This window comes from Pristiophorus japonicus, chromosome 20, assembly GCF_044704955.1.
Source record: "Pristiophorus japonicus isolate sPriJap1 chromosome 20, sPriJap1.hap1, whole genome shotgun sequence".
In the NCBI taxonomy this organism is placed as follows: domain Eukaryota; kingdom Metazoa; phylum Chordata; class Chondrichthyes; family Pristiophoridae; genus Pristiophorus; species Pristiophorus japonicus.
In genome coordinates, this window is record NC_091996.1 from 25441710 (window position 1) to 25513798 (window position 72089).

The following is a 72089-nucleotide window of genomic DNA, read 5'->3' on the forward strand; positions in this document are numbered from 1 at the left end:
TGAGCTGGAGAACAGAGGCGGGGCACTGGAGGAGGGTGGTGTGATCGACCCAGTTAAAGAGAGCAGAGAGGACAAGGAGGGACAATGCATCCACCAAAATGAGGCCTGTAGTCATCTATATGCATGGCTTTCAGAGATTGTGCAAATTAAGCCAAGTGAATTATTGCGCTCAAATCTTCTTCTCCAAATGTAAAACAACTTCAAGGGTACGCCCTTCATTTTTACTCACTGCCCCCAAGTTTGAAGTCTGAGCGGCTAAATTGCTCTGCAGGTCTGTCAATGCTACTCTGTGTTCAACCACTAGGAGGTGCACAAGGGCAACTTAAAATGTTTTGCCACCCTTCCTCATGGGGAAGCACCGATTCATTGTTTGCCGTTTCACTCCGAATGTCTCAGCCATTACACATTCTCCTTGTGGGAATAAGAACAGAAGAACAGAAGAATTAGGAACAGGAGTAGGCCATCTAGCCCCTCGAGCCTGCTCCGCCATTCAACAAGAGCATGGCTGATCTGGCCGTGGACTCAGCTCCACTTACCCGCCCGTTCCCCATAACCCTTAATTCCCTTATTGGTTAAAAATCTATCCATCTGTGATTTGAATACATTCAATGAGCTAGCCTCAACTGCTTCCTTGGGCAGAGAATTCCACAGATTCACAACCCTCTGGGAGAAGAAATTCCTTCTCAACTCGGTTTTAAATTGGCTCCCCTGTATTTTGAGGCTGTGCCCCCTAGTTCTAGTCTCCCCGACCAGTGGAAACAACCTCTCTGCCTCTATCCTGTCTATCCCTTTCATTATTTTAAATGTTTCTATAAGATCACCCCTCATCCTTCTGAACTCCAATGAGTAAAGACCCAGTCTACTCAATCTATCATCATAAGGTAACCCCCTCATCTCCGGAATCAGCCTAGTGAATCGTCTCTGTACCCCCTCCAAAGCTAATATATCCTTCCATAAGTAAGGTGACCAAAACTGTACGCAGTACTCCGGGTGCGGCCTCACCAATACCCTGTACAGTTGCAGCAGGACCTCCTTGCTTTTGTACTCCGTCCCTCTAGCAATGAAGGCCAGCATTCCATTCACCTTCCTGATTACCTGCTGCACCTGCAGACTAACTTTTTGGGGTTCATGCACAAGGACCCCCAGGTCCCTCTGCACCGCAGCATGTTGTAATTTCTCCCCATTCAAATAATATTCCTTTTTGCTGTTTTTCTTTCCAAGGTGGATGATCTTACATTTTCCGACATTGTATTCCATCTGCCAAACCTTAGCCCATTCGCTTAACCTATCTAAATCTCTCTGCAGCCTCTCTGTGTCCTCTACACAACCCGCTTTCCCACTAATCTTTGTGTCATCTGCAAATTTTGTTACACTACACTCTGTCCCCTCTTCCAGGTCATCTATGTATATTGTAAACAGTTGTGGTCCCAGCACTGATCCCTGCGGCACACCACTAACCATCGATTTCCAACCCGAAAAGGACCCATTTATCCCGACTCTCTGCTTTCTGCCAGCCAGCCAATTCTGTATCCATGCTAATACATTTCCTCTGACTCCATGTACCTTTTTCTTCTGCAGTAACCTTGTGTGTGGCACCTTATCGAATGCCTTTTGGAAATCTAAATACACCACATCCATCGGTACAATCTATCCACCATGCTCGTTATATCCACAAAGAATTCCAGTAAAATAGTTACACATGATATCCCCTTCATGAATCCATGCTGCGTCTGCTTGATTGCACTATTCCTATCTAGATTTCCAGCTATTTCTTCCTTAATGATAGCTTCAAGCATTTTCCCCACTACAGATGTTAAACTAACCGGCCTATAGTTACCTGCCTTTTGTCTGCCCCCTTTTTTAAACAGAGGCGTTACATTAGCTGCTTTCCAATCCGCTGGTACCTCCCCAGAGTCCAGAGAATTTTGGTAGATTATAACGAATGCATCTGCTATAACTTCCACCATCTCTTTTAATACCCTGGGATGCATTTCATCAGGACCAGGGGACTTGTCTACCTTGAGTCCCATTAGCCTGTCCAGCACTACCTCCCGAGTGATAGTGATTGTCTCAAGGTCCTCCCTTCCCACATTCCCGTGACCAGCAATTTTTGGCATGGCTTTTGTATCTTCCACTGTGAAGATCGAAGCAAAATAATTGTTTAAGGTCTCAGCCATTTCCACATTTCCCATTATTAAATCCCCTTTCTCATCTTCGAAGGGACCAACATTTACTTTAGTCACTCTTTTCTGTTTTATATATTGGTAAAAGCTTTTACTATCTGTTTTTATGTTTTGCGCAAGTTTACTTTCGTAATCTATCTTTCCTTTCTTTATTGCTTTCTTAGTCATTCTTTGCTGTCGTTTAAAATTTTCCCAATCTTCTAGTTTCCCACTAACCTTGCCACCTTATACGCATTGGTTTTTAATTTGATACTCTCCTTTATTTCCTTGGTTATCCACGGCTGGTTATTATCCCTTCTCTTACCGCCCTTCTTTTTCACTGGAATATATTTTTGTTGAGCACTATGAAAGAGCTCCTTAAAAGTCCTCCACTGTTCCTCAATTGTGCCACCATTTAATCTGTGTTCCCAGTCTACTTTAGCCAATTCTATCTCATCCCACTGTAGTCCCCTTTGTTTAAGCATAGTACGCTCGTTTGAGACACTACTTCCTCACCCTCAATCTGTATTACAAATTCAATCATACTGTGATCACTCATTCCGAGAGGATCTTTTACGAGGAGATCGTTTATTATTCCTGTCTCATTACACAGGACCAGATCTAAGATAGTTTGCTCCCTTGTAGGTTCTGTAACATACTGTTCTAAGAAACAATCTCATATGCATTCTATGAATTCCTCCTCAAGGCTACCCCATGCGATTTGATTTAACCAATCGATAGGTAGGTTAAAATCCCCCATGCTTACTGCCGGTCCTTTTTCACATGCCTCCATTATTCCCCTGATTATTGTCCGCCCCACCATGAAGTTATTATTTGGGGGCCTATAAACGACGCCCACCAGTGACTTTTTCCCCTTACTATCTCTAATCTCCACCCACAATGATTCAACATTTTGTTCATTAGAACCAATATCGTCTCTCACAACTGCCCTGATATCATCCTTTATTAACAGAGCTACTCCACCTCCTTTCCCTTCTTGTCTATCTTTCTGAATTGTCAGATACCCCTGTATGTTTAATTCCCAGTCTTGGCCACCCTGCATCCACGTTTCAGTTACGGCCACCAAATCATACCCATTTGTAATGATTTGCGCCGTCAACTCATTTACTTTGTTTCGAATGCTGCGTGCGTTTAGGTAAAGTGTTTTAATACTAGTTTTTAAACGATGATTTTTAGTTTTGAACCCTCCTGCAGCCCCTTTATATTCATACATATTGTCCCTTCCTATCACCTTGTGGTTTACACTTACCCCAGTGCTACTCTGCTCTGTTGCCTCCTGCCTTTTACATTCTTTCTTGGGGTTCTGTTCATCTGAGCTCTTACCCACCCTAACTAGCTTAGAGCCCTCTCCTGGTTTCCCACCCTCCTGCCAAGCTAGTTTAAAGCCCTCCCAACCGTACTATCAAAACCACTCGCGAGAACATTGGTCCCGTCTCTGTTGAGGTTTAACCTGTCCGATTTGTACAGGTCCCACCTACCCTAGAAGCAGTCCCAATTGTTCAGGAAACTAAAGCCCTCCCTCCTACACCAACGGGAGAGTGGAGAGCACCAGTTCCAACTGTCGCAGGAGAGAGAGTGGAGAGCACCAGTTCCAACGGTCACAGGACGGGAGAGTGAAGAGCAACAGTTCCAACTGTCGCAGGAGAGAGAGTGGAGAGCACCAGTTCCAACTGTCACAGGACGGGAGAGTGGAGAGCACCAGTTCCAACTGTCGCAGGACGGGAGAGTGGAGAGCACCAGTTCCAACTGTCACAGGACGGGAGAGTGGAGAGCACCAGTTCCCTCTGTCACAGGATGGGAGAGTGGAGAGCACCAGTTCCCTCTGTCACAGGACAGAGAGTGGAGAGCACCAGTTCCAACTGTCACAGGACGGGAGAGTGGAGAGCACCAGTTCCCTCTGTCACAGGACAGAGAGTGGAGAGCACCAGTTCCAACTGTCACAGGACGAGAGAATGGAGAGCACCAGATCCAACTGTCGCAGGACGGGAGAGTGGAGAGCACCAATTCAAACTGTCACAGGACGAGAGAGTGGAGAGCACCAATTCAAACTGTCACAGGACGGGAGAGTGGAGAGCACCAGTTCCAACTGTCACAGGACGAGCGAGTGGAGAGCACCAGTTCCCTCTGTCACAGGACAGAGAGTGGAGAGCACCAGTTCAAACTGTCACAGGACGGGAGAGTGGAGAGCACCAGTTCCAACTGTCGCAGGATGGGAGAGTGGAGAGCACCAGTTTCAACTGTCATAGAACAGGAGAGTGGAGAGCACCAGTTCCCACTGTCACAGGACAGAGAGTGGAAAGCACCAGTTCCAACTGTCACAGGACGGGAGAGTGGAGAGCACCAATTCCAACTGTCACAGGACAGAGAGTGGAGAGCACCAGTTCCAACTGTCACAGGACGGGAGAGTGGAGAGCACCAGTTCCCTCTGTCACAGGACAGAGTGGAGAGCACCAGTTTCCTCTGTCACAGGACAGAGAGTGGAGAGCACCAGTTCCAACTGTCACAGGACGGGAGAGTGGAGAGCACCAGTTCCCTCTGTCACAGGACAGAGAGTGGAGAGCACCAGTTCCAACTGTCACAGGACAGAGAGTGGAGAGCACCAGTTCCAACTGTCGCAGGACGGGAGAGTGGAGAGCACCAGTTCCAACTGTCACAGGACGGGAGAGCGGAGAGCACCAGTTCCAACTGTCACAGGACGGGAGAGTGGAGAGCACCAGTTCCAACTGTCACAGGATGGGAGAGTGGAGAGCGCCAGTTCCCTCTGTCACAGGACAGAGAGTGGAGAGCACCAGTTCCAACTGTCACAGGACGGGAGAGTGGAGAGCACCAGTTCCCTCTGTCACAGGACAGAGAGTGGAGAGCACCAGTTCCCTCTGTCACAGGACAGAGAGTGGAGAGCACCAGTTCCAACTGTCACAGGACGGGAGAGTGGAGAGCATCAGTTCCCTCTGTCACAGGATAGAGAGTGGAGAGCACCAGATCCAACTGTCGCAGGACGGGAGAGTGGAGAGCACCAATTCAAACTGTCACAGGACGGGAGAGTGAAGAGCACCAGTTCCAACTGTCACAGGACGAGCGAGTGGAGAGCACCAGTTCCCTCTGTCACAGGACAGAGAGTGGAGAGCACCAGTTCAAACTGTCACAGGACGGGAGAGTGGAGAGCACCAGTTCCAGCTGTCACAGGATGGGAGAGTGGAGAGCACCAGTTTCAACTGTCATAGAACAGGAGAGTGGAGAGCACCAGTTCCCACTGTCACAGGACAGAGAGTGGAAAGCACCAGTTCCAACTGTCACAGGACGGGAGAGTGGAGAGCACCAATTCATACTGTCACAGGACGGGAGAGTGAAGAGCACCAGTTCCAACTGTCACAGGACGGGAGAGTGGAGAGCACCAGTTCCCTCTGTCACAGGACAGAGAGTGGAGAGCACCAGTTCAAACTGTCACAGGACGGGAGAGTGGAGAGCACCAGTTCCAGCTGTCACAGGATGGGAGAGTGGAGAGCACCAGTTTCAACTGTCATAGAACAGGAGAGTGGAGAGCACCAGTTCCCACTGTCACAGGACAGAGAGTGGAAAGCACCAGTTCCAACTGTCACAGGACGGGAGAGTGGAGAGCACCAATTCATACTGTCACAGGACGGGAGAGTGAAGAGCACCAGTTCCAACTGTCACAGGACGGGAGAGTGGAGAGCACCAGTTCCCTCTGTCACAGGACAGAGAGTGGAGAGCACCAGTTCAAACTGTCACAGGACGGGAGAGTGGAGAGCACCAGTTCCAACTGTCACAGGATGGGAGAGTGGAGAGCACCAGTTTCAACTGTCATAGAACAGGAGAGTGGAGAGCACCAGTTCCCACTGTCACAGGACAGAGAGTGGAAAGCACCAGTTCCAACTGTCACAGGACGGGAGAGTGGAGAGCACCAATTCCAACTATCACAGGACAGAGAGTGGAGAGCACCAGTTCCAACTGTCACAGGACGGGAGAGTGGAGAGCACCAGTTCCCTCTGTCACAGGACAGAGTGGAGAGCACCAGTTCCCTCTGTCACAGGACAGAGAGTGGAGAGCACCAGTTCCAACTGTCACAGGACGGGAGAGTGGAGAGCACCAGTTCCCTCTGTCACAGGACAGAGAGTGGAGAGCACCAGTTCCAACTGTCACAGGACAGAGAGTGGAGAGCAGCAGTTCAAACTGTCACAGGAGAGAGAGTGGAGAGCACCAGTTCCAACTGTCGCAGGATGGGAGAGTGGAGAGCACCAGTTTCAACTGTCATAGGACAGGAGAGTGGATAGCATCACTTCCAACTGTCGCAGGACGGGAGAGTGGAGAGCACCAGTTCCCTCTGTCACAGGACAGAGAGTGGAGAGCACCAGTTCCAACTGTCACAGGACGGGAGAGTGGAGAGCACCAGATCCAACTGTCGCAGGACGGGAGAGTGGAGAGCACCAGTTCCAACTGTCGCAGGACGGGAGAGTGGAGAGCACCAGATCCAACTGTCACAGGACAGAGAGTGGAGAGCACCAGTTCCAACTGTCACAGGACGGGAGAGTGGAGAGCACCAGTTCCCTCTGTCACAGGACAGAGAGTGGAGAGCACCAGTTCCCTCTGTCACAGGACAGAGAGTGGAGAGCACCAGTTCCAACTGTCACAGGACAGAGAGTGGAGAGCACCAGTTCCAACTGTCACAGGACGAGAGAGTGGAGAGCACCAGCTCCAACTGTCACAGGACAGAGAGTGGAGAGCACCAGTTCCCTCTGTCACAGGACAGAGAGTGGAGAGCACCAGTTCCAACTGTCACAGGACAGAGAGTGGAGAGTACCAGATCCAACTGTCACAGGACAGAGAGTGGAGAGCACCAGTTCCAACTGTCGCAGGACGGGAGAGTGGAGAGCACCAGTTCCCTCTGTCACAGGACAGAGAGTGGAGAGCACCAGTTCCAACTGTCACAGGACGGGAGAGTGGAGAGCACCAGTTCCCTCTGTCACAGGACAGAGAGTGGAGAGCACCAGTTCCAACTGTCACAGGACGAGAGAATGGAGAGCACCAGATCCAACTGTCGCAGGACGGGAGAGTGGAGAGCACCAATTCAAACTGTCACAGGACGGGAGAGTGGAGAGCACCAATTCAAACTGTCACAGGACGGGAGAGTGGAGAGCACCAGTTCCAACTGTCACAGGACGAGAGAGTGGAGAGCACCAATTCAAACTGTCACAGGACGGGAGAGTGGAGAGCACCAGTTCCAACTGTCACAGGACGAGCGAGTGGAGAGCACCAGTTCCCTCTGTCACAGGACAGAGAGTGGAGAGCACCAGTTCAAACTGTCACAGACGGGAGAGTGGAGAGCACAAGTTCCAACTGTCGCAGGATGGGAGAGTGGAGAGCACCAGTTTCAACTGTCATAGAACAGGAGAGTGGAGAGCACCAGTTCCCACTGTCACAGGACAGAGAGTGGAAAGCACCAGTTCCAACTGTCACAGGACGGGAGAGTGGAGAGCACCAATTCCAACTGTCACAGGACAGAGAGTGGAGAGCACCAGTTCCAACTGTCACAGGACGGGAGAGTGGAGAGCACCAGTTCCCTCTGTCACAGGACAGAGTGGAGAGCACCAGTTTCCTCTGTCACAGGACAGAGAGTGGAGAGCACCAGTTCCAACTGTCACAGGACGGGAGAGTGGAGAGCACCAGTTCCCTCTGTCACAGGACAGAGAGTGGAGAGCACCAGTTCCAACTGTCACAGGACAGAGAGCGGAGAGCACCAGTTCCAACTGTCACAGGACGGGAGAGTGGAGAGCACCAGTTCCAACTGTCGCAGGACGGGAGAGTGGAGAGCACCAGTTCCAACTGTCACAGGACGGGAGAGCGGAGAGCACCAGTTCCAACTGTCACAGGACGGGAGAGTGGAGAGCACCAGTTCCAACTGTCACAGGACGGGAGAGTGGAGAGCGCCAGTTCCCTCTGTCACAGGACAGAGAGTGGAGAGCACCAGTTCCAACTGTCACAGGACGGGAGAGTGGAGAGCACCAGTTCCCTCTGTCACAGGACAGAGAGTGGAGAGCACCAGTTCCCTCTGTCACAGGACAGAGAGTGGAGAGCACCAGTTCCAACTGTCACAGGACGGGAGAGTGGAGAGCACCAGTTCCCTCTGTCACAGGATAGAGAGTGGAGAGCACCAGTTCCAACTGTCACAGGACGAGAGAATGGAGAGCACCAGATCCAACTGTCGCAGGACGGGAGAGTGGAGAGCACCAATTCAAACTGTCACAGGACGGGAGAGTGGAGAGCACCAATTCATACTGTCACAGGACGGGAGAGTGAAGAGCACCAGTTCCAACTGTCACAGGACGAGCGAGTGGAGAGCACCAGTTCCCTCTGTCACAGGACAGAGAGTGGAGAGCACCAGTACAAACTGTCACAGGACGGGAGAGTGGAGAGCACCAGTTCCAACTGTCACAGGATGGGAGAGTGGAGAGCACCAGTTTCAACTGCCATAGAACAGGAGAGTGGAGAGCACCAGTTCCCACTGTCACAGGACAGAGAGTGGAAAGCACCAGTTCCAACTGTCACAGGACGGGAGAGTGGAGAGCACCAATTCATACTGTCACAGGACGGGAGAGTGAAGAGCACCAGTTCCAACTGTCACAGGACGAGCGAGTGGAGAGCACCAGTTCCCTCTGTCACAGGACAGAGAGTGGAGAGCACCAGTTCAAACTGTCACAGGACGGGAGAGTGGAGAGCACCAGTTCCAACTGTCACAGGATGGGAGAGTGGAGAGCACCAGTTTCAACTGTCATAGAACAGGAGAGTGGAGAGCACCAGTTCCCACTGTCACAGGACAGAGAGTGGAAAGCACCAGTTCCAACTGTCACAGGACGGGAGAGTGGAGAGCACCAATTCCAACTGTCACAGGACAGAGAGTGGAGAGCACCAGTTCCAACTGTCACAGGACGGGAGAGTGGAGAGCACCAGTTCCCTCTGTCACAGGACAGAGTGGAGAGCACCAGTTCCCTCTGTCACAGGACAGAGAGTGGAGAGCACCAGTTCCAACTGTCACAGGACGGGAGAGTGGAGAGCACCAGTTCCCTCTGTCACAGGACAGAGAGTGGAGAGCAGCAGTTCAAACTGTCACAGGAGAGAGAGTGGAGAGCACCAGTTCCAACTGTCGCAGGAAGGGAGAGTGGAGAGCACCAGTTCCAACTGTCGCAGGAAGGGAGAGTGGAGAGCACCAGTTTCAACTGTCATAGGACAGGAGAGTGGATAGCATCACTTCCAACTGTCGCAGGACGGGAGAGTGGAGAGCACCAGTTCCCTCTGTCACAGGACAGAGAGTGGAGAGCACCAGTTCCAACTGTCATAGGACAGGAGAGTGGATAGCATCACTTCCAACTGTCGCAGGACGGGAGAGTGGAGAGCACCAGTTCCCTCTGTCACAGGACAGAGAGTGGAGAGCACCAGTTCCAACTGTCACAGGACGGGAGAGTGGAGAGCACCAGATCCAACTGTCGCAGGACGGGAGAGTGGAGAGCACCAGTTCCCTCTGTCACAGGACAGAGAGTGGAGAGCACCAGATCCAACTGTCGCAGGACGGGAGAGTGGAGAGCACCAGTTCCAACTGTCGCAGGACAGAGAGTGGAGAGCACCAGTTCCAACTGTCGCAGGACGGGAGAGTGGAGAGCACCAGTTCCAACTGTCACAGGACAGAGAGTGGAGAGCACCAGTTCCAACTGTCACAGGACGGGAGAGTGGAGAGCACCAGTTCCCTCTGTCAAAGGACAGAGAGTGGAGAGCACCAGTTCCCTCTGTCACAGGACAGAGAGTGGAGAGCACCAGTTCCAACTGTCACAGGACAGAGAGTGGAGAGCACCAGTTCCAACTGTCACAGGACGAGAGAGTGGAGAGCACCAGCTCCAACTGTCACAGGACAGAGAGTGGAGAGCACCAGTTCCCTCTGTCACAGGACAGAGAGTGGAGAGCACCAGTTCCAACTGTCACAGGACAGAGAGTGAAGAGCACCAGATCCAACTGTCACAGGACAGAGAGTGGAGAGCACCAGTTCCAACTGTCGCAGGACGGGAGAGTGGAGAGCACCAGTTCCAACTGTCACAGGACGAGAGAGTGGAGAGCACCAGCTCCAACTGTCACAGGACAGAGAGTGGAGAGCACCAGATCAAACTGTCACAGGACGGGAGAGTGGAGAACACCAGATCCAACTGTCTCAGGATGGGAGAGTGGAGAGCACCAGTTCCAACTGTCGCAGGACGGGAGAGTGGAGAGCACCAGTTCCAACTGTCACAGGACGGGAGAGTGGAGAGCACCAGTTCCAACTGTCACAGGACGGGAGAGTGGAGAGCACCAGTTCCAACTGTCGCAGGATGGGAGAGTGGAGAGCACCAGTTCCAACTGTCGCAGGACGGGAGAGTGGAGAGCACCAGTTCTCTCTGTCACAGGACAGAGAGTGGAGAGCACCAGATCCAACTGTCGCAGGACGGGAGAGTGGAGAGCACCAGTTCCAACTGTCACAGGACGGGAGAGTGGAGAGCACCAGTTCCAACTGTCACAGGACGGGAGAGTGGAGAGCACCAGTTCCAACTGTCACAGGATGGGAGAGTGGAGAGCACCACTTCCCTCTGTCACAGGACGGGAGAGTGGAGAGCACCAGTTCCAACTGTCACAGGACGGGAGAGTGGAGAGCACCAGTTCCCTCTGTCACAGGACAGAGAGTGGAGAGCACCAGTTCCCTCTGTCACAGGACAGGAGAGTGGAGAGCACCAGTTCCAACTGTCACAGGACGGGAGAGTGGAGAGCACCAGTTCCAACTGTCACAGGACGGGAGAGTGGAGAGCACCAGTTCCCTCTGTCACAGGACGGGAGAGTGGAGAGCACCAGTTCCAACTGTCACAGGATGGGAGAGTGGAGAGCACCAGTTCCCTCTGTCACAGGACAGGAGAGTGGAGAGCACCAGTTCCAACTGTCACAGGACAGAGAGAGTGAATATCTGGGTGTGAGTCCTGTGCCCTGCAGCATTGCGGTACAGAGCCACCACACCAAGGTACTAATACGGCAAGTCTTAGCTAATTAGAACTCTTAAAAACTGGTCAGCACAGGTGCAAGAGGGATTTGTCACAGCCAGTTTACTGCAGTCTGGCTGATTAATACTCTGAAGAACGCCTCACTTACACTCAGGCTAATAGCACATCTGACGAGAGCTCCACTCCAAACAGGAAGGGACGAATAACATCTGAATCAGCAGATTAAACAGGTGATGCAATGCGACTATTTCAAAATTCTTTGTTTCAAAACAAAATCTTTCCAAGCCACAGAGTAAAACCATGCTGCTCAGTCACTGTATATGCCCCAGCAGCTGAATATACTCTGCACAAAAAAAAATGGCTCCCGCCACAGGATTCATTATTTATTCAGTATGCAAGAGTCATTTATGGCCTCGTAAACTCAGCAACTCCAGTATATTTCTATGAACTCCCAGCCTGTAGTGCGGTCTGCAGCTGGCTGGTTCAACTTCACTATTATGAAAATATTTTGATTTCTTTTTTATTACTTATTTAAAAAAAGCAGTCAGTCTCCTTCCTCTCGTCAGTGGGAAAGGTGAAACCGAGGAGGCTGTGGCCATCTTCAGGGGTGGTATCAGAGCTGTCAATATTGACCCACCAGGAGATGGATTTGAGCGCAGAGAGAGTCGACCCACCACTCAGTTTTATTTGCTTCCCCCAAACAGCCGGACGGAAAATGAAAAGAAAGTCACGCCCGAGCAAATAAGAGTGAAAACCGAGGTTTGAATTCGTGCCTCTTGGAAGAAAAAAAATAGTCCACCACACTGATGCTCCCAGTGAACAGATCTTGCTTAAAATAACAGGACGCTGTTTCTATGTTGGCAGCTGTTCTTGGGCAGTTCTGCTGAAAATCTGCCGTTTTGCCCCCAAAGCAAGATCAAAACGTCCGAGATTAAAAAGAAGAAAAGTCTTGTATTTATATAGTGCCCATCATGACCACAGGATGTCCCAAATTGCTTTACAGCCAATGAAGTATTTTTGGAGTGAAGTCACCGTTGTAATATAGGAAACGCAGCAGCCAATGTGTGTACAGTAGCTCCCACAAACAGCAATGTAATAATAACAACAGATCTATCTTATTCTGTTGCTGAAGGATAAATATTGGCCAATGGACCGGCGATAACTCCCCTGCTTGTCTTCAAAATAGTGCCATGGGATCTTTTACATCCACCTAAGAGAGCAGACGGTGCCTCGGTTTAATGTCTCATCCAAAAGACGGCACCTCTGACAGTGCAGCACTCCCTCAGTACTTGCACTGGAGTGTCAGCCTAGATTTGTGTGCTCAAGTTCCTGGAGTGGGACTTGAACCCATAACCTTTTGACTTCGGGACATGCGTGCTACCCACTGAGCTACAAGAAATTAAGCCCATTTGTTGTTAAAAGAAAATGAGTTTGGGACGTGGTTGACAAAATGCAATCGTCGCCACAATGCCAATATTCAACTGACATGATCCTCGATCCCACTTTCACGCTGAAATCTCTTTGAATATTTTGCTAATCACTGTACTCTAGTAAACTGCCCCTTTAAGGTTTTATTGGGATTCTGGAGACTGACGTTTAAAAATTGTACCAATAAATGAAAGGAAGTTCTAAAAACAAAATTTGTTTGTAAGATAATTTTTTCCATTTCAGATTTGGTAAAATTCAGCTGTAAGTTGGCCTGAAATATACAGGAATATGAAATTGAGACATTGGGCTAGATTTTCCACTTTTTTTGCATGCATAGCGCCCACTTAACACCCATTTTAACGCTGAAATGACGTATAACGCCCAGATATTGCCCATTTAGCCACAAAATGAAACTGACGCCCATTTTTTTGGACACATATTGCCGAGCGTTACTTTCACCATGTGTGTAACACCAAGAAAAAATAATACCGCCTGCCCACTTTTTTGGGGCGGAATCATCAGAATGCGCGATCCCAACGCCCATAATATCGCCCAGCATTACTTTCCGCACGTAATTAACGCCGAGATTCAATAATACCGACCACCCACTTTATTTTGTTGTGAAGATCACATTTGCTGAAACTAACGCCCAGGAGATCGCCCAGCATCACTTTCACCACCTCGCACACATCTCGCCCACAATATCGCTCGCCCAAAAAACCGCCGGGAAAAAGTGGAACTAACCGGAACTACCCACAGCGTTATGGACGCCATGTTCTAAATCACATGTCACATCATTTCACCTCGGGGGAGTTCGGATGTACTCTGGAGGTCTTTGGAGGGGATGTGAACATCTGAACAAACATCTTTATCGTACTGTGAATGATTGGAATTTAATAGGTGTCTTCGTCGGAACATTCATTCTTTGTGAACAATCGATGGAAAACAGAGAGCTACTGCAATGGGGCCTGTCCTTTCTCACCCCCTCTTGATGACCAATTACATACTGCAGACTCGAGATGGCAGAAGGTATGCTCCACAGCATTAAGTGCCCAAAGTAAAGACGTGCCAGACTGATGAGGAGGACCAGACGTTACACCCCCTGCAAGTACAGGGAGAAGCGGTCTTACCTCAACTTGTCCGATAACACCTGCCTTCGGAGACTGCACTTCCACAAAGAGGTTATCACTGAGGTATGCCAGCTCACAAGGGGAGATCTGCAGCCTGCCAGCACCATCAGTACTGCACTCTGTCGAGGTCAAAGTCACCGCAATACTGTCGTTCTACACGTTGGGTTCTTTTCAGGCGACATTTGCGGTCTGTCTCAGCATGCCACACATTGCTGCATTCGACAGGTCACTGAGGCCCTGTACGCACACAGGATGGACTTTATCAGCTTCCCTATGACCAGGGAGGCTCAGACTGAGAGGGCTTTAGGATTCTACCGAATTGCTAACTTCCCCAAGGTGCAGGGAGCAATAGACTGTACGCACATCGCGATGCGGGCACCTTTTCAGGACGCAGAGGTTTTCAGAAACCACAAGGGATTCCACTCCCTAAATGTGCAACTCGTTGTCGACCACCAGCAAATTATTATGGCAGTGAATGCTAAATTTCCGGGCAGCAGCCACGATGCTCACATTCTGCGTGAGAGCACTGTATCTGACTTGTTTAACAATCAGCCACAAGGTCAATGCTGGATGCTTAGTGGGCAAATGCGTGGCAGATGAAGTATAATGTGGATAAATGTGAGGTTATCCACTTTGGTGGTAAAAACAGAGAGACAGACTATTATCTGAATGGTGACAGATTAGGAAAAGGGAAGGTGCAACGAGACCTGGGTGTCATGGTACATCAGTCATTGAAGGTCGGCATGCAGGTACAGCAAGTGGTTAAGAAAGCAAATGGCATGTTGGCCTTCATAGCGAGGGGATTTGAGTACAGGGGCAGGGAGGTGTTGCTACAGTTGTACAGGGCCTTGGTGAGGCCACACCTGGAGTATTGTGTACAGTTTTGGTCTCCTAACTTGAGGAAGGACATTCTTGCTATTGAGGGAGTGCAGCGAAGGTTCACCAGACTGATTCCCGGGATGGTGGGACTGACCTATCAAGAAAGACTGGATCAACTGGGCTTGTATTCACTGGAGTTCAGAAGAGTGAGAGGGGACCTCATGGAAACGTTTAAAATTCTGGCGGGTTTGGACAGGTTGGATGCAGGAAGAATGTTCCCAATGTTGGGGAAGTCCAGAACCAGGGGTCACAGTCTAAGGATAAGGGGTAAGCCATTTAGGACCGAGATAAGGAGAAACTTCTTCACCCAGAGAGTGGTGAACCTGTGGAATTCTCTACCATAGAAAGTAGTTGAGGCCAATTCACTAAATATATTCAAAAGGGAGTTAGATGAAGTCCTTACTACTCGGGGGATCAAGGGGTATGGCGTGAAAGCAGGAAGGGGGTACTGAAGTTTCATGTTCAGCCATGAACTCATTGAATGGCGGTGCAGGCTAGAAGGGCTGAATGGCCTACTCCTGCACCTATTTTTTATGTTTCTATGTTTCTAAAGGATATGGCCTCGCCACCTGGCTGATGACTCCACTGCGTGACACCCACACCGAAGCCAAGAGGCGATATAACAAGAGTCACAGAGCCACTCGCAATATTGTGGAGAAAACCATTGGAGTGCTTAAGCAACGCTTTAGATGCCTGGACTACTCAGGAGGCGAGCTCCAATACCACCCTGAGCAGGTAGCTCAATTCGTAGTGGTGTTCTCCATGCTGCACAAATTGGCTATCAGGAGGGGACAAGAATTGCCAGAAGAGTCTGACAGTCCACCTCAGCAGAGAGAAGAAGAGGATGAGGAGGTGGACGCTGACATCGGGCCAGACAATCAGGCTGACGCTGAAGCCATGCCCCCGCCCCCCTATAGACCGCATGAAAGGCCCGTGTTGGCATGATAGCTGCAAGAGCCTTACGTCAGGAGCTCATAAATGAGCGCTTTGCCTGAAAGAACGTTGGTGTATTTACAAGGCTGACACACTGCTGGGTGTGCAGGTCATACATCAATGGTGTGCATCACCTTGGTGACAATTAAAGTTTAAGTTGATTGAAGTTAAGTGTAATTATACCCTTTGATGTTAAGGAATCCCCAGCGTGTAACAGTGCAGCTATCTGAGCCAATGCGCAACAAGGTTTTGTTAAATAAAAAGTATTTAAACGGAACATTTGTCTGAAATCATAAATATTTCTGTAAAAACCAACCCTCCCCCCCCCCACCCTTACCCCCTTCTGCTCCCCACCTCTACCCCTTCCCCTTCCCCTCCTGACTCCAAGCCGCCTGGCCGAGGAGCTCCTCAGGCGCTGCTTCATTGGGGTGGGGGGGGGGGAGGGGATGACGGCCGAACCGCTGCTTGGACGGATATGGGAGAGGATGGTCCCAAGGTGGGAACGTGCTCCAAGCCAGAAGCAAGATGTTTCTGCTGGCTCTCATGTGTCATTGGCAATCGGGGTGCGCAACTTGGGGTGCAGTGCCGTGCTCCGGGACCACTGGGAGCCCTCTGCCACCAGTGTTCCTGGCTACCAGCTCCAAGGCCTCCTCCATCCCTTCCATGTTATATATTATTTGTTGGACAAAAACTCGGTGCCAACTATGTTCTTGGTGCTTCGCAGGCTTTTTGCTGCTGGTGAATCTCCCTCGTGCCTCCCACAACAGCCAAACAAGCACAGAGCACACCCACACACGCTTTCAGTCCCTCTCTGCTCCCTCTCTCTGTCTCCTTTTCTGTGCATGTAATGATGACCCGTGACCTGCTGAATCGTGGGAAACGAGCGTTGACAAGCTGTTGCTAAGGACGGCGACACTTTACGGCAGAAGGTCAGAGAGATTTAACGCCAATGCCCATTTCATATTGCTCGTGGTAACGGCCAATTTCAAAAATTGAGACTAGGGGCTTTGAGAATGGGCGACAAGCCAGCGATCTGAAAACCCATTTTTACGCCCACGCCAGAAATAACGTCCATTTTTGGGCGATCTGCACAACAGTGTAAAATCTAGCCCATGGTGTCTTTTCCACAAAGCTGTTCAAAATCCTTCAAATTGTCCACATTAAGCTACCTTATCTACAACAGTATTCCACCAGCTTTCCTGTGTACGAACTATAGTTCCCCTTTCACAATCAAAACATCTAAAATATAAACTGTTATTCTTCAGTCAAGCCAAGTCCACTTCATCCAAAGTATGGCTAGTTGTATATAATTTCAGTCAGCTTACTCCACTCTGTAATCACACACATGCTGTGATTATTTTCTAGTTGTTTGTGGCTTCTAAGTTCTAACTGTGAGCCAAAAGCAGGAATTAGAGTTTTCGAATTGCGAGAGGTTCTGTTGAAGTTAGCGTTCCTTCCTTGGAAGCGAGCTTAAAGAATTTCCCAGTTCAGGTAAGTCAGTAGTCCAGGTGCAAACGGATTGTTTCATTTGGTAAATCGGGTAGGGGGGAAGAGAATGGTTTAGACCCTCAGCTCAAATCTGTCAAGCGTTTTTTCTCATGGGATAAGAACGAACAAGCAATGCATAAGCAATTCCAGATCCACAAATGGTTTGGCATTCGAAACAGATAATTACAGCAGAGCTTGCTTAGTGTGAGCATTCCAGGGAGCTTTCCATTTGATTCCAGCAATCAAAATGGCTACTATGAACCCAGAAATAATGTGTGCATTGAAGTTGTTGCACTGTAGTCTTGTGCAGTTAACGTAAACCTACATTTAACATTCTGAAAACTCGGTACAAAAAGCCTGGTTTTAAAAGTATTTAAAAAGCCATGCTCTGATGGAGGCACAAAGCCAAGATTTAACTTTTCAATTACACAGTAAGGTGTGGGAAAGTGGAAGTTATCTAACAGCTGAGCAGAGCAACTTAACTCCGCTGCAGCAGTGAGTACACTAAATCCAAATCTGGGTGCCAGGAAGTTCCTCGGGGGTACTCCCGATCAACCGGCTGAACTTTGGCGGGATCAGTGTAACTTCGGCGGAAGAGCAGCGAAAGCCCCGGTTATACTGACAATCATCTGAGGTTACGGTGGCTGAGAATGGATCAGCTTTGCGTCAGAGGTTGCAGAGATGCTCAGGAGTCCTGGAACTCAAATGATATGGCAACACGTCCGAAAGGAAGGTTGTTTGTGCATCATCAGACCTCCGGCCAGGCTACTGTCCGAGGATGTGCATTAACTGACGGGAGCATCACAGACGTGTGCACCTCCCATTTGCGGCACCATGATCCTCGTCCTTGCAGGCAACAATGCAGCACGTGGCAGCACCGTTACAACTTGTGACTTTTTCCCACCACACAAGTCGCCCAGGACCAGTAGGTGTCTCCTCTATCACAGTAGCACCGACTGCTGCCCTGGAGGCAGAATGTGACAGGATAGACCGTATCCAGCTTACTGGCATTCAGACACTTTGCTTTTATTTGTTCATGGGGTGTGGGCGTCGCTGGCAAGGCCAGCATTTATTGCCCATCCCTAGTTGCCCTTGAGAAGGTGGTGGTGAGCCGCCTTCTTGAACCGCTGCAGTCCGTGTGGTGAAGGTACTCCCACAGTGCTGTTAGGAAGAGAGTTCCAGGATTTTGACCCAGCGACAATGAAGGAACGGCAACATTTCCAAGTCAGGATGGTGTGTGGCTTGGAGGAGCTATTCAGGTTGTTATGTTCAGAATAACTCCACAAGACTGTATGTGCTGCAAGCTGAAACTGATGTGACCTTAGTCTCTTTAATCAAACTCCAGAGTGAAGAATCAGCATGGCAGACGACCTTTTATATTTGCTTGCACGAAGTGTGCAGGTGACCCTTGGGTCTCCAACAGGTGCTCCCCCTGGTGGCAAATCTGACACTATTATAAAGTTTACATACATAACACAGGTGGTGATCTTCCCACGTGCCTGCTGCCCTTGTCCTTCTAGGTGGTAGAGGTCGCGGGTTTGGGAGGTGCTGTCAAAGAAGCCTTGGTGAGTTGCTGTAGTGCATTGTGTAGATGGTACACACTGCAGCCACGGTGCACCGGTGGTGGAAGGAGTGAATGTTTAAGGTGGTGGTTGGCGTGTCAATCAAGTGGGCTGTTTGTTTTAGATGGTGTCGAGCTTCTTAAGTGTTGTTGGAGCTGCACTCATCTAGGCAAGTGAAGAGTATTCCATCACACTCCTGACTTGTGCTTTGTAGATGGTGGAAAGGCTTTGGGGAGTCAGGAGGTGAGACACTCACCACAGAATACCCAGCCTCTGACCTGCTCTTGTGGCACAGTATTTATGTGGCTGGTCCAGTTAAGTTTCTGGTCAATGGTTACCACCAGGATGTTGATGGTGCGGGGTTCGGCGATGGTAATGCCATTGAATGTCAAGGGGTGGTGGTTAGATTCTCACTTGTTGGATATAGTCATTGCCTGGCACTTGTGTGGCATGAATGTTATTTGCCACTTATCAGCCTAAATGTCATCCAGGTCATGCGGGAATGGACTGCTTCATTATCTGAGGAGTTGTGAATAGAACTGAACATTTTGCAGTCATCAGCGAACATCCCCACTTCTGACCTTATGGTGGAGGGAAGATCATTGATGAAGCAACTGAAGATGGTTGGGCCTTGGACACTGCCCTGAGGAACTCCTGTAGCGATGTCCTGGGGCTGAGATGATTGATCTCCAACCACCACAACCATCTTTCTTTGTGTTGGATATGACTCCAGCCAGTGGAGAGTTTCCCCCTGATTCCCATTGACTTCAGTTTTACTAGGGCTCCTTGATAACACACTCGGTCAAAGGCTGCCTTGATGGGGTAATATATTAGTATGGATAGAGGATTGACTAACAAACAGAAAACAGAGAGTCGGGATAAATCGTTCATTCTCTGGTTGGCAACCAGTAACTAGTGGGGTGCCGCAGGGATCAGTGCTGAGACCTTAACTATTTACAATCTATATTAATGACTTGGAAAAAGGGACTGAGTGTAACATAGGCAAGTTTGCTGACGATACAAAGATGGGAGGAAAAGCAATGTGTGAGGAGGACACAAAAAATCTGCAAAAGGGCATAGACAGGCTAAGTGAGTGGGCAAAAATTTGGCAGATGGAGTATAATGTTGGAAAGTGTGAGGTCATGCACCTTGGCAGAAAAATATCAAAGAGCAAGTTATTATTTAAATGGAGAAAGATTGCAAAGTGCCGCAGTACAGCGGGACCTGGGGGTACTTGTGCATGAAACACAAAAGGATAGTATGCAGGTACAGCAAGTGATCAGGAAGGCCAATGGTATATTGGCCATTATTGCAAAGGGGATGGAGTATAAAAGCAGGGAAGTCTTGCTACAGCTATACAAGGTATTAGTGAGGCCACACCTGGAATACTGAGTGCAGTTTTGGTTTCCATATTTAGGAAAGGATATACTTGCTTTGGGGGCAGTTCAGAGAAGATTCACTAGGTTGATTCCGGGGATGAGGGGTTTGACTTATGAGGAAAGGTTGAGTAGGTTGGGCCTCTACTCATTGGAGTTCAGAAGAATGAGAGGTGATCTTATCGAAACATATAAGATTATGAGGGCGCTTGACAAGGTGGATGCAGAGAGGATGTTTCCACTGACGGAGAAGACTAGAACTAGAGGGCATGATCTTAGAATAAGGGGCCGCCCATTTAAAACAGAGATGAGGAGGAATTTCTTCTCTCAGAGGGTTGTAAATCTGTGGAATTTGCTGCCTCAGAGAGCTGTGGAAGCTGGGACATTGAATAAATTTACGACAGAAATAGACAGTTTCTTGAACAATAAGGGGATAAGGGGATAAGGGGATAAGGGGTTATGGGGAGCGGGTGGAGAAGTGGAGCTGAGTCCATGATCAGATCAGCCATGATCCTATTGAATGGCGGAGCAGGTTCGAGGGGCCGTATGGCCTACTCCTGTTCCTATTTCTTATGTTCTTATGTCAAGGGCAGTCATTTTTACTTCACTTCTGCAGTGCAGCTTTTTTGTCCATTTTTGAACTAAGGCTGTAATGACGTCTGGAGCTGAGTGGTCCTGGTGGAATTTAGGACCTGGGATACAGGCAGCTGTGTTTCAGGGCTTTCAAGATATGATAGCAGCCATTAAACCAGCCATTCCACTGATCAGTAAACAAACAGATCCAGGGCCAAGTACAATGGCGTCAGCTAGGGTATATCTGCATGAGGTTTGCATTTCTCAAGACAGCAGCACATGCTTGGCATCTGGCCTATCTTCTACGAGCTGTGTCAGCTGTGGCTCAGTAAGTGGCACACTCGCCACTGAGTCAGAAGGTTGTGGGTTCGAGTCCCACTCCCGGGACTTGAGCACATAAATCTAGGCTGACACACCAATGCAGTGCTGAGGGAGTGCCGCATTGTCGGAGGTGCCGTCTTTTGGATGAGACAAACTGAGGCCCTGTCTGCTCTCTCAGGTGGATGTAAAAGATCCCAGGGCACTATTTTTGAAGAAGAGCAGGGGAGTTATCCCCAGTGTCCTGGCCAATATTTATCCCTCAATCAACATAACAAAAAAACAGATTATTTGGTCATTAGCATATTGCTGTGTGTGGGAGCTTGCTGTGCGCAAATTGCCTGCCGATTTTCCTACATTACAACAGTGACTACACTTCAAACGTACTTCATTGGCTGTAAAGCACTTTGCGACGTCTGGTGGTCATGAAATGTGCTATATAAATGCAAGTCTTTCTTTCTAAGTAATGATGAGAAAGCAGGTTGTTGAAGCAGAAGCTCTAGAGATGTAGTCGGCAACAGGTCTTCCTCAGGTCCATGGTGTCATAAGAGAGCTACTTCAGCCCATGAACCTATTGTACAGGAGCAGCCCCACCACCTCACCTTGGATTGCACTTCGGAAAAGCATAACATGCAATTTACAGATAGAAACATGAGGTGTCTGAAGCGCGATGGATGGAATGAGTGCTGGGAACTTTTTTTTTTATACTTAAGTGAGTGAGTGAGTGAAACATTCAAGTAATATGACAGCCAATTTGCACACAGTAAGGTCCTACAAAGAAAAATGCAATAAATAACCTGTAATTAGGGTTGGTTAGTAGAGCAAGAAAAATGGTACCTTTTACGTCCAACTGAATAGGCAAATGGAGCCAAAGTTCACCATCTCTATCATCCTTTCAGGCAGTGAGTTCCAGACCTCGACACCACCCTCTGGGTAAATAGATTTCCCCTCATATCTCTCTGTGCCTCCCCCAGTTATTTAAATCTATGCCCCCTGGTTGTTAACCCCTCTGCCAAGGGAAACAGGTCCTTCCTATGCACTCTATCCACCTCAATCTGGTCTTCCCTCAGCCTCCTCTGTTCCAAAGAAATTAGACCCTGCGTCTCCAATCTTTCCTCACAGCCAAAATTCTCCAGTCCAGGCAACATTCTTATAAATCTCCTCTGCACCCTTTTGAGGAACCAAGTAGAGGGCTGGCCATCCTATACTGGGTGATGTGTAATGAGAAGGGACTAATTAGCAATCTTGTTGTACGAGGCCCCTTGGGGAAGAGTGACCATAATATGGTAGAATTCTTTATTAATATTGAGAGTGACACAGTTAATTCAGAGACTTGGTTCCTGAACTTAAGGAAAGGTAACTTCGATGGTATGAGACGTGAATTGGCTTTATTAGACTGGCGAGTGATACTTAAAGGGTTGATGGTGGATAGGCAATGGCAAACATTTAAAGATCACATGGCTGAACTTCAACAATTGTACATCCCTATCTGGAGTAAAAATAAAATGGAAGGTGGCTCAACTGTGGCTAACAAGAGAAGTTAAGGATCGTGTCAAATCCAAGGAAGAAGTATATAAATTGGCCAGAAAAAGCAGCAAACCTGAAGACTGGGAGAATTTTATAATACAACAGAGGAGGACAAAGGGTTTAAGTAGGAGGGGGAAAATAGAGTATGCGAGGAAGCTTGTTGGGAACATAAAAACTGACTGCAAAAGCTTCTATAGCTATGTGAAGAGAAAAAGATTAGTGAAGACAAACGTAGGTCCCTTGCAGTCAGATTCAGGTGAATTTATAATGGGGAACAAAGAAATGGCGGACCAGTTAAACAAATACTTTGGTTCTGTCTTCACGAGGGAAGAAACAAATAACCTTCTGGAAATACTAGGGGACCGAGGATCTAGTGAAAAGGAGGAACTGAAGGATATCCTTATTAGGCGGGAAATTGTGTTAGGGAAATTGATGGGATTGAAGGCTGATAAATCCCCGGGGCCTGATAGTCTGCATCCCAGAGTACTTGAGGAAGTAGCCCTAGAAGTAGTGGATGCATTGGTGATCATTTTCCAACATTCTATAGACTCTGGATCAGTTCCTATGGATTGGAGGGTAGCTAATGTAACCCCACTTTTTAAAAAAGGAGGGAGAGAGAAAACAGGGAATTATAGGCCAGTTAGCCTGACATCGGTAGTGGGGAAAATGTTGGTATCAATTATTAAAGACGTAATAGCAGCATGGATTTATGAAAGGGAAATCATGCTTGACAAATCTTCTGGAATTTTTTGAGGATGTAACTGGTAGAGTGGACAAGGGAGAACCAGTGGATGTGTATTTGGACTTTCAAAAGGCTTTTGACAAGGTCCCACACAAGAGATTGGTGTGCAAAATTAAAGCACATGGTATTGGGGGTAATGTACTGATGTGGATAGAGAACTGGTTGGCAGACAGGAAGCAGAGAGTTAGGATAAACGGGTCCTTTTCAGAATGGCAGGCAGTGACTAGTGGGGTGCCGCAGGGCTCAGTGCTGGGACCCCAGTTATTTACAATATACATTAATGATTTACATGAAGGAATTGAGTGTAATATCTCCAAGTTTGCAGATGACACTAAGCTGGGTGGCGTTGTGAGCTGTGAGGGGGACGCTAAGAGGCTGCAGGGTGACTTGGATAGGTTAGGTGAGTGGACAAATGCATGGCAGATGCAGTATAATGTGGATAAATGTGAGGTTATCTACTTTGGGGGCAAAAAACACGAAGGCAGAATATTATCTGAATGGCGGCAGAACAGGAAAAGGGGAGGTGCAACGAGACCTGGGTGTCATGGTACATCAGTCATTGAAAGTTGGCATGCAGGTACAGCAGGCGGTGAAGATGGCAAATGGCATGTTGGCCTTTATAGCGAGAGGATTTGAGTATAGGAGCAAGGAGGTCTTATTGCAGCTTGGTGAGGCCACACCTTGAATATTGTGTACAGTTTTGGTCTCCTAATCTGAGGAAGGACATTCTTGCTACTGAGGGATTGCAGTGAAGGTTCACCAGACTGATTCCCGGGATCAGACAGTGAAGAAGGCAAATGGTATGTTGGTCTTCATAGTTAGATGATTTGAGTATAGGAGCAGGGAGGTCTTTTTTTAAATTTTTTTTTAAATTCGTAGCCAATCGTTCCAATTCTTTGTCAAATCACAAACGCCAGAGGTCACCTTGCACACGCCAAGGATCACTCTGCGCCAATGCTCTTAGCCAAAAGGCCTAGAGCCACTGCACCGTTCCTGGAAGTACTGCAATACCAGGTTCGTGCCATGGAGGTGGATGGGTCAGGTCCCCCACACACCTCCGTGGAGGTGGATGGGTCAAGCCACCCCACCCACCTCCTGTTTCCAAAAAAGCAAGCATATACCTTCCTGACCAGGGAGAAACCACCCGGAGGTCATGGTGGCTGGTCAGGTCAGTTACGCATGATCTTAGCCAAAAGGCGAAGCGCGAGCAGGGAGGTCTTACTGCAGTTGTACAGGGCCTTAGTGAGGCCTCACCTGGAATATTGTGTTAAGTTTTGGTCTCCTAATCTGAGGAAGGACATTCTTGCTAGTGAGGGAGTGCAACGAAGGTTCACCAGACTGATTCCCGGGATGGCAAGAGGAGAGACTGGATCGACTGGGCCTGTATTCACTGGAGTTTAGAAGGATGAGAGAGGATCTCATAGGAACATATAAAATTCTGATGGGACTGGACAGGTTAGATGCAGGAAGAATGCTCCCGATGTTGGGGAAGTCCAGAACCAGGGGACATAGTCTAAGGATAAGGTGTAAGCCATTTAGGACTGAGATAAGGAGAAACTTCTTCACTCAGAGAGTTGTTAACCTGTGGAATTCCCTACAGCAGAGTGTTGTTGATGCCAGTTCATTGGATATATTCAAGAGGGAGTTAGATATGGCCCTTATGGCTAAAGGGATCAAGGGGTATGGAGAGAAAGCAGGAAAGGGGTACTGAGGTGAATGATCAGCCATGATCTTATTGAATGGTGGTGCAGGCTCGAAGGGCCTAATGGTCTACTCCTGCACCTATTTTCTATGTTTCTATGTTTCTATCTGCACCAAAGACGATGTCATATCTTCAGAGAACACACAACACACAACCTGTAAGATGGCTGCAGGTTCCAGAAACTTCTGACCTGCTGGTCAGGTGACCTGCTCTTTATTAAACAGCACTCGTGTGGAGCTACAGATATTACACCTCCCTCCTTAATGAAGAGTTATTATAACGAACAATCATATATAACTTGCATGGTTATACATAACAAAGAATATGGACTTATTTTCCTCATAATTACAAATCAAGCTTAACCACTTGTTTTCTGTTTCGAAGAGGATACCCTTGCTCTCGACCAGAACCTTCTAAAGTGTCGAAGTTAAACTCATTCGAGGCTGATCCCAAGGGAAGCTTTCCTCCAAGGGATGCCCTTGATTTCCATTTGAACTCTCTCTAACTTCAGACTGTTTGTTTTCCTGACTCCGACTCAGACTTAAATTCTGATTTTCTCTTGGATTTGGTTCCAGTACATTGGATGTAGAATATGCTACTTGTGTATCAAAACTATCTGATGAGTCAGAAATAATTGAATCACTCCCACTCTCAACTACTTCCATGTCTGTGGGTAAAATATGATCAATGTGAACAAACCTAACCTGTCCATTATCAAACATCTTGACCAAATATGTGCGAGGACCACATATTTTCACCATTCTTCCTGGTAACCACTTTACCCATTTATGGTGATGGTTCTTCACTCTCACCTTCTGATTTAATTTCACACCTCTCTTTTACTCTATCTCTATCATGACTCGCTTTCTGTCTTAATTGTGTCTCTTCTACGGACTGTGCCAAGTTTGGTTTTTAACAATGAGAATCTGGTTCGTGGCTGTCGTTTGAGAAACAACTCTTCTGGTGTTCTACCAGTAGTTGTGTGAGGAGTATTACGATACGTTATTAGAAAATTAGCCAATTTATGGTCCACTGACAACAGTTGTTTCTTTGGATTTGGATCCATAATTTGTTTGATGAGGGCACGTTTCACAATTTGTACAGTGCGCTCTGCTGCACCATTCGAAACAGGGTGGTACGATGAAACCTTGGTATATTTCACACCAGTTTTGCTCGTGAACTTCTTCTGAACGAAATTGTGGTCCATTATCTGAAACAATTTCTTCTAGGAGGCCAAATGAAGAAAATAATCTTCGTAAAATGTCGAATGTTTTACTTGTTGTTACTTTCCACATTGGAAACACCTCGACCCACTTCAAATGGCTATCAATCACAATGAACAATTGTTGTCCTTCTAGCTCAGCAAAATCAATATGTAGCCTTTGCCACACCTTCGGAGGCCATTTCCATGGCTGTAATGGTACTGATGGTGGTTGCTTGCTTATCGATTGACATGTTGTACACTGACTTACGATGTACTCTATATCTTTATCAAGACCTGGCCACCATAAGTAACTGCATGCAAAACTCTTGGTCAAGCATATTCCCAGGTGCTGGTCATGGAGGTCTTCTAATAATTTGGACCTGAATTTATTTGGTATAACCACTCTTGCACCCCACATGATACAATCTTTATCGACTGATAATTCATTCCTACGAATGAAGAATGGATGAATATCTTTGTCTGTTACCTGATTTGGCCATCCGTTTGCAATATAATCATACACCTTTGACATAACTGGGTCACGTTTGGTTGCTCTACCAATCTCTTCAGCTGTGGAACGTGACTTGCAGTAAATCAATCTAGTGTCCTTCTGTACCCTGACACTCGCCTTGAAGCCTTGGATCGGACTGCCTGTTTCGCAGAACACCTTCAGATAATTCTTGATGACATCATCCTTTGACGCAAATCTCGTTTCAGCATGAAAAATCTCACTCCAATCCAGCTTCAGTGATCCCAACCACTTTCTTCCTAGTAAGGCATGCTTGTCTCCTGCCACTACTATTAGAGGCAAACTCTGAACTTGATCCTTGTATTTCACCGGTAAGGTGATACGACCTACCACCGGAATGTTCTCTCCCGAGTAGCCTCGCAGCTCTATCTTGGCTTTCTCCAATGGGAAATCCTGCAATTTGTCAAGGTATAGCAACTCCGGTACTACACTTATGGTTGCACCAGTGTCGATTTCCATGGGTATCTTGAATCTTGCAACATCTATGTGGATTATGATACTTTTCGAATCGCCGTCCGATAACCTTGTGCTCCTGATGATGTTTAACTCTAACAGCTCCTGTTGCTGTTCTTCCACACTATGTAGTTTCTGGGAATTTCTAATCATAACTTTGAAAGCTGGTTTACCCTTCAGTCGGCATGCCTTTACAAGATACCCAGTTTTCCTGCAGACGAAACACTCTGCCTTCACATATGGACAACTTTGAGCAATGTGTTGTCCCAGGCACCGATAGCAGGACGTCAATGCTCTGTTACCATTTCCAGTTTCTGAGACTTTGGGGCCCCACCGCCTTTTACTTTGAACCTGCAGGTGATTCACCTCGGTTGTCTGATGACTGAAATTAGTATGAAATTCATGCTCATCGACCTAGCTGTCTGACAAGCTAAATCAAAAGTCAAGTTAGGCGTCATCAATAACTTTCTTCTGATCGCATAATTTTTCATCCCACAAACAAAGCCATCTCGCAATGCTCAGTTCTGAAAGTCTCTGAAATTACAATGCATAGATAGCTTTTTTAATGCTACAATGTACTCACTGATATTTTCTTCGGCCTTCTGATTTCAAAACAATAACTTTCAGCAATTTCTAACGGAACGGGGCTGTAATATTGTTATAACTTAGTTAGAATCTGTTTCAGCGTTGTATCCTTTGGCTTGTCAGGCACAAGCAAATTTATCAGCGTTTCATACAACTCGGGCTCGGCCTCAGTTAAGTTTTCGTTCCAACACCGCCCGGTCACAGTCATATTGAAATGCCCCCAAATGCCCTATAACTCCCATAGCCGCAGCCATTTTGACTCTGGCAGTTTAACCAAGTGTGCTCGTAATTTACCTCAGAATTTTAGCTGTTTCCAAAAACAGAGAAGCTCTCAAAGTCTCTCTGTCGGTTGGCTGAATCCTTCACCATCAAAAGTTTCAGCTTTGTATTATCCGATTACATCCCATCCTCGTCGCCAAATGTCATATCTACAGATAGCACACATCACACAACTTGTAAGATGGCTGCAGGTTCTGAAAACTTCTGACCTGCTGGTCAGGTGACCTGCTCTTTATTAAACAGCACTAGCTGCAGTAACACAGGCATCCACAGTGTGGAGCTACAGACATTACAGATGACACATCCAGCAACTCAGCACTCCCTCAGTACTCATCATCATAGGCAGTCCCTCGGAATCGAGGAAGACTTGCTTCCACTCTTAAACTGAGTCCTTAGGTGGCTGAACAGTCCAACGTGAGAGCCACAGTCTCTGTCACAGGTGGGACAGATAGTCATTGAGGGAAAGGGTGGGTGGGACAGGTTTGCCACACCACCTTTCTGCTGCCTGCGCTTGATTTCTGCATGCTCTCCTCGATGAGACTCGAGGTGCTCAGCGCCCTCGCGGATGCACTTCCTCCACTTAGGGCAGTCTTTGGCCAGGGGCTCCCAGGTGTCAATGGGGGTGTTACACTTTTTCAGGGAGGCTTTGAGGGTGTCCCTATAACGTTTCCCCTGCCCACCTTTGACTCGTTTGCCATGAAGAAATTCCGAGTAGAGCGCTTGCTTTGGGAGTCTTGTGTCTGTCATGAAGTACTATGCTCCAAGTGTCAGCTTCGATTATGTGCTCAAGTCCTGGAGTGGTGCTATAGCCCACAAACTTCTGTCTCCGGCAACAATGGTACCACAAGCCAAGCTGACAAATTGAGTGAGATATTTTTTCGAAGTATATGACAATTATATATGCAATGCACGATTATTATTCTGCTGCTGTGGTGAACTTGTGAAGCCACAACGTCAATTAAACAAAGCTTTAGGTCAATCAGAATTTAATTATTTAAGGGAACTGTGCAGGGCGTGTTTTATAAAAGATTTAGTTTCTCTTCAAACTGCAAGTCAGAACTTGGGTCTGCATTGCTCTGCAGAAGTTACACTTGTGAATATCATCTTAACATTTAACCTTACGACTAAATTTTAAAATGCTGAATACCAAGTGCCATTTGATTGATGGTCCAATTCTCATTTGTAACCTCCAAACTCTTATTTAATACAGTATATTATCTTTCTACTGCTGGATCAGGAGAGATTAAAGTTTAAATTTATTTTGAATAGATACATTGCAAAGTTTCAATATTATTAATTTACAACAACCTTTGCTTTCTTCCTCCATATAGTCAGGGGTTATGTACATTCTGGCTCCTCATCAGTTGGACTATTTTCAAAGAATGACAGACTTGCATTCATATAGCGCATTTCACGACCAGGTGTCTCAAAGCGCTTTACAGCCAATGAAGTACATCTTTAGTGTAGTCACTGTTGTAATGTAGGAAATGCGGCAGCAAATTTGCATGCAAGCATGTTCCCACAAACAGCGATGTGATAATGACGAGGTAATTTGTTTTTGTTGTGTTGATTGAGGGATAAATATTGGCCAGGACACTAAGGATAACTCCCCTTCTCTTAGAAACATAGAAACATAGAAAATAGGTGCAGGAGTAGGCCATTCGGCCCTTCGAGCCTGCACCACCATTCAATAAGATCATGGCTGATCATTCACCTCAGTACCCCGTTCCTGCTTTCTCTCCATACCCCTTGATCCCTTTAGCTATAAGGGCCACATCGAACTCCCTCTTGAATATATCCAATTAACTGGCATCAACAACTCTCTGCGGCAGGGAATTCCACAGGTTAACAACTCTCTGAGTGAAGAAGTTTCTCCTCATCTCAGTCCTTCTTTGAAGTAGTGCCGTGGGATCTTTTACGCCCACTTGAAAGCGTGGACGGGGCCTTGGTTTAATGTCTCATTTGACGGCACCTAGATTTTTTTGTGCTCAAGTCCCTGTGACGCAGAGGTGAGAGTGTTGCCCTCAGAGCCACAGCTGGCACTGCTGGGTGACATTGTATGTTCTGACTGACCTCAACATCTTAATATTGTTGAATACAGTTATTTTGATATTTAATCGAAAGTATCAACTTGGCTAATTTGGTAGCACTCTTACATGAGTCCTAAAGTTATGGGTTCAAACCCCATTCCAGGACTTGAACACTTATCCAAGCTTACATCCCTGTACAGTAGTGAGGGAGTGCTGTATTGTTGGGTGAGATGTTAAATAGAGACCCTAATCTGATGGTTCAAGCGGACATTGAAAGATCCCATGGCACAATTGGATGAAAATCGGAGAATTCTCCCGAAGATTTGACCAACATTCCACCTTCAATCAACGCAATCAAAAACCGAGCTATTTTTCACCCTTTGCCCATGTACCAGGTACTGTGAGTCATTGATTCAATGTAAAGTACTTTAGATATTTTAGAGAGACATTTGTATAAATGCAAATCTCCCTTACAATTTATCTGCTGTGATTTTTATATAAAATGACTTTTTTTTTTACAGCTCTACATAATGTTTAATTATTTAAATAGAATCCAGACCTCCTCTTGTCTCCAAAATCTGATTTATGCAGTAATACTTCAAATAACAGATTCCCTGTGTAATATTAGCGTTACGCAGACAGAGTGGAAAAGATGCTGGTAGATGAAGAATATCCATCTTCATGTGGTTTGTGTAACCTACAATTTACATTTTACATTTTTTCCCCCTCTTGTGGTTCAACACCACAAGACTTTGCAGAAGTCTACCACAACACACAGTTTTAGCAGCTTCCTAGAATGCAGTATGGTGACTCCCTGCTGGTTTCACTAGACAAAGACCAAGCCAGCACAAGATCAATACCCGATGTATCCAGCTCCATGGAATTACATCACTATGATCCACTCATCATTCGCAGAGCTCATTTCAAACCTTCTTTTCATTAGATGTGTGTGTGTTAATTGCTTGAGCAAGCTGCTACCCAATAAATTGGATGCATTCTGAAAGTGAGAGAGCAGAATTTCATTGAAGCATAATTGGCCATAAAATGTTGTACCCAAATGTTGGTATTATAGGAACCCGAGAAGAACCAGCTGAGTTTAGACAGTCGAGAGTGTTCCCATGTATATAATTTACTTTTATATGGACTTTCGAAGTGGATAAAGTGCACAGTACAAAAATTACTTCAGAAAAACACTTTCATATTTCTAACATGTTTACCGAAAGGACCAATAGATTTGATTGCAGTAAATCAAAGGCATTAGATTCTTGGTGCACAGGTCAATGAAAAACATTGAAACTGTCAGTGAGGGGGAGTTTAAGGCCTTTTTTTTTAGGGGCCATAAGTAGTGTAAGATGTAAAATTTGAGGATCTGGCACCAAGCTTATGGTCCACAGGGCAGTAGTGATACACACCCTCCTATATGGCTCAGAGACGTGGACTATATACAGCAGACATTTCAAAGTGCTTTTGGTACCCTAGAAGCGCTGCCTCCGCAAAATCCTGCAAATCCACTGGGAGGATAGATGCACCAATGTCAGTGTTCTTGCTCAGGCCAACATCCCCAGCATCGAAGCACTGACCACACTCGACCAGCTCCGTTGGGCGGGCCACATCGTCCACATGCCCGACACGAGACTCCCAAAGCAAGTGCTCTACTCGGAACTCCGACACAGCAAGCGAGCCCCAGGTGGGCAGAGGAAATATTTCAAGGAAACCTTCAAAGCCTCCTTGATAAAGTGCAACATCCCCACCGGCACCTGGGAATCCCTGGCCCAAGACCGCCCAAAGTGGAAGAAGAGCATCCGGGAGGGCGCTGAGCACCTCGAGTCTCGTCGCTGAGAGCGTGCAGAAATCAAGTGCAGACAGCGGAAGGAGCGTGCGGCAAACCAGACTCCTCATCCACCCTTTCCTTCAACCACTGTCTGCCCCACCTGTGACAGAGACTGTAATTCCTGCATTGGACTGTACAGCCACCTGAGAACTTACTTTTAGAGTGGAAGCAAGTCTTCATCGATTTCGAGGGACTTTGATGATGATGATGAAGATGCAAGAAATCAACAACATGTATTTAACAAAATGAATTGGCAGAGTTTTGTTTGATGCTTTAGTAAAAATGTTAACTTTATTGCCTCAAGTTTGTTTGTCTCTCTCCCTGTTAGAAGCTCTACTGATATTGTATCCATTACAGGCTTGAAGGGCCGAATGGCCTACTCCTGCACCTATTTTTTATGTTTCTATGTTTCTATGTATGGCACCCTCTAGCTAGGAGGTATAGGAAGCTGTATTGAGAGAGGGTCTGTGAAGGAACACCATTTTAAAGCTCCACTTGGCTGTCTGAAATCTCCCAAATAAATAGTGTTAAGTTGAACTAAGAGTGTTCAAGAGACTATAAAATACATGGTGTCAGAAGCGGAGACTTCCGATCTTTCATCAAACGCATCTACGGAACTGTAAGAATTTTTCGAGCCAATCAAAATCGGCGTTAAGCATTGCAGTACAGAGCATGCTTCATACACATCGCACGTGGATCCGTGAAGGGTGATAAATAGTCATAAGCTTGTAAAATAATCGCGAGGCATTAGTAAAGTAAAGTTAAAGTGGCAAAAGTTGTTGTAGAGCCTCGATTGAAAAAGTATTTCTCCAATTACATGGCCATGATATTTTACTATTAGACTTGTTCTAATCCTCTGGGTATTTGAACTGTATACATGTATGTGATAAACTCAAAGTCCTAAACTGTAGCGAACTATCATGACCACCACGGTACCAACTCCCGCGCACATTCCTCTCCCATCTCCATTGCAGGTGACCGGCGATTTGAATACCAACTGGAAAAAATTCAAACAGCTGTGGGACAGCTATGGAATTATCACGACTATTGTGGAAAAACCAGATAGATAGATAGAGTTAGGGTTGCAACGTCTTTCACTGCCATTGGCAGCGATGTCCTAGATATCCACAATAATCTTCCCTACAAATCAGAGGAAGACAAGCAGGAAATTGAGATTATTTTAAAGCTCTGGGAAGAGCACTGTAAAGGTAAAACCAACATCATCTATGAACGGTACCAGTTTAACAACTGTGTATAAGGGGCCGAGCAGTTTGACAGATATCTCATGAAAGTGAGAGAGCTAGCATTGTCATGTGATTTCAGCAAATTGAGGGATGATTTCATCAGAGACCGCACAGTCTGCGGAATATCTGATAATACTCTGCGTGGATGTGGTGTATTTGGACTTTCAAAAGGCTTTTGACAAGGTCCCACACAAGAGATTGGTGTGCAAAATCAAAGCACATGGTATTGGGGGTAATGTACTGACGTGGATAGAGAACTGGTTGGCAGACAGGAAGCAGAGAGTCGGGATTAACGGGTCCTTTTCAGAATAGCAGGCAGTGACTAGTGGAGTGCCACAGGGCTCAGTGCTGGGACCCCAGCTCTTTACAATATATATTAATGATTTAGATGATGGAATTGAGCGTAATATCTCCAAGTTTGCAGATGACACTAAACTTGATGGCGGTGTGATCTGTGAGGAGGACACTAAGAGGCTGCAGGGTGACTTGGACATATTAGGCGAGTGAGCAAATATATGGCAGATGCAGTATAATGTGGATAAATGTGACGTTATCCACTTTGGGGGCAAAAACACGAAGGCAGAATATTATCTGAATGGCGGAAAATTAGGAAAAGGGGAGGTGCAGCGAGACCTGGGTGTTATGGTTCATCAGTCATTGAAAGTTGGCATGCAGGTACTGCAGGCGGTGAAGAAGGCAAATGGTATGTTGGCCTTCATAGCAAGGGGATTTGAGTATAGGAGCAGGGAAGTCTTGCTGCAGTTGTACAGGGCCTTGGTGAGGCCCCACCTGGAATAGTGTGTTCAGTTTTGGTCTCCTAATCTGAGGAAGGACGTTTTGGCTATTGAGGGAGTGCAGCGAAGGTTCACCAGACTGATTTCAGGGATGGCTGGAATGACATATGAGAAGAGACTGGATCAACTGGGCCTTTATTCACTGGAGTTTAGAAGGATGAGAGGGGATCTCATAGAAACGTATAAGATTCTGACTGGACTAGACAGGCTAGATGCGGGAAGAATGTTACCGATGTTGGGGAAGTCCAGAACCAGGGGACATAGTCTTAGGATAAGAGGCAGGCCGTTTAGAACTGAGATGAGGAGAAACTTCTTCACTCAGAGAGTTGTTAACCTGTGGAATTCCCTGCCGTAGCGAGTTGTTGATGCCAGTTCATTGGATATATTCAAGAGGGAGTTAGATATGGCCCTTACGGTTAAGGGGATCAAGGGGTATGGAGAGAAAGCAGGAACGGGGTACTGAAGGAATGATCAGCCATGATCATATTGAATGGTGGTGCAGGCTCGAAGGGCCGAATGGCCTACTCCTGCACCTATTTTCTATGTTTCTATGTAAGAGGCTGTTGCAAGAATCAAGCCTAACCCTCGATAAATGTGTATGCTCTGTGAAGCTATAGAGGCCACAGTTGCGCAAATGAAATCCATGAAGCTCATTACAACAGACTCTGAAGATGTCAAAACTGTCAGACAGAAACCCCAACCCACAAAGAAAGAATTCACAAAGAGTTCACGAACAATTGCAAATATTGTGACAAAAGACATGAGCTGTCAAAAACTAAATGCCGAGCATATGGGAAGACCTGCACAAGTTATGGCAAACTAAATCACTTTTTTCAAAAGTGTAGGCAGAATGGATTGAGGCAGAAGCCTACACATAATCCTAAATATAAGGGCAAGTCAAAAGTTCATGCACTACATGAAAAGAGTTATGATTCTGATTTTGATGTCACAATTGTAGAGATGCTTGTTAAAGTTAATTGCACAATCAAGGACAAAGTTGACAGAAAGTATCCTAACAAGATTATGGTTACCTTCTCCATTAAAGGTCAAATGGTAAAAATGCAAATAGATTGTGGGGCTACATGCAATGTGCTACCTGTTAGGTACTTACCAAAAGGCGTAAAGATAAAAGAATCTAAGACAATACTGTCACTATATGACAACCATGCAACCATTCCAGTGGTAGGGACTTGTAATGTACCACTAGAAAATACAAAGAACAAGCAAAAGTATATTGTGCCCTTTGTGATCATTGAGGGCCAAAGTGCACCACTGCTCACACACTGCTCAACAGCTACAACTGATAAAAGTGCAGCATCAGAATATCGCGGTGGTAAATGAACCACGCGAATCGCAAACTATGAACAAGGGAAATGTCTTGCTGGTGTCAAAAACTGATGTCAACAATGCATATCCGGATGTGTTTAGGGGACTTGGACACATGCCAGGGACAGTTCACCTTGAACTTAATGAATCAGCGACACCAGCTGTAATGCTACCCAGACGGGTGCCAATAGCAATCAAACAAATGCTAAGAGGAACTCAATCAATTGGAAAATCGACAAATCATCATGAATGTTGTTGAACCGATGGACTGGGTATCCAGTCTAATGACTGTACAAAAACCTAATGGAAAGATATGAGTATGTGTTGACCCTCAACATCTGAACAATACCCTGAAACGTGGACACTATCCACTTCCTGTGATCGATGACATCTTGCCACTGATGCCAAATGTAAAGGTCTTCTTACCTCACAACCTTTCAGACTCCATGGGGATGATATCGATATAATAGAATGCCATTTGGCATCAGTCCTGCCCCGGAAATCTTCCAGCAGAAGCTAGGCCAGAACCTCGAGGGTTTAGATAGAGTCTACAAGATTGCAAATGATATCTTGATCACTGGATGTGGTGAGACACTTAAAGAGGCCAATCACGATCATGATACAAACTTACACAAATTCATGCAGCGATGCAGAGATCTTTGATAAGTTTGAATACAAGAGCTCCCAAGTGAAATACATGGGACACATACTGTCTAGTGATGGACTCAAAGCCGACCCAAGCAAAGTGGTCACAATCAATGAAATGCAGAAACCACAGGATGTCGCAGGTGTACAACGATTTGTCGGCATGACAATGTACCTCACAAAATTCTTGCCAGATCTTTCAGACCTCAGTGAGTCTCTGCAATGGCTTACTCATAAAGACATGGTCTGGAAATGGACAAAAGAACAAGACAAAGCATTTGAAGCTATCAAACAATGCGTGACAGATTCTCTGGTACTTTGACCGCAAACTTGCAACCAAAGGTCAAGGAGATGCTTCGAGCAAGGGTCTTGGGTTCGTCCTTCTGCTACAGGGACAACCAATTGCATACACGAGCCGAGCGCTCACTCCAACAGAAATGGCATATTTTCCAATAGAAAAGGAGCTGCTTGCTCAAGTCTTCGGAATGGAACAAAACCATTAATATGTATACGGTCACAAGATCACGCTATGGAAGGACCATAAGCCTTTGGTTGCTATACGACGCAAGCCGTTATCTGCAGCATCCAAGTGACTACAATGTCTGCTCTTTCGGCTCAACCAATATGGTCGAAATAAAGTATCAACCAGGAAAACAAATGTACCTAGCAGACACCGTCTCGCTTGCATACCTCAAAAATGTGGAGAGATCACCGACAGAAATTGCAGTGGAATGCATCCACATGGTGGACTTTCTCCCACTCTCCAAACAAGGACTGACTACCATACAACGCGACTCCACACTACAACTGGTCATACAACAAATTACAACGGGATGGCCAGAAACTACACATGAATGCCCGTCTGAAACAAATGCGTACTTCAAAGTTCGTGACAAACTCACAACACAGGATGGCATAGTCTTCAAAGGCTATCACTGTGTCATACCAAAATCCCCAAGATCCGACATTCATCAGTGACTTCATGCTGCTCACACTGGTGTCAAGAGCATTCTTCGATGTGCCAGAGAATCCAAGACTCAACAGTGTTTAAAGTGTGAAACATGTAACGCCTAGCAATCAAGCCAACCAAAAGAACCATTGATAAGTCATAACCTCCCTCAGAGACCGTGGGAAAAGATTGGCTGTAGCATATTCACACTCGATGGCAAAGACTACTTGTGCACAGTGGACTACTCGGACCATTTCGAGATAGACAAGCTGCATGGAAAGAAAGATGCCACTGTCATCATCAAACACCTCAAGAAACACTTCCCTAACCATGGTATTCCAGACAAGATTCAATCAGACAATGAGCCTCCCTTCAACTCACAACAGTTCACAAACTTTGCCACAGAATATGGATTTGATCACGCAACAAGCTCACCAGGACATCGGGTAGGCCATGTGTGGCAAACATGGCCCGCAGGCTTTCAGTAGTGGCAGCGGACGTGCTAACCGACATTATCTCACATTCAATCCACTTGGAGTACACGTCTACAACCACAAGGAACATTTTACCCAAGAACGGGCCTACATAGTTGATGTGTACCCTACACCACGGTTTGGAGGGCCAAGACCATAAGCTTAGCGGTGCCTCCCTGAGTACATTGCTTAACTGCGAGCATGTATTACATCTGTGAACGCAGGATTCTAAGCCCGCATCAATACCGGGCCACCAAACGTGGGATCTGGCTATTGCTTTCAATGCCTGGGTGGGTACTGTGGAGGTCATTGATGAAGGTGTCTCTGCCCTTCTTGGGGACCACTACTTGATTGCCCCACAGAAGGCAGTCTGCCTATATAGATATTTCATCTTTGCGCCGCTGGAATGGTTTTATCTCTTCCTGCATTTCCACTGGGACACTGGACCAGCTCCCGTGAAGCACACAGCTTTTGACTAGAGATAATAAGGGGTCCTGGCTTGTCCAAATTTTGACCTGCCGCGCAGTGACGGGTGATTTCTCACTCTCAAATGCTTCCATAACCATGGCTAGATCTGCGGGCTGCGCCATTTCCACCCCCATGGTGGGCAATGGCAGCCTACTGAGAGCATCGGTGCAGTTTTCTGTGCCTGGCCAGTGGCGGATGGCGTAGTTGTATGCGGACAACGTGAGCGCCCATCTCTGGAAGTCGGCCAATGCGTTAGTATTTATCCCTTTACTCTTGGAGAACAGGGATATAAGTGGTTTATGATCAGTTTCCAATTCGAATTTTAGCCCAAACAGGTATTGATGCATTTTCTTTACCCCATAGACACACGCTAACGCTTCTTTCTCAATCATGCTGTAGACTCTCTCAGCGTTAGACAGACTCCTGGATGCATATGCAACTGGTTGCCGTTTCCCGAAATCATCAGCTTGTTGCAATACACACCCGACGCCATATGACTACGTATCACATGCTAGTACCAAACGCTTACATGGATCATATAACACAAGCAATTTGTTTGAGCATAACAATTTTCTCGCTTTTACAAAGGCATTTTCTTGGCTTTTGCCCCAAACCCATTTGTCCCCTTTTCATAGTAAGACATGCAGTGGTTCTAACAGTGTGCTGAGACCCAGTAAGAAGTTACCAAAGTAGTTCAGGAGTCCCAGAAACGACCACAGCTCCGTCGTGTTCTGTGGCCTCAGTGCGTTCTCCATTGCCTCCACCTTCATGTTGGTGGGCCTGATGCCGTCCGCCGCAATCCTCCTTCCCAGGAACTCCACTTCAGGCGCCAGGAAAATGCACTTTGAACGTTTTAACCTGAGCCCCACGCGGTTGAGTCGACTAAGAACCTCCTTCAGGTTCTGCAGATGTTCGACTGTGTTCGGACCTGTGACCAAGATGTCGTCCTGGAAGACCACGGTGTGCGGGACTGACTTCAGTAAGCTTTCCATGTTTCTCTGGAATATCACTGTCGCCGATTCGATTCCAAATGTTATAAACAAAAAGACCTTTGTGCGTGTTGACGCAGGTGAGGGCCTTCGATGATTCCTCTAGTTCCTGCGTCATGTAGGCTGAAGTCAGATCCTGCTTCATGAATGTCTTTCCTCCCGCCAGCTTTGCAAAGAGGTCGTCAGTCTTTGATAGTGAGTATTGGTCCTGCAGGGAGAAACGATTGATAGTTACTTTGTAATAACCACAGATTCTGACGGTGCCGTCTCCCTTGAGGACTGGAACAGTTGGACTGGCCCACTTGTTGAACTCGATCGGGGAAATGATGCCCTCTCTTTGCAGACGGTCTAGCTCGATCTCTACCCTTTCTCTCATCATGTACGGTACTGCTCTCACCTTGTGATGGATGGGTCGCGCCCCCGAAATTCAGTGGACCTGCACTTTTGCTCCTTGGAATTTCCCGATGCCTGGTTCGAACAGCGAAGGAAATTTGTTTCAGACCTAGGCACACGAAGTGACGTCAGCGGGCGATAGCGCTCGGATGTCGTCCCAGTTCCAGCGTATCTTTCCCAGCCAGCTCCTGCCGAGCAGCGTGGGACCATCGCCCGGTATCACCCAGAGTGGTAGCTTGTGCACTGCTCCATCGTAGGAGACCTTTACGGTAGCACTGCCGATTACAGGAATCAGTTCTTTCGTGTAAGTTCTTAGTTTCGTGCGAACTGGAGTTAAGAGTGGCCTTGAGGCCTTGTTGCACCACAACCTTTCGAAAGTCTTTTTGCCCATGATGGATTGGCTCGCGCCCGTGTCCAGCTCCATTGACACCGTGAGTCCATTTAGTTCAACATTCAGCATTATTAGGGAACAATTCGTGGTGAATGTGTGCCCCCCATGTACCTCTGTCTCCTCAATCTGAGGCTCTGGTTCATCGCGATCCTCAGTGGATCTGTCCTCCTCTGCAACATGATGGTTTGCAGGTTTAACAGACTTTGCAGCTCGTCTGCACACTCGTTGGAGGTATCCCATTGTTCCACAGCCCTTGCAAATGTACTCTTTGAATCGGCATGAATGGAAACGATGATCACCCCAACAAGGTGTTAATGGCCTTGCATTCATCACCCTTAATGGTGGACTCTGAGACATCTGCGGACGTGTAGCTGCCGGTACATGTGACCTGCTCTGTATGTTACGATGCGAAAACAACATCACTTTGTTCACAGTACTTGTAGCAGCACTTGTGTGCTGAGAGATTTGCTTCATATTGTCACTGCTGGAAATGAACGCCTGGGCTATCGCTATGGTCTTACTCGAGGTTTGGGTCTCTACAGTCAAAAGTTTGCGAAGTATGGTTTTGTGGCCAATGCCAAGTACGAAAAAGTCTCTGAGCATGTACTCCAAATGTCCTTCAAATTCACAATGTCCTGCAAGGCATCTCAGCTCGGCGACATAACTCACCACTTCCTGGCCTTCAGACCTTTTGTAGGTGTTCAACTGGTACCTTGCCATCAGAACGTTTTCCTTCAGGTTCAAATGCTCTCGGACCAGTGTGCACAAATCGTCGTACGATTTCTCCGTGGGTTTCACTGGAGTGAGCAGATTCTTCATGAGGCCATACGTTGGTGCCCCACAGAGGGTGAGGAGGATCGCCCTTTGTTTGACAACGCTCTCTTCACCATCTAGCTCATTGGCCATGAAGTATTGGTCGAGTCGCTCCACAAAAGTTTCCCAATCATCTCCCTTCGAGAATTTCTCCAGGATGCCCACTGTTCTCTGCATCTTTGGGTTCACTATCTGTATCTCGTCGCCAGTTGTTGTGTATGGAGAAGGAGTCAGACTGAACACTGTGAGCTCAAAGTAAAGTGTGACCTTAGTCTTTTATTGTAGGTCTCCAGAGTGCCTCTCCAACTTGTGAAGCCTCCTTAAATACCTATGCTCCCAAGGGATTATGGGATCCCTTGGGACTCCAGGGGATGAGCCCTCTGGTGGCTGTACAGGGTAAATTCAGGTATACATATATAACAGCAGTTAAGCTCACAAAATGGTTAATCAAGAAGACAAAGAAAGACTGGTGACTTCTACATGAACCTTCTCATCTGAACCTGAATTTACTCTGTACAGCCACCAGAGGGCTCATCCCATGGAGTCCCAAGGGATCCCATAATCCCTTGGGAGCACAGGTATTTAAGGAGGCTTCACAGGTTGGAGAGGGACTCTGGAGACCTGCAATAAAAGACTAAGGTCACACTTTACTTTGAACTCACAGTGTTCAGTCTGACTCTTTCTCCATACACAACAACTGGCGACGAGATACAGATAGCAAAACACATCAACTGAAGGCATTGCTAGTTCGCCAGCACAACGCTTGCTCGGTCGCTGCACAAAGACAAACATCCCAATCGCAAATGAACTACTCAAACCAAGAATCATACACAACGGCATCATCAACAAAGAAAGGAACCATGCCAAACAAGCACACTACTACAATAGAGGTGCTACACCACTTCCTACACTGCCGGAAGGAGAAACAGTGAGACTCAAACAAGCGCGAGAAAGCAAAGAGTGGCAAAAAGCTCAGATTCAGAAACAAGTCGGCATTCAATCATATGCCACATATGAGGCCACACCTGGAGTATTGTGTACAGTTTTGGTCTCCTAACTTGAGGAAGGACATTCTTGCTATTGAGGGAGTGCAGCGAAGATTCACCAGACTGATTCCCGGGATGGCGGGACTGACCTATCAAGAAAGACTGGATCAACTGGACTTGTATTCACTGGAGTTCAGAAGAATGAGAGGGGACCTCATGGAAACGTTTAAAATTCTGACGGGTTTAGACAGGTTAGATGCAGGAAGAATGTTCCCAATGTTGGGGAAGTCCAGAACCAGGGGTCACAGTCTGAGGATAAGGGGTAAGCCATTTAGGACCGAGATGAGGAGAAACTTCTTCACCCAGAGAGTGGTGAACCTGTGGAATTCTCTACCACAGAAAGTAGTTGAGGCCAATTCACTAAATATATTCAAAAGGGAGTTAGATGAAGTCCTTACTACTCGGGGGATCAAGGGTTATGGTGAGAAAGCAGGAAGGGGGTACTGAAGTTTCATGTTCAGCCATGAACTCATTGAATGGCGTTGCAGGCTAGAAGGGCTGAATGGCCTGCTCCTGCACCTATTTTCTATGTTTCTATGTTTCTATATCAGACCGTTACAGAAGATGGCTGTGAGTATCGCGGAAATAGGAAACATCTGAGAAAGAGCGTTGAGACATTCATCGAAACTCCAGAGATCTCAGTGACACCCACAGACGATCCGCTGCCAACACAGCCAACTAACACGCGAAACAGCACTTCAACGACAACGCATGAAAACAGGGATATGTTGCCTGATATTTCCCCTCAGAGCACAGATAAAGGGACTAAAACAATCAGTGTACAGAACACCACTGAAACAACCAGTTTGAGGTGAAGCAATAGAATCTGCACAACACCAAAATATCTGGAACACTATGTACAGAAATAAGGAATCATGGAAACTGGATACTTGGATAAAGAATTAATGAGAAGAGTTTTGTTGTTGTTTGTTAAACTTATAGTTGTTTAATACATGTATTCATAAGAAGGTAACTACCCATTTATATTGAAGCTAACTTTAATTCATTTTTGTTTCTTATGAAAGGAAAGGGGTAATGAGATAATGTATAGCACCCTCTAGCTAGGAGGTATTGGGAGTTGTATTGAGAGAGAGGGTCTGTAAAGGAATGCCATTTTAAAGCTCCACATGGCTGTCTGAACTCTCTCAAATAAATAGAGCTAAGTTGAACTAAGACTGTTCAAGAGTGTTCAAGAGACACTCACAGCTGTCTGAAATCTCCCAAATAAATAATTAAGTTGAACTAAGAGTGTTTAAGAGTGTTCAAGAGACACTAGTGGAGAAGAGTCCGCCTGTGGTTACCAGAATGATTCCATAGGAAATAATAGGGCCTGCTACTTTTCAACTGGCTTGAGAGCCAAGTGGTAACCTTCGAAGCACAGGAAAGTTCATAGCTTGGATTCCCAGGTTCCAAGCTGGCTCTTGGGTAATGTGGAGTGGGTGCTCTCTTAACTTCCAATGGCGCACACTAAGATTCACAGGAATGCTGCTCGTCAGTGAAGTCACTGGAACAGTATAGCAAGAAGGAAGGCACAACTTGAAGGTTTCCATGCACAGAGGCAACAATAACTTGTATTTATATAGCGCCTTTAACATAGTGAAACATCCCAAGGCGCTTCAGGAGTATTAGGAGATAAAATATTTGACATGGAGCCGCACAATTAGAAATTAGCGCAGGTGACCAAAAGCTTGGTCAAAGACATCGGTTTTAAGGAGCATCTTGAAGGAGGAAAGAGAGGTAGAGAGGTGGCGAGGTTTAGGCAGGGAGTTCCAGAGCTTGGAGCCTAGGCAACAGAAGACACGGCCACCAAAGATTGAGCGATTATAATGAGGGATGCTCAAGAGGGCAGAATTAAAGGAGCGCAGATATCTCAGGGACGGGGGGATGTTGTGAGGTTGGAGGAGATTACAGAGATAGGGAGGGGCGAGGCCATGGAGGGATTGAAAATAAAGATGAGAATTTTGAAATCAAGGCGTTGCTTAACCGGAAGCCAATTTAGGTCAGCGAGCACAGGGGTGATGGATGAGCGGGACTTGGTACGAGTTAGGACACGGGCAGCTGAGTTTTGGATCAGCTGTAGTGATGGTCTGAATGGCCTCCTTCTGTGCCGTAAATTTCTATGATGCTATGCAGGCAATAAAATTAATGTTAAAATAATAAAATGTGGTTAAATCTCTTAACTTTATATATATAGAAAAAAATGGCGGAGCGGGGCGGGGTGAACTCTTTGAACAAAGTATTTCCCCATGACTTTCCATCCCTTTTAAGTGTGCTGCTGAATGTTCGAAGTTTTGTACATCTTATAACAGGCCCTTTCAGCTAGCAAAAATTGTATGAATAGCCACAAAATGGTCTGGAACAGTTGTAGAATGTATACGTGCCAACCCTGTGGTATTTTGCGGCGTCTCCAGTATTTAACTGCTGCTTTAGTTTGCCAGCATCAAGGACAAAATTGCTAGGTCCCCTCCCCTCCCTCCCCTCCCTCCCCGCCCCCCCGCACACACACACACACACACACACATTTTTGACAACAGAGTGGATCAACACTTTTTTAAAAAAAGGAACGATGTACTTACTGCCGACTAACCTTTACAAAAGTCAGCCTTTCGCCTTGGTGTGGTGTCAATTATAATTCTGCGGTCCCAGACAGGCACACCCTCCTGGTGAAAAGTGTGGTGAGTGGTCAGAAGCAACTGGAAGAGAAGGGGAAAAGAAACTTCAGTAAAACTGAGAAATGTCAGAGTGAATCCACTTCAATATCCTATGGGACTAATCAATTCTCCTCTCCACCCCTCTTTTTGGAAAAATATTGCTTGAAACTCTTGTGCAACTCAACGGTGTACATGAGATGATTCAAATACAATGGCCATTTTTCTGCATAGCAGACCAAATGGTTTTAGATGCCTTCTTTTGTTTCCAGCAAGCTACAAACTGGATCACGGAGAAGTCCTAATCGTTTTGCACATGAAATGCTGCAGGAGAAAGAGCAACTTAAAATTCCCCCCCCGCTGCGCCCCAACCCCACTCCCCTCAAAGAAATGTGAAACATGGCAGGCTCTTTAAAATGAGAGGGAGGTGACGATCTATTTATTCCATTCAACTGCATTTATTAATTGAAGAAAAATAAAATCAAAGTTACATAAATTACAACTTAAATGTTTACAAGTTTCAAATGTTATACAGGGTACTGCAAATACCCATCAGTGTTATGTTAAAAGTTCAAGCCCAAGCATTTTCTAGATGTTAGTCGTCTTAAAACTAGGATTTCATTGTGGTCTAAATAAAATCAAACAGCTTGAAAGGTATCACTGTTCTTTATTTAATTCCACACTGCTGTGTTGTAAGCATTACTTCCAATAATTAGCAATTGTTACATGAAATACATGGGATTGTGTCGGCAGACTCTAGGTGTAGCTTAGAGTAAGCGGTAAAAAGGAAACACATTTAACTATCTATGCCTCAACATGAGCTAAACTAAATGCTGGTGGGAATACTCGAGAGTTTAAATAATTAAGTGGTCAACAGATTGGTTATTTTGGCTTTCATTGCTGTATTGATTATAGGGCAGTTAATCCTTTCAAGCAGTCATGTCAAACAGGGTCAGTGACTCTCTGTAGGGCAATAATGTACAAGCTACAAGCTAGATTATTTGACATCAAGTGCCATTGCATAACAAATAAATCTTTCACATTTGTTAATCTGAGAAGGAAAGTTACCATATGGTGAGGTTTTTTTTCCCCAACTCATGGGTTTTAATTATTGACTGAAGTGGCAGTTGTAGTTGGAGTATATTTAGGGCTTGTTTAGGAAAACAAGTCTGAATCTTTTGCAAGCATATTCCTGCACCTCAACTCAAACTATTGACAAGGATAGATTTGAACAAAGTAGGTTGACATAAAAAGGTAATTGTTTGAGCTGATGTGACATTTGCTAACTTAAATAAAAATAAAAAATATAAAAGAATATATATAAAATATATATTCCAGCAAGCTACATACTGAATCATGGAGCAGCCCTAATCATTGGGCCCTTTACTCACCTTTCTTAAAGCAATAGCATCTTTATGCTTGTGTTGATATTAACAAATTCGAACAAGTGATAAATTGTTAATTTTCATCTGTGAAGACCCAACCTACACCCTGATTTGATTAATAAGTTGCTTGGGGAAAATAAATGGAATTTTTATTGGTGCACATAAGAGTCAAAATTATGGACTGAATGCAAGATTTAATCAAGACTGTAATATTTCAAACAGCAGCATATATTGGGATTTGTTAATCGAGTGGATTGCACTGCGTTCAAAAGGGAGCGGTGAATTTAATTAGACTAGATAACTATAGGTAGAAAACATTTTCAAGGTTCTGCATTTCCAGCATACCGTCATTTTTTAATGGAACAGCACTTCAATCAAAGTGTACAGAAGCAAGTACTCTGTTGAGTAAATCCAGATGGAAACCATGTTAACAGAATGGACTATTTTGGTTGGTTTGTAAGCATGCAAAAGAAATAATATTTCCAGCTAATGGATGTGGCTGACAGAAGTCGTCCATAGCACAGTGTCTATTTTGCTTTATACTTCAATGAATTAGTATCCCCTATGAGCACCTTCTCTCATAAAAAGGCAGAATAGGTGAAGAACTGAGATTGAATTTGTCCTGGAACTTCAATATTAAACTCCAGAATTGGGTTATGCCCCGATACCAAACAAGAGCAGCGTTGGACCAATTGAAGAAGCAATCACGTGGGTTTGGCACTGATTGAAGTACATGTCTTAGAAAATGCACAGGGGCAATCGGTTGGAGATTCTGGGCATCTTCTTTCCCAGAAGCTTACTTAAATGTTCTAAGAGCACAGGTACCTTCAATATATTTAAATGTTGGTTGCTGGGAGTAGCGTCTTATCCTGAATCAACCGATCCGAGATCAGCAGCTACATTAAAACCGTACCCAGAGAAGACCTGTTGCTTCCGAGGCAGGCATTTTAACTCGGCAGCAGATTTAAGGTCACTTGAGCCACGATTTTAACTCGGGTCGGGAAACAGGTGGGACATGGCCAGAGCGAGGCATGGGCTATTTGAATATTGATTGACAGGCTGACCATCCAATCACTTCAGGAAACTGGAAGACCACCCATATTCGTGCCGCAATTTCTGGACGACCTCCCATGTTCTATTTAAACATAGAAACATAGAAACATGGAAAATAGGTGCAGGAGTAGGCCATTCGCCCTTCGAGCCTGCACCGCCATTCATGGCTGATCATGCAACTTCAGTACCCCTTTCCTGCTTTCTCTCCATATCCCTTGATTCCTTTAGCCATAAGGGCCACATTTAACTCCCTTTTGAATATATCTAACAAACTGGCCTCAACAACTTTCTGTGGTAGAGAATTCCACAGGTTCACAATTCTCTGCGTAAATAAGTTTCTCCTGCATCTAACCTGTCCAATCCTGTCAGAATTTTACATGTTTCTATGAGATCCCCTCTCATTCTTCTAAATTCCAATGAATATAAGCCTAGTCGATCCAGTCTTTCATCATATGTCAGTCCTGCCATCCCGGGAATCAGTCTGGTGAACCTTCACAGTAGTCCCTCAATAGCAAGAATGTCCTTCCTCAGATTAGGAGACCAAAACTGCACACAATACTCAAGGTGTGGTCTCACCAAGGCCTGTACAACTGCAGTAAGACCTCCCTGCTCCTATCCTCAAATATCCTCACTATGAAGGCCAGCATGCCATTTGCTTTCTTTACTGCCTGCTGTACCTGCATGCCTACCTTCAATGACTGATGTACCATGACACCCAGGTCTCGTTGCACCTCCCCTTTTTCTAATCTGTCACCATTCAGATAATAATCTACCTTCCTGTTTTTGTCACCAAAGTGGATAATCTCACACTTATCCACATTATACTGCATCTGCCATGCATTTGCCCATTCACCTAATCTGTCCAAGTCCCCCCCCTGCAACCTCCTAGCATCCTCCTCACAGCTCGCACGGCCACCCAGCTTAGTGTCATCTGCAAACTTGGATATATTACATTCAATTCTTTCGTCTATATGATTAATGTATATTGTAAATAGCTGGGGTCCCACCACTGAACCCTGCGGCACCCCACTAGTCACTGCCTGCCATTCTGAAAAGGACCCATTTATTCCTACTCTTTGCTTCCTGTCTGCCAACCAGTTCTCTATCCACGTTAAAACATTACGCCCAATACCATGTGCTTTAATTTTGCACATTAATTTCTTGTGTGGGACCTTGTCAAAAGCCTTTTGAAAGTCCAAATACACCACATCCACTGGTCCTCTCTTATCCATTCTACTAGTTACATCCTCAAAAAATTCTAGAAGATTTGTCAAGCATGATTTCCCTTTCATAAATCCATGCTGACTTGGACCGATCCTGTCACTGCTTTCCAAATGCGTTGCTATTTCATCTTTAATAATTGATTCCAGCATTTTCCCCACCACCAATGTCAGGCTAACCAGTCTATAATTCTCTGTTTTCTCTCTCCCTCCTTTTTTAAAAAGTGGGGTTACATTAGCTACCCTCCAGTCAATAGGAACGGAACCAGACTCCATGGAATGTTGGAAAATGACCACCAATGCATCTACTATTTCTAGGGCCACTTCCTTAAGTACTCTGGGTGCAGACTATCAGGCCCTGGGGATTTATTGACCTTCAGTCCCTTCAATTTCCCTAACACCATTTCCTGACTAATAAGGATTTCCCTCAGTTCCCCCTTCTCGCTAGACCCTCGGTCCCCTAGTATTTTCGGGAGGTTATTCGTGTCTTCCTTCATGAAGACAGAACCAAAGTATTTGTTCAATTGGTCTGCCATTTCTTTGTTCCCCATTATGAATTCACCAGATTCTGACTGCAAGGGACCTACATTAGTCTTCACTAATCTGTTTCTCTTCACATATCTATAGAAGCTTTTGCAATCAGTGATGTATCTTCTTAAGGCTCGATTATGGTGTTGTAATGCTGCCATGAGGGGCTTCTCAGAAATAAATCGGAGGGCTGCCCGCAGGTATCCACAAGGCTTCCTGGAAGTCTTGCATGGAGAAGGCCAGGGTAAAAACATAAGAACATAAGAAATAGGAGCAGGAGTAGGCCTTACAGCCCCTTGAGCCTGCTCCGCCATTCAAGATGATCATGGCTGATCATCGACCTCAATTCCAATTTCCCACCCGTTCTCCATATCCCTTGATTCCTCTAGACTCCAAAAATCTATTGATCTCAGCCTTGAATATATTCAGAGACTCAGCATCCACAGACCTCTAGGGCAGAAAATTCCAAAGATTCACAACCCTCTGAGTGAAGAAATTCCTCCTCATCTTCTTCTCAGGTTACTGCACAAGATAAAAGGTCACAGGGTTGGGAGTAATATATTAGCATGGATAGAGGATTGGCTAACTAACAGAAAACAGAGAGTCGGGATAAATGGTTCATTCTCTGGTTGGCAATCAGTAACCAGTGGGGTGCCGCAGGGATCATTGCTGGGACCCCAACTATTTACAATCTATATTAATGACTTGGAAGGTGGGACTGAGTGTAACGTAGCCAAGTTTGCTGATGATACAAAGATGGGAGGAAAAGCAATGTGTGAGGAAGACACAAAAAATCTGCACAAGAACATAGACAGGCTAAGTGAATGGGCAACAATTTGGCAGATTGAGTATAATGTTGGAAAGTGTGAGGTCATGCACTTTGGCAGAAAAAAATCAAAGAGCAAGTTATTATTTAAATGTAGAAAGATTGCAAAGTGCTGCAGTACAGTGGGACCTGAGGGTACTTGTGCATGAAACACAAAAGAATAGTATGCAGGTACAGCAAGTGATCAGGAAAGTCAATGGAATCTTGGTCTTTATTGCAAAGGGGATGGAGTATAAAAGCAGGGAAGTCTTGCTACAAGTATACAGGGTATTGGTGAGGCCACACCTGGAATACTGCATGCAGATTTGGTTTCCATATTTACGAAAGGATATACTTGCTTTGGAGGCAGTTCAGAGAAGGTTCACTCGGTTGATTCCGGGGATGAGGGGGGTTGACATGAGGAAAGGTTGAGTAGGTTGGGCCTCTACTCATTGGAATTCAGAAGAATGAGAGGTGATCTTATCGAAATGTATAAGATTATGAGGGGGCTTGACAAGGTGGATGCAGAGAGGATGTTTCCACTGATGGGGGAGACTAGAACTAGAGGGCATGATCTTAGAATAAGGGGTCGCCCATTTAAAACTGAGATGAGGAGAAATTTCTTCTCTCAGAGAGTTGTAAATCTGAGGAATTCGCTGCCTCAGAGAGCTGTGGAAGCTGGGACATTGAATAAATTTATCAGAAATAGACAGTTTCTTAACCGATAAGGGGATAAGGGGTTATAGGGAGCGGGCGGGGAAGTGGAGCTGAGTCCATGATCAGATTAGCCATGATCTTATTGAATGATGGAGCAGGCTTGAGGGGCAGAATGGCCTACTCCTGTTCCTATTTCTTATGTTCTTATTAAATGGTTATCCTGAGCCTGTGCCCCCTAGTTTGAGACAGTCCAGGCAGGGGAAACAACCTCTCAGCATCTACCCTGTCAATCCCCTTCAGAATCTTGTATGCTTCAATGAGATCACCGCTCATTTTTCTAAACTCCAGCGAGTATAGGCCTACACAATCTTTCATCATAAGACAGCCCTCTCAGACAAGGAATCAGTCTTGTGAACTTCCATTGTACTGCCTCCAAGGCAAGTATATCCTTCCTTAGATAAGACCACCAAAACTGCGCACAGTACTCCAGGTATGGTCTCACCAAGGCCCTGCACAATTGTAGCAAGACTTCCTTACTCTTATGCTCCAATCTCCTTGCAATAAAGGAGAATGTGCCATTTGCCTTCCTTATTGCTGCTGCACCTGCATACTAGCTTTCTGTGTTTCTTGTACAAGGACCCCCAAATCTCTCTGAACATCAACATTTCAAAGTTTCTCACCATTTAAAATAATATTCTGTTTTTCTATTCTTCTTACCAAAGTGAATAACCTCACATTTCCATTATACTCCATCTGCCACCTTACTGCCCACTCACTGAGCCTATCTATAATCCCTTTGCAGACGCTTTGTGTTCTCCTCACGGGTTACTGTCCCACCTAGCTTTGTATTAACAGCAAACTTAGATACATTACACTCGGTCCTTTCATCTAGATCATTAATATAGATTGTAAATAGCTGAGGCCCCAGCACTGAACCTTGTGGCACCCCATTAGTTACGGCCTGCCAAAATGAAAAAGACCTGTTTATCCCTACTCTCTGTTTTCTGTCAGTTAACCAATCCATTACCTCCAATCCTATGAGCCCTTATCTTGTGTAATAACATTTTATGTGGCATTTTATCCAAAGCCTTTTGGAAATCCAAGTATACTACATCCACTGGTTCCCCTTTATCTACCTGCTAGTTACATCCTCTAAAAGCTCTAATAAATTTGGCAAACACGATTTCCCTTTCATAAAACCATCTTGACTCTGCCTAATCATGGTAAGGAGGGAGTTTGTTCCCCCGAACCCGCAGGAATATCCCTAGGGCTACTATCCAGCTGGCCTGGATAGTGGCTGCGAGGGTCAGTGCCAGCAGCATCACCCCCAGGGCCTGGCTTCAATGTTGGAAGGCGTTCAATGATCCCACAAGAGCGATACAACTATTCATCGCTCATGACAGCAGGCTGGCAGCTTTCCATTCACCTCTCTTCCACCATTCAACAATTCCCTCCCCTCCATCAGACCCTTGAACATGCAAATCACAAGGGCACACTGCCACACACATCTTCCTTTGCTCCCTTCACATCAAACCAACAGCATTCTCTTCTCACATCCCAGCACTTGCACAACCACCAACTCCTCCCTCACTTCGCATTCATCACCTCCCCATCCGCCATCCATCTGGTTTCTTCTCCAGTTCTCAGCACATGCACAAGAACACCAGACCAGTCAGTGGAAAAGATAAGTCAATGTTTCAGGGGTGCAGAACCTTGGTCAGAACTGAAAAAATGCTTCAGCTTTCCCCAGAGAGGATTAACTTGTCTTCTACAGATGCCGACTGACCTATTGTGCATTCTCAGCATATTCCATTCTTTCAGATCTCCTGCATTTGCAATTTGAAACAAAATTACATAAATAGCACCGCCTGTTGGATCAGACTCCACATGCATGCAGCAGATTACACCCCAATCCTGTTCCCCCAATCTTTCACTCAAGTCAGAATCTATGCCCTTGAATGCAATTCCCTCCATCAGGCACCACTGGGCTTCACTGAGGGTGATTGTCACTCTGTGAGAATCACCTGCAGCTTTGGGCAGTGGATTTGGACCTACTAATAATTGGGCCCAGATCCTTACACCTACGTGAGTGGTGGGATGAGTGAAGTCAAAGAGAAATATAGCCAATTATTCTGGAATGGATTCAAACCATGGTTGCAGAAGTGGCACCATCCAATTAACTAATGTCTCAAAATGTTCCATTTACAATGCTTACCATTGTCTGGATTTTAAAAAAAAGTTCATGTGGATTAAACCAGACAAGGATGTGGCAAGGCCACAATTTTTCCCCCAATTGTGGTATTGCTGTACAGTAACTCCCTTGCAGTTGAAAGTCTTCGAATAGTTACATGTACATTTAGAACTGGATACTCACACTAGTCGGGCATGTGTGATCTCAGTGTTCTCCACATTCTGTGGCAATACCTCACAAACACTTCCACTCCTTTTGAATGAGTCACCACTTTTTCTAGTAAGCCTAAATAACTATTAGAAGTGGTTACTCTTGAAAAGAGAAGCTTAAAGAGGCAGACAAATAGTACAGCATAACAATGCACCAAATTATGCCAGATACCCTTGGCTGGTTCTTTTGATAATCTCTCCATTCTGCCCCTCCCAATCTTCCAAGGCTCCTCATCATGTGATCTCCTAGGCAACCACTCCTGCTATCTTTCGTGTGGTCAAAAAAACAGTGGCCTATTTCCAGTTTCCAAACATTTTCAAATCCTTCTGCATCCGCCAGTAAAGACGACACAAACACTAAAAGAAATGCTCGATGACGTTTCCCCACTCCTCACAATCGGTGAGGATCTGACAGGCTGGACCTATACTCATTGGAGTTCAGAAGAATGAGAGCTGATCGTATCGAAACATACAAGATAATGAGGGGGCTCAACAAGGTGGATACAGAGAGGATATTTCCACTCATAGGGGAAACTAAAACTAAGGGGCATAGTCTTAGAATAAGGAGACACCCATTTAAAACTGAGATGAGGAGGAATTTCTTCTCTCAGAGGGTTGTAAATCTGTGGAATTCTCTGCCCCAAAGAGCTGTGGTGGCTGGGTCATTGAATATATTTAAGGCGGAGATAGACAGATTTTTGAGCGATAAGGGAGTAAAGGGTTATGGGGAGAGGGCGGGGAAGTGGAGCTGAGTCCATGATCAGATCAGCTATGGGGGGGAGCACGAAATGGCCTACTCCTGCTCCTATTTCTTATGTTCATATCTGCAGTTACTTCATTAAAAAAGTTTGACAGGCAAATGATCCTTGATGGCAAACTGCTGAAGCAAGAATTTATCACTTAAGCAAGGACAACCCACTAACAAACAAAAGTGGACGGTATCTGCCCCACTCGTGGTGTAATAAAATCCTTTGTCCACAAGTCTAGGGGAAATGTAATTACCGCATCAATAGAATTTTAATTTGGGCTACATGGAGGGTGATTTGATCTCATCAATTTTCCTTCAATCCATCGTGAGAATGTGTTTTAGCCACCATCTGAAAATCTTGTTAACAGAAATAAGAACATAAGAAATAAGAGCAGGAGTAGACGATTTGGCCCCTCGAGCCATTTAATTAGATCATGGCTGATCTGATCATGGACTCAGCTCCATTTCCCTGCCCGCTCCCCATAACCCTTGACTCCCTTATCGTTCAAAAATCTGTCTATCTCCACCTTAAATATATTCACTGCTCTCTGGGGCAGAGAATTCCATAGATTTACAATCCTCAGAGAAGAAATTTCTCCTCATCTCAGTTCTAATTGCCCCCTCATTAAAAATTGCGGACAGCTGCAACCTTAACTACAACACAATTAATAATTGGTCATAGTGAGTTCAGTGGGCCAATTATTCTCGTGCTTATGTATTGTTGCAATGTGGCTCTGGAAACTCATTGCTCCAAGTGACCCAGTGCTGAAGACCCAGAGTCAGATTGGCCATCTGACTGTATCCATCCAGAAAGCAGTGCAGGTCTGCCGCAAATCCCATTTCAAAAAGTTTCAACACGGTCCGTAAGGCTGTCCGAGGACTCTTTAAACTCTGTTTGAACCTTGTTACTAAGGTTAGAATCATCTTCCTTGCCATCTCTCTCCCCACATCGAAACTGAACCAGCGTTTAGCAGCTGTGTACATGCAAAAAAAGCTGTTATGTCTGTAATGCACTTATGAATGACTCCACGAGGCAATGTGTTGTACTCAAACTGTAGTGACCTTGGTCCTTTGTTCATAACTCCAGAGTGAGGCACAAGCATGGTAGGCAGCCTTTTATACTGAGCCCTGCACACCTATGCAGGTGACCCTCAGGTCTCCCACCGCAGTGCTCTCTGGTGGACAACCTCTGCCACAGGGGCAGGAAACCCTGGTCTCCACCAGTTGCACCCTCTAGTGGTGCCAGCATAGTATATACACAGTGTAAACCTTATTGAAAGTACATCAAGTAACAAGTCTCCATTTTATGCAACTATACAGTGACTACACAGAGAATATAACTATAGTCCGCATATATAACAAAAGCAAACACACACACACACACACACCTCGAGAACTCTGTTGTTGCTGGGCAGAAAGTAATGAGAGCGCCAGCAGCGTAACTCACGTCCGTTGGCTGCGTTTTGTACTCCGCAGTTGCAAGCCTGGGACCCATGGTATAACGGATCCCTCGCGTCTTTCTGACTGTGTTACAAAAATGTTAATAAACATTCCCAGCCTTTGCAACAAGGCATGCGGCTCTGGTCTCGTGGTTCAGTTCGATGCTAAAGATTGAATGGAACCATTGAAGAGGAGCAGGGTGCTTCCCTGACCAATATACCCCACTCGCTATAAACAGATCAACTCATTCATTTAAATGATTGCAGTATGTGGGATCATGCAGTGCGGAAAGTGGCTGTGGTGTTTGCCTACATAACCGTCAGAGCACTGCATTGTACATGAAACATTTCAAAATGAGGGATGTGATTAAGTACTAGATAAATGTAAGTCTCTTCTTCATTAAAACAAAAGCCAAATGATTTTCCACAATATATAATAGACCAGTGCCAGTCATCACTCTATAGTGGACGAGATGTATGAATGGCCCCAATACTCTATTCACACACACCTTGAGTCAGGATAAAACCAAACCTTGCTGTGGAACCTCACATGTACAAAGTTCTGAGCTTTGACCATACAATCGGGTTGCAAGGATTACCCTGGAGAGTCCAGGAATTAAAGACTAATCTCCAGCAAGCAACCCAGGAGAAAGATCATAGGGGCGTTAAAAAAGTGAACACTTTTGTTTATTGGTTAAAAAATATCAAACATGGGGAAAAAAGGCTGCTTGATTGATAGGGGATATGATTGAGATGTTTGCAGATGACACTAAAATCGGCTGTGTGGTTGATAATGAAGAAGAAAGCTGTAGACTGCAGGAAGATACCAATGGACTGGTCAGGTGGGCAGAACAGTAGCAAATGGAGTTCAATCCAGAGAAGTGTGAGGTAAGGGCTAACAAGGCAAGGGAATACACATTAAATGGTAGGACACTGATAAATGTAGAGGAACAAAAGGACATTGGAATGCATGTCCACAGATCCCTGAAGGTAGCAGGCCAAGTTAATAAAATGGTTAAGAAGGCATACAGAATACTTGTCTTTATTAGCTGAGGCATCGAATACAAGAGCAGAGAGGTTATGCTTGATCTGTATAAAACACTAGTTAGGCCACAGCTAGAGTACTGCGTGCAGTTCTGAGACACCACATTACAGGAAAGATGTGATTGCACTCATCATCATCATCATCATAGGCAGTCCCTCGGAATCGAGGAAGACTTGCTTCCACTCTTAACATGAGTTCTTAGGTGGCTATACAGAGAGGGTACAGAGGAGATTTACGAGGATGTTGGACTGGAGAATTTTAGCTGTGAGGAAAGATTGGATAGGCTGCGGCTATTTTCTTTGGAACAGAGGAGGCTGAAGGGAGACCTAATTGAGGTGTATAAAATTATGAGGAGCCTTGATAGGGTGGATAGGAAAGACCAATTTCCCTTAGCAGAGGGGCCAACAACCAGGGGGCATAGATTTAAAGTAATTGGTACATGTTTAGAGGGTATTTGAGGGGAAGCTTCTTTATGCAGAGGGCTGTGGGGGTTTGGAACTCACTGCCTGAAAGGGTGGTAGAGGCAGAAACCCTCAGCACATTTAAAAAGTACTTGGATGTGCACTTGAAGTGCCGTAACCTACAGGGCTACGGACCAAGAGCTGGAAAGTGAGATTAGGCTGGATAGCTTTGTCGGTCGGCTCGGACATGATGGGCCGAAATGGTCTCCTTCCGTGCTGTAAATTTCTATGATTCTATGATTCTACGATAGTCAAGAATCCTCTATAATGAAGATTTTATTGGTATTCCAATCGGTGTGGGAAGGTAGTGTGCCCTATGTATGGCCATGTTGGGTGACAAATGGCAGGAATGCGGTAGGCAGGGTGGTTGGAGGTCGGAGGTCATGTGATGACACCTCCAGGAATGTGTCCAACCAGCATTGGCAACCCCATCACACAACAGCATTCAAATGTTGCCTCTTGGGTGTAAAAATGCAATTAATTGCGCAAGCTGTACTGAATGGATCATGGCAGGCTTTCAATCCAGGCCAGAGAGTGAAACGCTTATGCGCAAAACAGGAAGCAATACTGTCACAGTTGAAGAGGCCCTGCTGTGAAATTATAGTGTGAACAGGGGAGGAATGCAGCTCATGCGGATTATCTAAAGCATCTTCAGGACTACATAATCAGTACAAACAAACTCGCCATAATTATAGTCTTTTCTTGCTAGGATAAATAAAAGACCAAAAGTAATTTGCACAAATCTTACAGATCAGAAGATTAACTGGATTTATCGGCACAAAATAAACACAGCTCAAGTTCCACTGGTGCCTGTTTAAAAAATACATATTTTTAAGTATATATTTTTAAATATATTAACTCCCATTCCAACAGTTTAGTCAGCTTCAAATAAACCAAAGAATATGAGCCAGGAGCTCTTGGTCAGGTAATTCTGCGTTTTGAACAGTTGTGGGATGAACTCCAATTGACAGTCTCTGGGTTTAATGAAGACAATGCGGCCGATTTTCCATTCATCGTGCACAAGGCATGGAGTGGGCTGGTGGTCAGAGCGATTGGAGTGCTCACCCAGCAGCTCGAGAGTGAGGCCCGAACCATTTTCATGGCCCTGCCTCATTTCATGGAATGTTACAGCACAGAAAGAGGCCATTCGGCACATCGTTTCAGTGCTGGGTCTTTGAATGAGCTAGCCAATGAATCTCAATTCCCCTACTCTTGCCGCATAGCCCTGCCAACTTTTCCTTTTCAAGTACATGTCCAATTCCCTTTCAAAAGTATTGAATCGATATCCACCACTCCTTCAGGCAGTGCATTCCTGATCATGACAACCCACTGCATATTCTTTTTCCCCCTCCTTATTTCGCCTCTGGTTCTTTTGCCAATTTTATTAAATCTGTGTCCTCTGGTTATTCACCCTCCTGCCACTGGAAACAGTCTCTCCTTGTCTCTTCTTTTCAAAACTCTTTATAATTGTGTACCCCTCTACTAAATCTCCCCTTAACCTTCTCTGCTCCGAGGAGAACAACCCCATTCGACATGCGATCGGCGAGCTGCCAACTCTCAACAAAGACTGACAGGCAACTCACCAAATCGGGGAAGGGGGTTGGAAAATCGGGGGGGTTCCTCCAGAAGTATTCACCTCAGCTGGTGTGGGAAAAGTGGGAGGACTAGCAGACGGCCAGATGATCCTCCTGACCCCCCCCCCAGGTCCACTTGAAAGCTTACCCATAATGTTTCCGGAGCAGCCTCCAGCAATTCCTTGAGGAGCCTCTGCTTAGGTCACTCTACATCCAGTTTCAATTGGAGGAACGCCCGCGGAGGGCCGTTGTTATCTGAAACAAAGAGCCTAGAACCCCAATTTAAATATTTTAATAAGGAACCTGCCTCTTTCGCACGGGTGTCCTGGACACCTGTTTCGAGGCCTGTTTGCAAAAGCGAATCAAGTAACCAGTTTGGCTTCAACTATCGGCTTGCTCCCGAGTTCCAGTGTGAATGGGGCAGTGGACGGACAGAAATCATCTCCACAGAAGGTTGTGGGTTCAAGCCCCACTCCAGGGACTTGAGCAAAAAATAAAAATCTAGGCCGACACTCCAGTGCAGTGCTGAGGGAGTGCTGCACTGCCGGAGGTGCCTTCTTTCGGATGAGACGTTAAACCGAGGCACTGTCTGCTCTCTCAAGTGGACGTAAAAGATCCCATGGCACTATTTCGAAGAAGAGGAGGAGAGTTATCCTCATTGTCCTGGCCAATATTTATCCCTCAATCAACACAACAAAAAAAAACATATTATCTGGTCATTATCACATTGCTGTTTGTGGGAGCCTGCTGTGTGCAAATTGGCTGCCGCGTTTCCCACATTACAACAGTTACTACACTCCAAAAGTACTTCATTGACTGTAAAGTGCTTTGAGACATCTGGTGATCGTGAAAGGCGCTATATAAATGCAAGTCTTTCTTTCAGACCCCTTACAATTCTTCATAATCCATTTCAATAGCCAAAACTCATTTAGAAAATGCCCGAGATAAATCTAAGAATTTGGACTACTGTTGGGTTTAATATAGAATATAAATATAAATATATAAATGTGCACAGTTCTGAAGTTTCATAGAGTTTCATATTTCTTTTCCCAACTCGACCCTGCACAGAATGCGATTTTTTTTTTAAATGGTAACTGCACACAAATAATACGAATATAATTAGTTGTTTGTGAGCATCAATCCATTATTAATTGTTTCCCCGAAGATGCCTTCTGTAAATAAATTTTGAAAATCTAGGTTCTGGAATATACAAGTATTGGTAACTTCATAGAGACACAAGAGGGTGATTTTTAAAATGCTGTAGTTGATACAGATTTACAAACTTCAGACATCAGGCACTAATTATGGGGAAGACATCTAAAACAAAAAGAAACTGAACCAGATATAAAGACAATTCCTTTGTAACACGCCACCAAGTAAGAGCAAAGAGAGCTTCATAAACTAACCACACTTCCACTCATCTGGTTAAAATGAGAATGTTTTTCTGTGTCCAGAGGTTCTAATGTCACATTACTCACAGCAGCCAAGGTCAGCCACAGAAAATCACACACGCATACATGATATTCTATCTTCTTCACTACAGAAATACCTTTACAGTTTTCTTTCCCCTGAAAATTCATTTAACATTCCGTTTATTTACTGCAGTAACAACACAATCGCATTGGTTTAGAAAGTACATTAACACAATTAATAATAAGAACCTTGTCTTAAGATCTGCTGCACTCTAGTTTGTAAATATGAAAATAATCCAGTTATACAAGGTTATGAGAGACAGAGAGACAGAGAGAGACAGAGACAGAGACAGAGAAAGAGGGAGGGGTTGGAGTGGGGAAGAGAGATCGTCCATGATGTTTCTCCCAATTGAGTTGGAAATACTGTTTTATAACAGCAGGGCGATTATGCTTTGTAACAAGCAAGGCATTATCAGAGCCATTTACGGTGAGCAAATTAATCAAATTTCAATTTTAACAGTGGTATGCTGGGATTTTTACCATTATTTTGCGATCAAATTCCTCAACTTTTTTCTATGAATATCATAAATAAGTGGACTTAAATTTATCTATAACCTTTTCCCAAAAGTTCAGAATTCAAAAGGAGGAAGGTAGTGAGCAAGGTATCGCAGATTGGAGGTAGGTGTGTTGCAGTTAGTAGTGGTGGAGAGATGCTCGGTGGGTGGGGAGGTTAGCAGCAGTTGTAGGGAGAAGGTCATTGTGGAGGGGAGTGCTGCATTCTGGTAGCATAGGGGGAAGCCTGGGTTGAGGCAGCTCCTAGGAACTGGCACAGTAAGTGCTGCACTGTCAGAGGTGCTGCCTTTCGATGAGATGTTAAACCGAGGCCCCATCTGCTCTCTCAGGTGGGCATAAAAGATCCCAGGGCACTATTTTCAAAGAGGAGCAGGGGATTTATCCCCAATGTCCTGGCCAATATATTTATCCCTCAATCAACAAAACAAAACAGATTATCCGGTCATTATCACATTGCTGTTTGTGGGAGCTTGCTGTGCGCAAATTGGCTGCCGCGTTTCCTGCATTACAACGGTGACTACACTCCAAAAGTACTACATTGGCTGTAAAGCACTTTGGGATGTTTGGTGGTCGTGAAAGGCGCTATATAAATGCAAGCCTTTCTTTTTTTCTTTTTTAATATATATCCAGAACTTCCAATCTTTACCTGAAGTGACTTTAATATGAAAAATTATGCAACTGTAAACAAGAGGATGTTTATTCATGTAACTACAGCACACTATAGATTTATTACTTATGTAACTGTGGGATGTGAGGGGGAGAAATCACATTTATTTATCTACCTGCGGGGTGTGAGAAAACATTATTTATGTACTCTGTTCATTTTATATATTCTCCTTGATCAGTGCCATGGCAGATTTATGGAGAGTATCCCTCTTTCAGAGGCAGTTGACCACATCCCACGTACATACACTTTTAGGTCCATCAAGTCTGTAGTCAGGAAAGTCTCCATTTTTCCCACCCCATCCATCGTATGGAGCAGTTTTCCCAATCCAAAGAATAAATTTATCCTACACTCTCCTTCAGCACCGACAATCGAAGACTTTGAAAGTCAGTACAACATTCCCCTTGTCTAGTCCAATAATTTACATTGAAAATCATTAGGCCAGTTATCTCAAGATAGTGATCACATGGACGATTCTAGGCAGAGCAACAAGAACAAGTGTGTATGCTCTTCCAGTCATAAAATATCTTAAGCTATAATTTATAATTCAGATGATTGCCAGGAGGACTTGGGTTTCTCACCTTAATAACAGCGATTGGAGATCGAGCACGGTCTGGCCTGGGTCTCCACACTTCAGCTGGTAATTTAGAAAGTCTGCTATTGAAGATACTTTAGCTTGTGGTCCAGCTACTTAAAAAGACAAAAATACAACCCGAAAACTTTGCTGCACTACTCCCAGAATTTCTCTTAGGCAATCCCTTGGAGTCGAGGATGACCTGCTTCCACACGAGTATGAGTTCTCGGGTGACTGATGTGTCCAATGCGGGACCTACAGTCTCTGTCACAGGTGGGGCAGACGGTGGTTGAAGGGACGGGTGGGTGGGGTGCTTGGGTCGTCGTGCGCTCCTTCCACTGTTTGCGCTTGGCTTCCGCGTGCTCCCGGCGAAGAGACTCAAGGTGTTCGGCGCCTTCCCGGATGCTTCTCCTCCACTTTGAGCGGTCTTGGGCCAGGGATTCCCAGGTGTCGGTGGGGATGTTGCACTTTTTCAAGGAGGCTTTGAGGGTGTCGTTGAAGCATTTCCTCTGCCCACCTGGTGCTCACTTGCCGTGTCAAAGCTCTGAGTAGAGCGCTTGTTTTGGAAATCTGGTATCGGGCACACGGACGATGTGGCCCGTCCATCGGAGCTGATCGAGCGTGGTCAGTACTTCGCCACCGGGGATGTTGGCCTGAGTGAGAACACTGGCATTGGTGCGCCTATCCTGCCAATGGATCCCAGAATCTAGAATGCATGTGGCCCACCAATAGACATTTGTTTCCCCAATTATTGTTCCTATTCCCTGTGGTGCCTTCTTCCATATCAAGCGCATCACCCATTGGGAGCCACAATGTACACTGCCACTAGAGATTTCACAAAAGCACACCTTCCTCCCCATGATCTTCAGCGTCAGGATCAGGGCTAAATGGATCAAGGGGCATGGAGAGAAGGCAGGAGTGGGATACTGAAGTTGCATAATCAGCCATGATCATATTGAATGGTGGTGCAGGCTCGAAGGGCCGAATGGCCTACTCCTGCACCTATTTTCTATGTTTCTATGTCTGATCATTCTACAGTCATCATCATGGGCAGCCCCTCGGAGTCAAGGATGACTTGCTTCCACACTAAAAATGAGTTCTCAGATGACTGAAGAGTCCGATGCAGGACCTACAGTCTGCATCACACTCTACACTACACACACACACATACACGTATCCGCAAATACTGACTATATATGTATTTTTTTCAAGTACAGTCGAGTAGAAGAGTGCATTGTACCAAACTAACAGTTCTGAACATGCATGAAGAAAGAAAAAAAAAACACTTTCACAACGAAAGAATTGCTTTTGAAGTGTAGTCATTGTCATTATATAGACTGACATGGCAGCCAAGGCCCCACAGACAACACAAATGAAGTCTTATGTTTTGAAAGCTGTTGCTTGGGAGAAAAATGTTGGCCGAGACACACTGAGAACTTCCCTGCTCTTTGACTAGTGCCATTGGATCTTTTATGTTCACTCCAACAAGTAAATGGGGCTTGGCTTGGCATCTTATCCAAAAGACAGCACCGCTGACAATGAAGCACTCCCTTCAGCACTGCTCTGAAGTGTCAGCCTAGATGGTGTGCTCAGGTCACTGGAATCGGATTGAACCTGCAACCTTCTAACTAAAAAGGTTAGCATGCTACCACAGAGCCAAGCTGTGAGTGCATAAATGGAGTTTTATTTCTACAATCCAGAGATATAAAAGCGAAAAAAAAACTTATTGATTTTGACCTGAAAAAGAAAAACAAATTATCTGGTCATTATCACATTCCTGTTTGTGGGAGCTTGCTTGTGCGCAAATTGGCTGCCGCGTTTCCTACATTACAACAGTGACTAAACTTCAAAAAGTTCTTTATTGGCTGTAAAGCGCTTCGAGACATCCGGTGGTTGTGAAAGGCGCTATATAAATGCAAGTCTTTCCGTCTTTCTGACTGAAGAATATTCTTTTATTTGGCCGGGGGTGGATGCGGAGAATGGAGCAGAGAGCCTTTACACAGCTGCTGCTAACAGAACACTGATAGATGGTGTAACTGGAAGCTTTTCTTAATTGTAGTTCAACCACTTTAGGTATTATTTTGTAAAGAAATTGTAAAGCCAGGATTTGTTGCCACAAGCCCCTGTGGTACTATTTAAACAATAGCTGCTTCTCTAGTCATCAAACGCCTCGTCACAATTGTAATTTCACTGTCAGAAAATAAAATCTCCTAAAATATATATTTGCTGCTATACTTCTCAATGGGGGTCTTTAACTACAAATAGTAAGATTTTAAACAAATTATTTTAAAGATAGAAAATGGAGTAGCGAGATCAATCAGTTCTCCCATCATGCCTTGTGTTTCAGATGCAGGGCCAGCGCTGTGTTTTGCCACTGATCTACCAATCCGCTTCAAGATACAGATATAGATACAAACAGATTTCCCCCCTCCCCTTCTCTCCTGCAGCATGACAGCTCTTCCTTTAGGTAGCTGCCTATTCCCGCTCAAGTTATTATTTAATTGTCAGCGGTTTTGGCATTCATGGCTCCTGGCACATCTCAATGCGTAGGAGACAGTCTTGAAAGTGATCCCAGCAACAACAGACGCAGGTGCAGAGGCAGATGCCCAAAATATTCATTGCTGCCAAAGGTGAAGAGCGTTTCCACGTTTGTGAACAACCCTCGGCTCGTTTGATCGAATAGCTGGTATGTGACCAAGACAAAAAAAAGAGAACTTTGCTAAACCAGCTCACAAATACGGCCCTCATTGAGAGGCCCCATTTGCCAATCAACTTGAAGATCTGACTTCATGTCTAAAAAACAAAATTAGGCGGCAACAAGAAAGTCTAGAGAATGGTGTTAAATGGACTAGATGTGTCCATCACTTATCCCAGCTATCAAGTGACAGTTTGGCTCAGTTGGTAACACTCACCTGAATCAGAAGGTTGTTGATTCAAACTTTACTCCAAGACTCAAATCACATAACCTAGTTGGGTACGTCCAGTGCAGCACAAAGGGGTCATTAATTAGTCGAAATTACCACGTTTTGGATAAAATGGGAGGATAGATTTTGCGACTCTATGCATTGATAGAAAAATCACCAGTTCACTGCGCAAGACATGCAAAGTACCTCATCAAAGGTGAGGATTCAGGGAATCTATTCTGTTGAACCCATGGTTCAGTTGGATGTTCAAGATCATACGGAATACTTGCCTTTATTAGCCAAGGCATAGACTATAAGAGCAAGTTGGGTATGCTTGAACTGTATAAAACACTGGTTAGGCCACAGCTGGAGTACTGCATGCAGTTCTGGTCACTGCATTACAGGAAGGACGTGATTGCACTGGAGACGGTACAGAGGAGATTTACGAGGATGTTGCCGGGAGTGGAGAATCTTAGCTATGAGGGCAGATTGGGTAGACTGGGTTTGTTTTCCTTGGAACAGAGGAGGCTGAGGCGAGACCACATTGAGGTGCATAAAATTATGAGGGGCCTAGATATAGTGGATAGAAAAGGCCTATTTCCCTTAGCAGAGGGGTCAACAACCAGTGGGCATAAATTTAAAGTAATTGGTAGAAGGTTTAGAGGGGATTTATAGGGAAATTTCTTCACGCAGAAGGTTGTGGGGGTCTGGAACTCACTGCCTGAAAGAGTGGTAGAGGCAGAAACCCTCACCACATTTAAAAAGTACTTGGATGTGCACTTGAAGTGCCGTAACCTGCAGGGTTACGAACCTAGAGCTGGAAAGTGGGATTAGTCTGGATAGCCTCTTGTTGGCCGGCGCGGACACGATGGGTCGAAATGGCCTCCTTCCGTGCTGTAAATTTCTATGATTCTATGATTCTATTCCATAATACTATCTGAACAACATGGATTCTACTGTACTGGCCAACATTTGCTGACAACAGATTAACTGATTATTCACCTCTTGGTAATTCTGGGATGTTGCTCAATGTAAAAATGCCTGCCACAGGTTCCCACACTCTAAACTAATTCATTTTATGGGAAGTGCTTTGAGAGGTGTGGTGAGATCCTATATAAACACAAGGTTATTTTCCAGTACTCAACAGTCACAACAACATCAGCCGATTAGGAGAAATGAGTGAATATTAACCAGAATGAAGAAAGCCAAGTTGTTCCGAGACTTCCATCGCCCTCCTCCCACAATCGGAGCTAGGGCACTAAACCAGACAGGATTCATACACAGTGGCTCCCACCAGAGGGTATTTTACAGATACCGGTTGACAGATAGGGAGAGAAATTGGGTGCATTTACGCCTCCCGTTAGCGCCATCAGGGGGCGCAAATGAGATATTGATCGGGCACGGTACTGGTAACGACTCCCGCTATATTGGGCTGGAGTTTATCGGTGGTGCTGCGGCTTTGCGCCCTGATCTCCTGTGCCCAGAGATCGTGACGTCATCGTTCCATTAGCAGCCCGGCCCCGAAATTGACCTCCACCGGGCGTAAACACCAACAGCTGCAGGAGGCGTAGATCAGGCGGCCGGCCGCTACCGGGGCGAAAATTAAATGCGAGGTGACCGAGTGGGAAAAAACAGTACCTCCTTGTTGCCGCTATTGATCCAGTTTCTCTGCAGAGTCCTGGCCGCAATTGCTCAGCCTGGCACGCTGCTCGAGAGCCGGGCTGATCGTGCGGCACCCCTGCTCCGTGATGGACCAAGCAGGTCCCTTTTTCTTCTGCACAGTTGGAAGCCTGGCCCTTTCCCTTTAAGTGAGGGAAGGGCCCCTCGGACGCGGCGGCACTGCACAGCCCAGTGCGTGGCGCTGCTGAGGCGTATGCCCTGTTGGCGCCCGATTTAGTGCTCCACTTCCTTCTGTGGGCAGTAACCCGAATTTCTGGAGAGGCGAGAGTAAGCGCCAGGCGCAATATCTCGTGCCTCCTGGCTGTTACTGCCCCCAAACGGGGCAATATCGAATTTCTCCCCCATAGGATCAAGTTCAGTTATAATGTTTCTATCGGTCTTTCCCATTATTACAGTCAACACTGATAGAGGAAGGGGCACTTGGATAAGGCTACCAATGCCTATAAAACTGTATCCCAACATGACCCATAATCGGGAGGATAAGGCAAGAATTTTGGGAAAGGAAAAAAAAACGGTCATAATATCAAAGAAAGACTTGGATTTATATAGCGCCTTTCATGACCACGAGATGTCTCAAAGCACTTTACAGCCAATGGAGGACTTTTGGAGTGTAGTCACTGTTATAATGTAGGAAACGCAGCAGCCAATTTGCGCACAGCAAGCTCCCACAAACAGCAATCTGATAATGACCAGATAATCTGTTTTTTTGGTTATGTTGATTGAGGGATAAATATTGGCCAGGACACCGGGGATAACTCCCCTGCTCTTCTTCGAAATAGTGCCATGGGATCTTTTACGTCCACTTGAAAGAGCAGACGGGGCTCAGTTTAACCTCTCATTTGAAAGACAGCACCTCTGACTGTGCAGCTTTGGAGTGTCAGCCTAGATTTTTTTGGGCTCAAGTCCCTGGAGTGGGACTTGAACCCACAACCTTCTGACTCAGAGGCAAGAATGTTACCCAATGAGCCACAGTGGCTGTGTAAGGGATGGGATCAAGAGTCACAGCCAGATGGTCACTACTGCCTCCAAATGGCCAGCTGCAGTCAGTACTGATGACACTCCCAGGGATCAGTGCTGGGACCCCAACTATTTACAATCTATATTTACGACTTGGAAGTGTAACGTAGCCAAGTTTGCTGACGATACAAAGATGGGAGGAAAAGCAATGTATGAGGAGGTCACAAAAAATCTGCAAAAGGACATAGACAGGCTAAGTGAGTGGGCAAAAATTTGTCAGATGGAGTATAATGTCGGAAAGTGTGGGGTCATGCACTTTGGCAGAAAAAAATCAAAGAGCAAGTTATTATTTAAATGGAGAAAGATTACAAAGTGCCGCAGTACAGCGGTACTTGTGCATGAAACACAAAAGGATAGTACGCAGGTACAGCAAGTGATCAGGAAGGCCAATGGTATCTTGGCCTTTATTGCAAAGGGGATGGGGTATAAAAGCAGGGAAGTCTTACTACAGCTATATAAGGTATTGGTGAGGCCACACCTGGAATACTGCGTGCAGTTTTGGTTTCCATATTTATGAAAGTATATACTTGTTTTGGAGGCAGTTCAGCGAAGGTTCACTAGGTTGATTCCGGGGATGAGGGGGTTGACTTATGAGGAAAGGTTGAGTAAGTTGGAATTCAGAAGAATGAGAGCTGATCTTATCGAAACGTATAAGATTATGAGGGGGCTTGACAAGGTGGATGCAGAGAGAATTTTTCCACTGATGGGGGAGACTCGAACTAGAGGGTATGGTGTTAGAATAAGGGACCGCCCATTTAAAACCGAGATGAGGAAAAATTTCTTCTCTCAGAGGGTTGTAAATCTGTGGAATTCACTGCCTCAGAGAGCTGTGGAAGCTGGGACATTGAATAAATTTAAGACAGAAATAGACAGTTTCTTAAACGATAAGGGGATAAGGGGGAGCGGGCAGGGAAATGGAGCTGAGTCCATGATCAGATCAGCCATGATCTTATTAAATGGCAGAGCAGGCTCTAGGGGCCATATGACCTACTCCTGTTCCTATTTCTTATGTTCTTATGTTCTTATAAGAAAACACAGTCCTTCTCTGTGAGACAAGGTGGCCAAAATAAAGGGATTAATTGTGGAGAGAAAAAAAGTGAAACACACCAGATATAAATTTTAAAAAGAAGAAAATCTGAAAGATGGGCCATTGCTGAGGGAGTTTGGTGATTAGTGATGGAGCATGCCTCCACTGCTACTCTGAAGTGCCAGAATCAACCCAGTATAATTATCAGCATCAAACTGCCCTAGCACAAGCCTAGCGCAAGGCTGTGCAAGGAGATCGTTATTCTGAACATGTGTCTTGGTGCCAATGGTCAACTTGCAACAGAAAAAAAATTATCTACACAAATCTAAAATGCGGGATAGCACAGAAAGTACCTCAAATTAAATGCTCAATGTGAAATGAATAAAACGCGTGCGTCGCTTTAAAAAAAAAATTAAGGGCATGATACATCGGCATTGCTCGGTGTAATTCCACTTTGATTCAGCTGGGAATTCTTGAAACAAGGCTAACATTATGGAGTTGAAATAGGAGAACGAGAGCCGCTCTGTAATTATCGGATCTGTGTCACTGTGCATTTTACAGATACTCAAAGATGGTCTTAAGAGTCACCAAGGGTTTCTGGATTTATTTGCTTCTGTTCTGCATAACGCAGTGTTCCAGTGTCTGTTATCGGATGGCTGATAATCCATTAATCAAAATCTATCACTGTTTCAATAACACCGTTAAACGCAATACTTTTAAAACCATTGTTCCAAAGATCTCTTCAGCAGTACCTGGTTGTCACTCTTTATTTCTGTGTAACCGATAGTTCAAGGCTTCAATATAGCTTTTCGCCAACATTCAGTCACCTTTGTGTACAGGTTTTTAACAACATAATAATGGAGACAGTCTGTCAGCAGTGAAATGGACAACAGCTAAGAGGAACATTCCAGAAGCATTAGCATGGTTTGAGAAACTGAGACTGCCTTACATCATCATTGTGCCTTGAGGTTAAACCTTATCTGTGTAGGCATAAGAAGCGTCTGTGCAATTGGAGACATCTGTTTTGATTTTCATTTCTTTGCATTATAATTGCCTATTGGTACACGGTTCAGGAATGTACACCAATCCTTTCGAGCTTGGCAATGGCACAATGCGATGAGCACTCCTCTAAAGTCAATCTCCACTTAGCCAAGGATTTCATAGCTTCTCCTGCCTTTTATTCAATTCCACAGTTAAGAGACATCTGTCAGCAGAGAAGTAGAGTAATGATATCTTTTAAACTCCAGTTTGTTGTTCGTTTGGCCTTTTGAAAGAACTACTTCAAGGCTTCTTGAAAACATAAATATTCTGCAAATCCCTTGGCCTAAAAGGCAGCTACTCACCCGTCATTCTGATTAACACTGGGGGAAATTGTTGGTGCTTTGGAGGATAGGGAGACTGGAAGAGCACATGAAGCACAAACGATACTATTACAGTTTTGGGTACTGTTGCACTGTGTTCTCATTCAACGCTATGGAGATAGGCACAGTTTGCTGCAGTAACTCATCCCTCAGCGACTATCTGTCCCACCTGTGACAGGGACTGTGGTTCTCGTATTGGACTGTTCAGCCACCTAAGAACTCATTTTAAGAGTGGAAGCAAGTCTTCCTCGATTCTGAGGGACTGCCTATGATGATGATGATTAAGATCTGAAATTTACACTTTTCACCTAAACTAGGTTTCCATTTCAGTGCAATACTTGCAGTCTTTTGGATGAGACATTTAACCAAGATGGTGTCTGCTTGTTCAAGTGGATGTAGGAGGCCCCATGGTACTTTTATCTCCGCCCCCCCCCCACCCCCCGCCCCCCGATCCCCCCACCCACCACCTCCACAAAAAAAGTAGGGAGCACTTTTGGTGTCCTGGCCAGCACTCAACCAACATCATTGAAACAGATCAATTGGTATTCATCTCGTTTCCTCTTTGTGCAACCATGCTTAGTAGACTATGTGGACCCCGAGATTGACATTTGTCCCAATTGTGGTATTGCTAATTGTAATGTATTTGCTTCATGAATTCTTTGCTCAAGAATTCATAGCAACACATTGCTATTAAGAACTAGTTGGTTTATTAACAAAGGTTTAACAATCATACTACACGTTACCAGTTCATCCACCAGGCTCATAACTGCATACCTCATCGTGGATGACCTAGACCCAACTGACTGTGGTTTTATTGAGCCTTGTGAACATCATGGCCTAGAAATCCCAGTCGAAGCCTTTCCCGCAGGCAAAGCCCTGAAAAAGGAAAAAAAAACGCACTTACCTGTTCCTGCTCTGCCCGCTTGAGATCCTGGTCCTGAGGCCTCCACTCACTGCGCGTCGCAGCACGTGCAGGCCGGGACGTCCGTAAGCTGGAGCTGGAGTCACATGGCTCTGGGCAGCCAATCAAGGTACAGTATTTTCTCATTCATAATAATGGAAACTCCGTAAGTTGGAGTTCCCATTATTATGATTGAGAAACAGCCCCCAAACACCAAAACACTAATAAAAAGTAGAAAATATATCCTACATATTTAAGATGAATTTAAATTAAAGTTATTAATGTCTGATTAAAAAAAAAGTATCCAATTTCTAAAAACGTATTTTTAATTATGGTTTTAAATAAACTTACCGTAGTGGGGAGGGTTTTTAACAATAAAATGTGTTCGTTAAATTTTATTTTGTTATGTTTTTGTATGTTTTAAAACTCTTACGCCTGTAAAAGTAGGCTATGTGCCTGTTTTTATCAGGCGCAAAAGTTTTCAGGACATTTGCTGGGCAAGATATGGGTAAATACTGCAATCTTGTCCTTGCAAATGTCCTGGCTATGGAGATATAGAGGATCTGTCAAGCTCCAGCTTGACAGATCGGAAAAGCTGGTTTTCAGCGCATGCGCATTGCGCGCTGAAAACCGGCTTTTCCGATGCCTTTCTGGGTCCGTAGAAACTCCGTATGGGCCCGGGAGGCCGGGATTTCTGCCCCCATGTGACTGGCTAAGCCGTTCTCAATGCAACAGCTCTACAAACCTGTGATCATACTCACAGGCGCGTACATTACACTAATGAATGAAGCATAACCTTGTGTTCCATTTCAACAGTCAGTCCGGATTGACAGAAAAAATGGCCCAGAATATTCTGGGGAAATATCGGTGAGTACTCCCGCTGTGCTTAATGTGGACAAAAAAAACAATTTGGGGCAAGGAAGAGACATCACGTGAGTTGCAAATCGCTGCAATTTGCTGGACGATTTGCACCGCTCTGCCATTAGCCTTGCAAAAATGGGAGCTCGCCCTCAACCGCCTTGCGAGTTAAGAAATTGCTACATTTGTGCTATTAAAACAAATTAAGCTCACTGCAGAAAGTATGGGCTGGTATTAAACGACACAAATAATGATATTTATGTTCCTGCAACGTCACTCAACCTCGGAGGTCCAGAAAGGGAACAATTGAAACTGCTGTCTCATTCCAGAAGGTCGTAAATTGTTCCTAGGAGGTTTTTTTTTTAATTTAAAATGTTTTTTTTTTTAACTTTTCCTTTCATAGATACAGCACTGGAGGCCATTCGGCCCATCGTAACTGCACCAGCTCTTTGATAAAGCTATCCAATTAATCCCATTCCTCTGCTCTTTCCCCATAGCCCTCCTCCAGGTATTTATCCAATTCCCTTCTCAATGTTGCTCTTTAATCTGCTCCCACCACCCTTTCAGGCAATGCATTCCAGATCACAACAACTCGCTGTGTAACAAAAATGTTTCCTCATGTCGCCTCTAGTTCTTTTGCCAATCACTTAAATGTACGTCATCTGGTTATCATAAGAACATAAGGAATAGGAACAGGAATAGGTCATACGACCCCTCGAGCCTGCTCCGCCATTCACTAAGATCATGGCTGATCTGATCATGGACTCAGCTCCACTTCTCTGCCTGCTCCCCATAACCCCTTATCGTTTAAGAAATTGTCTATTTCTGTCTTAAATTTATTCAATGTCCCAGTTTCCACCCTTCTGCGATTAGAAGCAGTCTCTCTATATTTACTCCGTCAAAACCCTTCATGATTTGAACACCTCTATCAAATCGCTTCTATCCCCCTACCCCCCACCCCTTTCCATTTCTCTTTCTGACTCGAATTTGACTCTCATTCACCCAATTTCCTTCTTCATTGTTCCTCACTTTCTTTCTCTATCCTTAAATTTCATTGGTTAATGAGAGAGAGAGTTTGGTCCTGTCGCTGACCCCTCCGCGCCGTTATCAGTTTGCTCTTCCAGCAATGTGTGGTGAACATCATAATTCGAGGAAAAAGTCCAACATACAGAGCACACTGCGAGATGCCCCGGTCCAGCAAATTCTGGGCCACTTTGCGCAGAGTAGATTGCGACAGAGAACCGTATTAATTGAATTAATTTGCAAAATAAGGTAGAACCAATTATATTGATACCAGAGTAGAAGACAACTACAATTTATCGCAAAGTTTATCCGAGCTCAGGCCAGCCCTTCTCCAGCAGCCTGAACAATCTATGGGAATAGAGAGACAGAGCCCTCTAACTTGGTGCCAACAATCCAAACTTCTCCCTTCCCCGGAACAGAAGTCAACAATCACCCTTGAACTAAACACCTGCTTTTGACCCGTTTTTGGCATCAAGAATAAAACAGCAAATTTTACAATTCACAAGAACATAAGAACATAAGAATTAGTAGCAGGAGTAGGCCATTTTGCCCCTCGAGCCTGCTCCGCCATTCAACGTGATCACGGCTGATCTTCTACCTCAACTCTATATTTCTGCCCTAACCCTTTCCCTTAATATTCTAAAATCTATTGATTTCTGTCTTGAATATACTCAACGACTGAGCCTCCACAGCCCTCTGGGGTAGAGAATTCCAACGATTTACCGCCCTCTGAGTGAAGAAGTTTCTCCTCATCTCAGTCCTAAATGGCCGACCCCTTATCCTGAGACTGTGACCCTTGGTTCTAGACTCACCAGCCAGGGGAAACA